The sequence below is a fragment of the Bombyx mori genome, chromosome 20 (genome assembly GCF_030269925.1).
Source record: "Bombyx mori chromosome 20, ASM3026992v2".
In the NCBI taxonomy this organism is placed as follows: domain Eukaryota; kingdom Metazoa; phylum Arthropoda; class Insecta; order Lepidoptera; family Bombycidae; genus Bombyx; species Bombyx mori.
Window position 1 is genome coordinate 8,285,423 of NC_085126.1, and position 51,263 is coordinate 8,336,685.

The 51,263-nt window shown below is 39.2% G+C and overlaps 1 protein-coding gene and 3 non-coding genes across 4 annotated transcripts; 1 reads left to right on the forward strand and 3 right to left on the reverse strand.

The window, feature by feature from the left end:
- Window positions 1-2,846: 2,846 nt before the first annotated feature.
- LOC101742499 (probable RNA-directed DNA polymerase from transposon BS) lies at window positions 2,847-7,707 on the reverse strand. The gene is made up of 4 exons (XM_038018035.2): window positions 3,823-7,707; window positions 3,586-3,744; window positions 3,331-3,487; window positions 2,847-3,235 (listed from the first exon to the last, which is right to left on the reverse strand). Exon 1 carries the CDS (start codon window positions 7,073-7,075, stop codon window positions 4,115-4,117), a length of 2,961 nt encoding a protein of 986 aa, XP_037873963.2. The 5' UTR covers window positions 7,076-7,707; the 3' UTR covers window positions 2,847-3,235; window positions 3,331-3,487; window positions 3,586-3,744; window positions 3,823-4,114.
- An 18,395-nt stretch (window positions 7,708-26,102) lies between these two features.
- On the forward strand, window positions 26,103-26,198 carry Mir2772a-1 (microRNA mir-2772a-1). Its single transcript, NR_107344.1, has one exon. It is a non-coding gene; the product is annotated as a microRNA mir-2772a-1 (primary transcript).
- Window positions 26,199-27,833: 1,635 nt separating this feature from the next.
- Mir3404 (microRNA mir-3404) lies at window positions 27,834-27,979 on the reverse strand. The gene has a single exon (NR_107682.1). It is a non-coding gene; the product is annotated as a microRNA mir-3404 (primary transcript).
- A 14,571-nt stretch (window positions 27,980-42,550) lies between these two features.
- Mir3386 (microRNA mir-3386) lies at window positions 42,551-42,699 on the reverse strand. Its single transcript, NR_107662.1, has one exon. It is a non-coding gene; the product is annotated as a microRNA mir-3386 (primary transcript).
- Window positions 42,700-51,263: the final 8,564 nt, after the last annotated feature.

Sequence of the window (51,263 nt, forward strand, 5' to 3'; positions counted from 1 at the left end):
TTTCACTACTAATCGAGCTCTCTTGGTTCCATTTTGTTTTGTTCTGAATACCCATTTTGTGTCTATTGCTTTACTTCCCATTGGTAATGTAGCTTCTTCCCATGTCTCTAATTTCACTTGTGAATTTAATTGTCTTTATTGCTTTTTCCCAGTCTTTGTTATGAATTGCATCTTCAAATTCTTGTGGGTCTCCCGATAAAAGACAGTATGCTATATTTAGATCATATTTTTCTAAGTTTTTTGGTTTGCGAATTTCTCTTCCTGATCTTGTTATATATTTCTGTATATTTATTCTACCTTTTTTATTCAATTTTACATTTTCTTCTTCATCATCTTGATTATTCTTTGATACTTCTTTATTTGTTTTATCAGGTATTCTATCATGTTGCATGTTTTCATCATTCTCATTAGGTATTCTTGTCTCTTGGTCAGCTTCTGTGTCCTTCTCAGTATCGTCATTTTGTATTAATTCATCTTCATAGTACGTTTCTCCTTTTATGTTATGCTTTTCTTCAGTTTCCTTGTAGTTTAATTGCGTTTCATCAATTCTGACATCTCTTGACACTATCACTTTATTACTTGTAGGGTCCCATAGACGATATCCATTTGGGCTATATCCTACGAGTCTCATTTCTTTAGCTCTTTGTAAAAGTTTATCTTGTTTTGGTATGATATGAACCCATGATTTTGATCCAAATATCCTAAGTCTTGTTAAGTCTTTGTTTCCAAACATTTTCTCTGCTGGGGTTTGAAAGTTGATAGCATACGATTGACATCTATTGGTTTGATAGACAGCACATCGCACCGCTTCACCCCATAAGGTTTTTGGTAAACCAGATTCAATTAATAAAGTTCGAGCTCTGTTATAAATATTTCTGTTCATGCGTTCTGAAACTCCGTTTGACTGTGGGCTATAAGGCAAAGTAAACTGTTGAACTATTCCCTTATCTTTGCAAAATTTATTTAGTTTTTCATTTTTAAACTCACCACCATTATCACTTCTGATTTTCTTGACTTTACATTCTATTTGTCTTTCCATTCTATTAACATATTCTATGAGCCTATCGGTTGCCTCACTTTTTCTTTGTAATAAGTATACCTCACAGAAATGTGTGTAATCATCTATAATTGTATGAAAATATACCTCATTTGTAAGTGTAGGAATATTTATTGGTCCTGATATATCTGTGTGTATGAGTTCTCCTATATATTTTGATCTCGGCCTGGGTGTTGTAGAGAATGGTAATCTTGTTGATTTTCCTTCTACACATATTCCACATGGTTTTTCTGAGATAGGTAATTTCAATAATTTTAAGTGTTTTCTATTAGCATGTCCTAACCTTTTATGCCATAGATCTTTATCATTGTTTATCGAATAACATTTTTCTAAGTTTAATGTAAGATTGATTGCATACAGACTATTAAGCATGGTACCATAAATTATGTTATTTCCTTTAGCAATTGATACAGAATTTTTATGAAATCTGACAGAATTTCCTTTCTCTAATAATTTTTTAACAGATAATAAGTTGTGGGATAGCCCCTTGACAAGTAGTGCTTCTATTTTAATAGGTAAGTTATTATATTTTACATTTAAAATCCCTTTTTTACTTGAAAACAAATATTGACCATTAGCAACATAAATCTTAGTTTTAGTTTCTAAATATTCAATGTTTGACATGTACTTTTCATAACTATCAATGACTAAATTTTGAGATGCTCCTGAATCAATAATAAACTTAATGTCCTCATTATACACATCAACAGATAGTACCTTTTCACTGGCAACAAAAGAAAATGGATTTCTCTCACTTAAAGCACTTTTTCCTTGTTGGGGTATGATGTCCCTTGATGATCCCCTCGATTGTCCTCTCACGTTGCCTCTGGGATTGCCTCGGTTAAAGCCTCTGCCGTTACCTGGATTGAAGTCTCTGCCGTTGCCTCGATAGAAGTCTCTAGTGTTACTTCCGTTGAAATATCCGACGTTGCCCATTTTGCCTCGATGCTGTCCTCTCATTAAGTGTCCAGTTCTGCACTGTATAGCTTTGTGACCAGTTTTACCACATTTAAAGCAACTGAGGAAGCTGTGTGCATCCTGTGATTCTATTGAATTATTTTGGTTTTTTAGTTCTGCATCTAACAATTTGCTTTTGACATACTCTGTTGTAAGTTCCACATTAGTAGTTTCTAAGGCGGCAATTGTAGTATTGTAGCTGTCAGGCATAGTCAGTAGTAAGTGGCACACCTTGTCTTGTTCATTTACTGTGCTTCCAGTTTCTTCTAATTGTCTTATTAACATATCAAAATTGTTGAAGTGGTCGCTCAGTTCGACACTGGGGTCACATTTTAAGGTTAATAATTTCTTCCTGACGTATAACGCAGATAACGTACTTTTTCTTTTGAATATTTTTCGTAAGTTTTCGATCATCTCTTTTGCACTCGTAGCGCTTCTGACGTATTCCAAGTGTTTGTCTGAGAGGCAGTTGACTATCAAACTTCTAGCTTTTGCGTCTTTCTTTTTGAATTTTTCTGACTTCAATATTTCCTCTGTTATGCCATCTTCAATTGCTTCTTTGCATTCCTTTTCCTCTAGGATGCATGATATTCGAAATATCCACGTGCTGAAATTAGTTCCAGTAAACTCTGGAAGTAATTTTCTTGAAGCGTCGTCCGCCATTTTAGTTCCGAGTAATTTTTCTTGTATTTTTTGTCTTCCTCTTGACTTTTCGCTTTTATTGTTATTATTATATTTCTTCTTCGTTAAATTAATTCTTCAAAACTCCAAGTGGCGGTCGTTGCGCAGTGGAAGCGTATTGGAGTTCTTCTGGCAAATTATTACACAAAAGTACGGGCACCATTTTATTAGCAGAGCGGAAGGGAAGTGAAGTGACATAGATACATTTTGTAATAACACATTATAGACTAACTAAACTAAATTATAGACTAACATGTATAGCCACAGAATAGTGCACAGATCCTAAAATATACTCAACAATGGAAATATTCTGCAATCAAATTAGCTCTTTCTGTACTAAAAGTTTCCTCAGTGCTACTTTCTGTAGGTAACACATCTGCCTCAGGAATTTCTACTTCTGGTGATATATCATCAAGCTTCTTCAGTCGACAAATGTTGTGGAGTACAGCTGTAGCTATAATCACTGCATTCGCTCTTAGAAGGCTCAGGCGCAATGTTAAGGCTACAACAGGGAATCTTCGTTTCCAAACTCCAAAACATCTAAAATAAAAAATTAGTTAATTTTTTTTAGTTTGAAAATACTTGATTATAAGTTTAAAAGATTTTATTATCAAAATCAAATTATCAAGAGTTACCTTTCAATGCAGTTTCTTGTTCGAATATGGGCTTCATTATAAAGCTGTTGGCCCCGTGTCTGTGTGTTAATTAGTGGCGTTAATAAATATGGCTTCAAGGGATAAGCACTATCTCCAAGTAACCACTTATTTCCAAATGAGCCATTTTCACACTGAGCTAAATTGAAGAGAAAAATTAATTATAATTAATATTATAAGAAATTGAGTACTAATGAATACTGATTATCATTAGGTATCTATTATATGGGCACCTACCTCGCAAGTCTGAATTATTAAATATTGTGGCATCATGAGCTGAACCTGGCCAACGAGCCACCACATTCATAAATAATAAATCTGCATTGCTGCACACAGCTTGGACATTAAGGGAAAAGTAACCTTTTCGGTTTCTAAATTCTTCTTCAATCTGAGAACCTAAAATAGAAGTATTGAGTATTTAGCTTAGGATAGCTTTAGTTGGTTCCTTAGTATAGCACATAATTAAGTACTTACATGGTGACTGAATCCTAATGTGTGTACCATCAAGTGTACCAAGGACACGTGGGAATCTTGAAACAGCATAAAAGTCTTGTTCGGTATCGGAATGCATGTAGATATACTTGCTATATAGCTGTGCTATAGCATTACTGACGTCGCGAACAGTACGACATGCTGATGCTTTCGAAACACCTATAAAGTCTGCTAATGATAGTAGCATAGTTCCTAAGGCATTTTTTTTTTTTTTTTTTTTTTTTTTATTGCCTTTGTAGGCAGACGAGCCTACGGCCCACCTGATGGTAAGTGGTCACCGTCGCTCATGGACGTCAGCAATGCCAGGGGCAGAGCCAAGCCGCTGCCTACCATAAAGAACTCTCCGCAAGCCTCGTTTGAAGAAGGACATGTCATAGCGCTCGGAAAACACCGTGGAGGGGAGTTCATTCCAAAGCCGGATGGTACGTGGCAAAAAAGATCTTTGGAAACGCACTGTCGATGAACGCAGCGGTTCCAGATAATATGGATGAACTCTGCTCCGATGGCGGGAGGTGCGATGATAAAAAGGAGATGAAGGAATCATCTCGAATAATTCCTCAGAGCATTCCCCATGGACCATGCGGTATAAAACACAGAGAGAACCGAAGTCCCTCCGTAGACCCAGAGGTTCCAAGCGATCCGCGAGAGCAGGACTATCGACCATCCGAACAGCCCGTTTCTGTATGGAGTCAAATGGAAGTAGCTGGTATTTGGGAGCCCCGGCCCAGAGGTGAGAGCAGTACTCCACGCGAGGTCGGACCTGCGCTTTATAAAGCGCAAGTCTCTGTCCAGGCGTGAAATACCGCTTCGCTCTGTTGAGAACTCCCAACATTTTAGAGGCCAATTTGGCTTTACCTTCCAAATGACTCCGAAACTGGACATCGCTCGAAATATCGACCCCCAGAATCCCGATACTCGCGGAAAGCTGCAGGGATACTCCTTGAAATTCCGGCGCCATGACAAAAGGGTCCTTCTTCGCAGTGAACGCGCAAACCTGTGTCTTCAATGGGTTGAACTGAACTGAATTCAGTTCACCCCACTTGGAGACCCGCCCCAGAGAGTTCTCCACTTCAGACACAAGTTTTAATCGCCTCTCGTGTACAACGCTTCGAGAGAGACTCTGATGGCCGATATATCGCGCATCCCCCGTGCTGTCATCCGCATAGCAATGCATGCCATCAATAGATAGCATGTCATTGATATGCAGTATGAAAAGCGTGGGGGAGAGCACCGAACCTTGTGGAACACCAGCGTTGATGGTCATGGTATCGGAGCAGCAGCCGTCGACGACAACTGCGATGCTCCGTCCATCCAAAAAGCTAGCGATCCACTTGCAGAGTCCCTCAGGGATCCCGTATGCTGGAAGCTTCGATAGAAGTGCCCTATGCCAGACCCTGTCGAAGGCCTTCGCGATGTCAAGGCTCACAGCGAGAGCCTCGCCCTTGCTTTCCAAGGTTTCAGCCCATTTATGTGTGAGGTATACAAGAAGATCGCCAGCTGAGCGACCATGACGGAAACCGTACTGCCGGTCACTGATCAGCTGGCGATCCTCAAGATACTTAAGAAGTTGGATGTTTATGATTCGCTCCATCACCTTGGAAAGCAAGGAAGTTATCGCGATAGGTCTGTAATTCGAGGGGTCCGACCGGTCACCCTTCTTGGGGATGGGGTGGACATGAGCAGTCTTCCATGAAGACGGAACCCTGTTCGTATTGTACGAGAGGCGATATAGACGCGTTAGCGCGGGTGTCAATTCAGGGGCGCATGTTTTTAGAACCACTGCGGGGATGCAATCTGGCCCACTCGACTTATGGACATCAAGAAGCCGAAGCTCCTGCCTGACTGCACGCTGTGTGATGCGAATCTCAGGCATGGAGCTGTCACACCGGGAGATGTTGGGCGGCGTGGCTCCTCCGTCATCCAAAGTCGAGTATGAGGCAAAGAGCTTGACCAGAAGGTCAGCCTTCTCCTTCGCACTATGAGCCAGACTGTCATTGGACTTACGCAGTGGTGGAAGGCTAGACCTGCAGAAGTTACCTTCTGCAGCCTTAGCTAGCGACCAGAAAGCACGGCTCCCAGAGGGATAGCTATTCAGTCGCTCGCCAATTCTGGCAACGTGCTCCGACTTCGCTTTGGCAATAACCCTCTTATAGGACCTAGAGGCGGCGTTAAATTTCCGCCTTTTCTCCGAGATATCAGGATCCCGGCATCTCCTAGCAACATTAAATGCCACGTATGCAGATCGCTTGAGGCGTGCAGCATCCCTACTGGCTTTATTATACCAGGGTTTGCTGCGACCCCCAACGGGCACCTCAGAAGATGGAATGAATAATTCCATTCCCTGAAGCACCACGTCTTTAAGTCGGTCCGCACAGACGTCAGGATCATCGGAGGAAAAGCAGAGCCGCCCCCATGGGTAGGATGCGTAAAATTCACGCATTCCATCCCAGTCTGCTGACCTGTACCGCCAAACTCTTCGAAACCCGGTCGTCGTTCGACGACTAGGACGAGAGAGTGGTATGGCAGCACGGATAAGGCAGTGATCAGACGATCCAAGTGGAGCGTCGACCACCACACTGTATCCAGCTGGGTGAGTGGTCAGCAGAAGGTCCAACAAAGAAGGCTCGTGCCCCTCAATGTCTGGGACACGGGTGGGCTGTGTCACCAGTTGTGAGAGGCCGTAGGACAAGGCGAAATCGTAGGCAGCCCGACCCGGGAGGTCAGTGGTTCTGGACCCCAACCACTCCTGGTGATGAGCGTTAAAGTCACCAAGGACCACCACCTCCGCAGATGGGTACTGCTCAAGCACGCGGTCAGTCCCCTCTTGTACATGCTCAAACAGAGCTGACCCCGCATCACTGCTGTGAGACCTGTACAGGCAAGCGTAGACTCTGGTACAGCCCCCATAGTCCACGCGTAGCCACAAGAGGGACAGGTCCCGTTGCTCGAGGCCCCGAAGCCGACGACAGCAGACATCCTCCCGGATAAACACGCAGACCCCGGCTTTACGCAGGAAGGTGTGCTCCAATGCGTAGCCGGGGTATCCGAGGTACGACGTATCGTCCGGGGCAGATATCTGCGTCTCAGTCAGGAAAAAGAGGGCAGGCTGCGCCGTCTCAAGGTGGTGATGTACGGCGTCAAGGTTACTGTGTAGGCCCCTGACATTGCTGAAATCCACATTAAACGTGGAATGGGGATCCGCCGAAAAAACTCTTTTTCTTTTGTCGACTTTCATAATTTTAGTTGGAGAGTAAGGATTTGGAGAGGTAGGATGCTAGAGGTGAGATCAAGGCAATACCTGAATAAAGCGCAGGGCACAATGAACACTCGATCCGGGGTTGCGCGAGAAGCTGACGCAGGGCATGGAAGGGCCCCCAGTCCACCCTGCATACGATCGCCGGGATCCACTCCGGTCTCCGACTCCGGCACGACGACCGCATGACAGGATTTTACACCGGTTGGCGGGACAGCTTCCTGGGGCGGAGTTTAGTTGTGACACCCAGGTTCAGGTCCCCTACTGACCGGCGGGCGGCGGCAGGCACCGTTTCACTGGGTCTCCCTATACCCCCGTCAGCAACCCACGCCCCGCGGGCTTGCGCGCACGTTTGCTCTGCATGTTCCAAGTATCACCAAGACTCACCCCCAACAAGGAGGAGGAAAGGAAAGGAATAGAACTGGCTCTCCAACCCACATGCCGGAACACAGCTAGGCTATTTGGCGGCAGACTCTAGTTGGAGGGTGGTCGCCAGCCAGTCGGACTAGGTCCTACCACCGATTGTGTTTTCGGCTCCCGTTTAGCACCACCCAGGGGTTACTTGTAGGGAATCGCGGGTTAAACCTACGGAAGCGGGAAGCATCAACCCCCAAAGAACCTTAAAGTTAATAGCAGTTGATGTAAGGGAGATATTCCATGATTCCTAGAATTAAAATAAACTAGTAAATACTATTTTCATGTATCACGTGTTAAATAGTTAACTACTTCATAAAATACCAATTAACAGATGGCATTAAAAATACGAACCTGGTTCCTTTTACCTTTAAAAAAGTATAAATTTCACCTAACAGTAATTGCACAGACAGCTTGTCGAGCCGAAATCTTAGTTGAAACTCCTGATTATCGAGCTCTGAATAATAATTGATTCTTGTTTTATACACTCTATTGCTTCGCGTATCATCACTTGAATCGTCGCTTGAATTCAGTAACATTAAAACTTCGTTATCACTTTCTGAACTCGACATTTTAAAAGAAAAAACACAAACACGAAAATTCCAAAGCACAACCGAACAAAATCGGTAGGTTATAAAATGCTCTACGCGTGGTAGTTTTGACAGCTCACTGACATTTCTAAAATAATACAGGATTACTACAGACAACAGTCTCCATACAAAACGCAGTACGAACCGTTATGTTAGCCCTCCCATCCGTTAGTAGCAAGTCATCAGTAATTTTAAAAACGAGTCGTTTTTATAGGAACTATTTTGTCCTACGATTCGTAGATATTGTACCGGATCGTAATATAAAACGATTCGTTTTTTGGATATTGGAACCCTCCGTTAATGGAAATCTCTATACGCAGCAAAATGACCTTCAAAATGGCGGGGCTGCCCCCTCCCCCGCGCGCGATGTGTTTACAGTCTTTACTTAGCGTAATAAATTCTTTGATTCTTTAGCTATCCAGTGGTGTAACTGAAATTTGGATGGAGATGATAGATATGTAGCTACAACACTAAACTGTATCCTCCGATTTTGTTATCATTCGTTTTTTTGGATTGCGTCCCTATGGAAGTAATTTTAAAGACGTATTCACGTCAAAAAAGATAAATTATATTTTTTTGATAGATCTAGAAAAAAACAACCGAGTAATGTTAATTTTCATGCATAAAAGGCAAAATAAATTTAATATTGCAATTTTAAATTTCATGTTTTTTAGTCTGTTATTCGAATGTCAAAAATGCTGTATGCCATAATCAGGGTTGGATTTCATACTACAATTGTGGTATTGAAAAAAAAGCACGTAGCCCAGTCATATTAGGTAAAAAAAGGGGTCAACCTCGGAATGAAAGATAATAAGCTGCAAATTGGTATGAACCTTTGTTTTGTCATTCTAAATGTTGTCTCAAAAGTCACAATCGTTATCGTGTCCGCGTCTCAAGATATTCAAGGTCAAAGGTCACAAAAATCGGTTTTTCGCGAATATCTGGCTTCCTATCGGTTAAATGAGATTTGCATATATTATAAAAGTTGTAGGCTATAAAATTCCCTACAACTTTTGTTTAAACTTTTTTTTCATACGACTAACCGTTTTGAAGGTAGAGCGCGAAGAGTGCACATCGTACAGTCATATACGGCCTAATGCAAGGTCAAGCGTGAGTTATGGTTATCAGTACGTTATAAAGTCAATTATTTACTTGGAAATTATAATTATTAAACAATGCCTATTATTTATGTACTAACTATTAATTATTTATATTTAATTAAAGTAAGTAACTTGATTATTTATATATAATTATTCATATTTAACTATTTAAGTATAAAATATTATTAATTCTGGATTATATATTTTAGTTTTATTTTAAGTTAACACGACATTATATATCTTTTCTTTAAAACGCGTAAATTTCTCAATACTTATATACCTGGAAATACTTGTCCCTACCCTATGCCCTTTTCTATTCATTGCCGGGACAGATGTTCTATAGTATTCAAGGCCACTCTCTCCACTTTGTATGAGTCAAGATTATTCGTTAGTTTGAAATTGTACCGTTGCAACTACGGACGTACGGTTTTAAGAGCTATGGCTGATTTGTGTTTTATATGTGATAAGAAACTTTCAGAAGGTGTTTCTGTGAATGTCGTACGTGGTTTACAAACTTTAAAAACTGCAAGTATTGAAAGAAATGATGGACATATAGACTATTTAAATACTTTAAGTTCTGTAAATGTGCATTCCGAGTGTCGAAAAGTGTACACGAGTAAAAATGTTATTATTGCATCAAAACGACGCACAGATGAGAGTGAACCTTCAACGTCAAGTGCACCTCGTAAAAAACGAAATGAAGTCTTTGATTTTGGAAAGTTATGCTTATTTTGTGGCCAAGAAGCTGATGAAATAGCAGAAAAGAAAAAAAAATTAAAGTATAGACGGACAATAAGTAATGTAAGTACTTTTGCATTCAAAGACAACGTAATTAAGAGAGCAGAAGAACGAAACGATTCCTTAGGAGAATTAGTAAAGGAACGTATATATTACGAGTATGATTTGATCGCTGCTGAAGCAAAGTATCATACTATTTGCTATACTAACTTTTTAACCCGAGTACCATCTGCAGATAAAAAGCCTCGCCAAGATGATCAAGTCACTCAAGCAATGAAGGAGATTTTTTATTATATAGAAAATAATGAAGACTCTCAATTTACTTTGAAAGAACTTAAAGATGTCCCTACGGAATACATACCTGACGATAAGACAATTATTACAAAATTACAACAAAAGTATTTAACTGATATAATAATCACAAAAAAAAATTGGATCATTTACAATTATATCTTTCCGTGATACACAGCTTAACGTATTATCAAAAACTTGGTACGAAAATAAAAAAAGTACTCCTGTAGAAGAACGTCTACGGATTGTAGAAGCTGCTGCGGCTATTATTAGGGAAGACATCAGATCATCTGTAGTTGAAACAAAAACGTATCCACCTCCGAATAAAATGCTAGATTGTATTAATGAAGAAATACCAAAAACATTATCACATTTTTTGGAAGAAATGATATTAAAAAATAGAAAAGGACAAGTAGATCATTTAAAAACGAAATGCACATCTATTAGCCACGCAATAATGGCTTCGATACGAGAACGTTCATTTTCATCACAGCTACTGTTGGGCCTTTCCGTATTTCTTCACAGAAGATATGGGTCTAAAAAATTGTTGGATGTTTTATCATCTTTAGGATTTGCTGCATCATATAATAATACCATACAGTATGAAGTTTCAGCAGTTTACCATCCACAACCTCGTATTTTACCATCAGAGTCTGGTGCGTTGGTACAATATGTTGGAGACAATGCAGATATTAATGTCAGTACTCTTGACGGTAATAATACTCTTCACGTTATGGGAATGATAAAAATAATTACTCCGAAAGATGCTGTAATTTATGATGATCGCATAAAAAAATGTACAACTAAACCGAGTGCAAAAGAGTTAGCAGCAATATCACATGTATCTCTTTTAGCATATGAAAAGCCAGTTGTACCTGGGTACAGCAAGATTCAAGTCCAAAATCTACATGATGATCAAGTACTGATTGAAAAAAAATTTAATGCAGTTGATTTGTTGTGGTTATACGGAAAATGGAAGAATCTTTCACCGTTGCCAGGGTGGAATGGCTATCTTCAACAACTTACGAAAAATAATCAAAATTTTTCAACTTCTCAGGTTATATTTCTACCTTTCATTGATCATCCTGCCAGTAATTTAGACACAATTTATACAACTTTACATAGTGCTATAAATATTGCCAAGTCACATCAACAAAAAACGTGCATAATTACATTTGATCAGCCCCTGTACTCAAAAGCACGTGAAATGGTTGCTGCGTCAGATGCAAACTCAGACTTGTCTAAAACAGTTGTCAAACTTGGAGGATTTCATATGCTCATGTCTTTTCTTGGATGCATAGGACATGTAATGGACGGTAGTGGTCTCAAGGAAGCTTTAAGTAAAATATATGCTACAAATTCGGTCGACAAAATGTTGAATGGTCACGCTTATGCAAGAAGTATCAGAGGCCATATATTATTACGACTTGCATTATCAATAAAGATTTTTGAAGAGATGAAAATTGAAAATTGTGTGTTAGATGAGTTAATTGAACAGATAACTAGTCGCGATGTTTCCTACGAAGATGTTGAAGGATGTACGAGCAGCTCCAACTCGTTAATTGATCAATTTCAGGATAAACTAAAAGAATTAAAAGCTCGAGGTCCCACGGCACAGTTATGGGTGCAATATTTTGAAATGGTATCAATAGCCCTAGATTTCATTCGCGCTGAAAGGCTGGGACTTTTTCAAGAACATTTGGATGCAGTGCGAAAAATGCTGCCCTATTTTCATGCTGGTGGTCATTTCCTATATGCGAAGTCAGCTCATTTGTATCTTCAAGATATGTTAAAACTTGAGGAGACAATGGATCAACAGGTTTTTGAGAACTTTAAAAACGGATTCTTTACTGTAAAACGAACAGAAAAATTCAATTCTGGTACATGGACAGACATGGTAATCGAGCAAAGTCTGATGAAATCTATGAAGACAGAAGGAGGAGTATCTCGAGGCCGAAGTACACAAGAAAGTGTTCTATGTAAGTGGGTATATGCTATGTATGCCACGAATACAATTTGTGAAGAAATTGAACGGTTTTGTAACATTTCTTTCGATTCTGTGGACCAACATGTTGATGCTAGAGATTCACGAATAAAAAGGGATGATACTGATGTAAATGAACTGGTTGGTTGGTTTACGCTTCATAATCCCTTTCCAAATGCGAATCAGTTGGTATCCTTAGCTTCAGGAATCGTTGGAAATGACCAAATTCATTGTTACCGAGCCCATGAAATCGGATTGCAATCTATGGTAAAGATAACTGGTTTGAACTTCAACGAAATAAAGTTAAAACGCGTCGATAAGGTTTTACCGCTTTCAGCCATTAACAAATCTGTCAAAATTAATGATTGTAAAGTTTCTATAGATCCAATGTTACTTTTCCAGAGAATAACTGTAAGCAAAAAATTTGAAAGTAATTTACAAGAATATCTTCAGTATGAACTAAGTCCGTATCCGACATCTTTATTTGATAGTAATGGCATGAGAAAAACCACGAAAGCAACATTATATGACAATATGATGCCTGTCGTTATCGATCTTGATGAAAATAATGTAACATACATCATCGATGGTGGATTTCTTCTGCATCGCGTCGTATGGAGCAAAGACGATACTTTCTCTATTATTTTAAATAAGTACATTAAATATTTACAAACACATTATGGCTCAGCAATTGTTGTTGTATTTGACGGATATTCGGACTATAGTAAAAATATTAAAGCACTGGAACAACAAAGAAGAACTGCTGCACTTTCAAAATCATATGAAGTTTGTTTTGACGAAACAATGGTTGTGCCAATCAGTCAAGAAATTTTTTTATCAAATCGGTCTAATAAAAAAAAATTTATCGACATGCTTGTTGAAAAATTTAAAACTGTTAATATCACAACAAAACAAGCCAGAGATGATGCTGATGTTCTCATCATTGACACAGCTATTGCCTTATCAGAACATCAAAAGACTGCTGTCATCATAGGAGAAGATATCGATTTGCTCGTTATTTTAATTGGACGTACTCATTCACATCATCAGGAAATTTTTTTGAAAAAAGTTGGCAAAGGCAATGTCAAAACACAAATATATTCTACTAAAAGTTTCGACCAATATCCTCGTACTAAAAAGCACATTTTATTTTTACACGCATTCAGTGGCTGTGACACGACTTCTGCGCTATTTAAAAAAGGAAAAAAAACTGTTACTAGAGCATTGGAAAAAATTCCTGATTTAGATAAACTGGTGGAAGTATTTCAACAAGAAAACTGCCCAAAACAAACATTATTAGAAAATGGAGTGCGCATCTTGTTGGCATTATATAATGCTCCAAAATCTGAGGACAACATTGATCATTTCCGCTACACGCAATTCATCAAATTTACAAAACTAAATAAACCTGTACAACTGTCAACACTTCCACCAACAAGTGTAGCAGCTCATCAACACATAAAACGTGTCTACTACCAGATTCAAACGTGGTTAGGGAAGGACTTAGAACCTCAAGAATGGGGCTGGATGCTTGAAAATGAAATCCTGGAGCCCATACGAACGTTATTACCTCCAGCACCAGCCGAACTACTAAACGTAATATTTTGCAATTGCAAAAATGGTTGTGGTTCCCGCTGTGGATGCAGAAAATCAGGGCTACAATGTTCTTTAGCTTGCGGCCAGTGCAACGGACAAGCTTGCCTCAACGCTTCACTGTATCCAAGTAATCCCGATGAAGAAAATACATATGATCCCGATATTCTCGAAGGTTTGGAGATGAACATGACAGATAATGAGGATGATGACAATGAATCGAACATTTTTGAGCGACAAGAAGAAGAAGACAACGAAGAAGAAGAAGATAATTAGCTTCCATTTCCAATTTCATTACAATTAAAATCAACAAAGATACTTTTGATATTTGAACTCACATTTTGATAAATGTATATTATGCCGTATTTAATAATAAATAAAAATATGTGTAAAATATATACTCTTACTATAATTTTAACTTAAAATAAAACTAAAATATATAATCCAGAATTAATAATATTTTATACTTAAATAGTTAAATATGAATAATTATATATAAATAATCAAGTTACTTACTTTAATTAAATATAAATAATTAATAGTTAGTACATAAATAATAGGCATTGTTTAATAATTATAATTTCCAAGTAAATAATTGACTTTATAACGTACTGATAACCATAACTCACGCTTGACCTTGCATTAGGCCGTATATGACTGTACGATGTGCACTCTTCGCGCTCTACCTTCAAAACGGTTAGTCGTATGAAAAAAAAGTTTAAACAAAAGTTGTAGGGAATTTTATAGCCTACAACTTTTATAATAAATGCAAATCTCATTTAACCGATAGGAAGCCAGATATTCGCGAAAAACCGATTTTTGTGACCTTTGACCTTGAATATCTTGAGACGCGGACACGATAACGATTGTGACTTTTGAGACAACATTTAGAATGACAAAACAAAGGTTCATACCAATTTGCAGCTTATTATCTTTCATTCCGAGGTGAAAGCCCTAATATGACTGGGCTAACGGGAAGTGTTGAAGTAGGCGGGCGTCCTTACCTAAATTAATTTGATATTACAGGATAACTCATCCTGTAAGTTGTAAAGTGTATACATTAATAGTTATTATATATATGCATTTATGACTATTCATTTAATTTTTTCTGTTTCCTTCGCCTGGTTAATTGATTTCATTGTATTGTATGTAAATAGGATTTTTCTTTTGGCGTCCATTCTTCGGGCTCCAACGAAAACCCTGGCGGGACATATCTCCAGGTGTCTCATGTAGTCACAATCGATGCGTCGGGAATGGAAACGGAAAGTTTAATTATAGAAACAGATTGTTCGGAAAGCATGAAATCGGTTAAAAGAAAGAGAATCTCAGCTAAAATCCAAAAGAAGAGACGGAATCATAGACATAAGAGTCTATCAGATTGCCAACTTTCCCTTAATGATTTAAAGCATAATTTTATTTCTAAAGTGCTTGAGCTTGATGATAAAAACACTGTAAATCCACCATAATGAGGCTGCTCACTCTAACAATATTACAAGTAACCCTCGCGCTGCTAGGTCGCTTTACCAGGCGTCAGACCTTGCGCCTTATGTTGTCAGTGTTCAAAAAATCTTACAACCAAATCAAACCGGATCTATTCACCCAGTACAATTTAGATTTTTCCTTAAAAAAAGTTTAATAAAAAGCATTGTAGAGGGAAGCATCAAAAAGTTGGAAGGAACAGGTTGTCTTTACAATTTGAAACATTTCAGGATGCTAACACGTTTCTAAATGCAAAACTCTTGATGTTAATAAATACAAAGCATTTATTCCGGCCATCACTATCACCCGCATGGGAATAGTGAGAGGTGTTCAATGTGATTGGGACGACAAAGATATTATGGAAAATATTGAGCTTCCGCACAACTGTGGAAGCATTTTGAAAGTTCGGAGATTAAACAGAAAGGTATATGACGGCGAGACGCCCAAAGTTCATTCCAACTGAGACCTTAGTTCTAACCTTTGATGGGAAAGTGTTACCTCCCAGGGTCTTTATATGTTTCTGATAAAAATATTATTTATTCTGTTTATCATCACTACATAATATAAAACAAAGTCGCTTTCTCTGCCCCTATATCTCTATGTATACTTAAATCTTTAACACTACGCAACGGATTTTGATGCGTTTTTTTAAATAGATAGAGTGATTGAAGAGGAAGGTTTTGTATTAATAATAACATCCATTAAATAGTGGAGAAATACTGTTATTTTTGAGGTTTCTAATGTGATGTCGTAAATAATTACATTTTTTTACTTAAATATATTTCACATAATTCACATTGCAAACGCAGGTTGAACCCTACGAGATATATCAAAATATAATAAAGTACTAAGTATTACATTGTAAGTAAGTACACATAAGTAAGACATTGAAAAGGTCTTCAGAAAACTCCGCGATGGTATATGTCTATCTGTTATGGATATCCCACAATACCATTTTTTGAAATTTACGACTGCTGTATTGGTTAAAATCGCTTCGAAAGTTATCCTTATCCAATTAATTAAATACATTGTGGATTTAATATCGATCTGTATGGCATTGGGGAAGGCCTATGTCCAGCAGTGGGCAGATAAAGGCTGATGATGATAATGATGAATGATATGGCCCTTTACAGCATATGTTTTAAATGAATATTTTCGAAGATATTACAGATTTGAAAATGCGGGACGTAGTGTTTGCGGCGGTACCGGCCGGCGGGTGCGGCGGGAGCGTGCCTATAAATAGCACGTCGGAGGCCGTTGTTCACCCCGGTCACCGTCCTCGTCGAACCCGTCGCTTGCGACGAAGGGCTCGACGAGCGAACTAACCCATAGACACAGCCCACTGAGTTTCTCGCCGGATCTTCTCAGTGGGTCGCGTTTCCGATCCGGTGGTAGATTCTGCGAAGCACTGCTCTTGCTAGGGTCAGTGTTAGCAACTCTCCGGTTTGAGCCACGTGAGCTCACCTACAAACGTTAGGGAGAAGCTGAAATAGCCTCTCTAGCCTCTCAAGGCTAACAGCATAGGTAGGAAAAAAATAAAAATGTTGTTTACCTTACATTGAAATAGCTTCTCAAGGCTCTCAGCTTAGGTGGGAAACCACGTAGTTCTCCCTATAGCACTTTATTCCTCGACCAATTCTATATCCCAAAATTTTTGTTAAAGTTAGTATCAAAATAATGTTCTTTAAAACACTAGTAGCGACATCTGTTAACAACTATTTGGCACACCTCATCATAATTGTCTATTAAAAGAATAAAAATAATGTTAGTCTGTGAACAACCTCAAAGCATGTTTTATTAGGTTATGGGCCCAGTCCCACTTTTAACAAATTATTAGAAGTTATTCAGTGCAATAGTTTCCTAAAAGTGAATTATGTCGACGTCGGGTTACCTAGTTAATGTGCCGAAACTCAAAGGTCGCGAAAATTTCGATGATTGGGCGTTCGCAACAAGTAATTTTTTGCTACTCGAAGGCTTGGAGAACTTGGAGTACTTGGAGAACCTTCCCGCGGAAGTCAGTGAAGCTGAGATTAAAAAAGCCAAAGCCAAACTCCTCATGACTTGACTCTTCGTTATACGCGCATATCAAGAGTGAGACTACAGTAATCGGTGTATGGAATAAATTGAAACAATTGTTCGATGACACCGGGTATCAACGATTCGCCTCGAAAACTGTGATTCGATGACAAGCTACGTATCTCAAATAGTTGAAACTGCGCAGAAATTGAAGGGCACAGGATTTGAAATCACAGATGAGTGGATTGGATCATTACTTTTGACTGGACTCTCAGATAAGGTTTCACCTATGATAATGGCGATTGAACATTCAGGAATTGCCATTAGCGCTGACGTCATTAAGACAAAATTGCTCGATATGTGTGAGGAGGTTGGTACTACTGAAAAAGATTCTGCATTTTGGTCAAAACAACAGCGGTGGAAAAGTGGAAACACTAACCGTGGTGTGAAATCGCAAACGTCAACGTCAAATAGTGACAGAAATGACAGTGAAAGTTCAAATGGCGGTAAACAAACAAAATGTTACAATTGCAAGAAAATAGGGCATTTTAAAAATAAATGTCCCGAACTAAAAACAAAGAAAACCTTAAATGCTTTTAGTGCTGCATTTTTTAACGGAAATTTTAGTACAAAAGACTGGCACGTCGATTCGGGTGCAAGTGCACACATGACGGCAAGTCTAGATTGTTTAATGTTTACAGCTAAATAGACCCGTGCATGAAAACAAAGAAATAGTAGTTGCTAATCAAATGACTGTTCCTGTTGTGAGTGTTGGTGAAAAACAGATAACAACAAATGTAAATGGTTCTCAGTATGATGTCATTGTAAAGAATGTTTTATTCATACCGAAGCTCACGACAACCAAAAAAATAGTATCAAAATAATGTTCTTTAAAATACTAGTAGCGACATCTGTTAACATCTATTTGGCACACCTCATCATAATTGTCTATTAAAAGAATAAAAATAAAGTTAGTCTGTGAACAACCTCAAAGCATGTTTTATTAAATTTCATAGTTTGAAGTTCATATTATGTAACCTGTGATTTATCATATTTTATTTTCATTCCAATAGACTGCATTAACTTATTACAACTGTCCAAACTCATATCAGAGAGGGTTGCCATTAGTGAATCATCTCCCTGAACAATAATATCAAGTGCATATTCTCCATTTTGTTCAAGACACATCCATTGACACTGTTGCATGCAGCTCCAGTGTCCATTTTGATGGGAATCTTGATGGTATTGACTGTGAAATCTTGAATTATTTTATTGCCTGCATAACCAACAAAGAAATCTCCTTCAGCTTCATCCTTTTTGTTCTTATCTGGATCCTCAAGGACATTGACTTGCTTATGATAAAAATTTTGTTTCTTGGCTGATCTGCATATTTCACTAAAATGGTTAAGTTTCTTGCACTTCAGACACTCCTTACTGTATGCTGGGTATTTATTTATATTGTGAGATGTGTCACAGTTTCTGCAGTTCCTTATTGACTTTTTATTTACATATAGGATGGAGGACTCGTCGCTGTTCTTTGAATTTGTTTTTTCTTCTATATCGACGCAAGAAAGCGATCTTGTATCTCGAAAAAATATTAATATGAGTTTTAAACATCACTCGATTCAGAAAAAAATACCGTATCAAATGGTCTCGGTTTCATTTTTCTACGACAATTTTTTGTTTAGATACGACATCGATTTTTACATCAATATTTCGAAATCAAGACGAAAATATGTAGTAACTGAACCAAAATTTGCTATGTTATTATTTTGGTATACATACAACAAAATGGCTGCATATACTTCACAGATTACGATATATACCTCGACCGAGATGCATTACTTGCAATGAGTTACGCCCTTCACAGCCTATCACTATATAAATTTTGTATAGTTACAGGCTCGGAATTTATACGCCGACTTGAGTTACTACCAAGTTCTCATTCAGCAATTTACGTAATTTCTACAATTACAAAATTTTAAAATGCATTTTTCTATTTAAAAAATATACTTATCCCATTTTAAGGGATTGAATATTTTAGCTACTGGAATATACACGGCGCTTAGGGACCCCGGTAACCGTACTCGTCGAACTCGACAAAGAGGTCGACGTGCAACCTAACCCATGCATCAGCCCGCTGAGTTTCTCGCCGGATCTTCTCAGCGGGTCGCGATTCCGATCCGGTAGTAGATTCATTCGCGAAACAATTGCTCTTGAGTTGTTAGGTCTCCTTCGGAGGCGCTCGGGCAGTTGTTAGCAAATCCCACCCCTCTTGGCTGAGCCTTTGCTCGCCCACCTGTCCTGGTGAAACTGGAAAGGCCTTCGGGCCACCAGTAAACTTTCAATCATAAAAAAAAAAAAAAAAAAAAAAAAAATACACGGCATTCGTTCCCCGCTCCCCCGCGACTGCTCGCAGATGCACCGCGTACGGCTTATTGGTCATTCGACGCTCGACCGCTCAAAGTGTGAATGCAATTACGTAGTGTAAAGACGGCGCATGCTTTTCAAGTTTAGTTTAGTGAAATTTCAAAATATTGGTGAGTACTATTTACAATTTTGCCTTTTGTTTTGAAATGAAATAAATAATAAACATAAAAATCGGCAAAACATTTTAAGTATAATTATCAATAAGAGTTTTTTTTTCAGTCCAGACATATCGGAGGTCTGATAATATTACTACGTTATTACGAGTACAAGGTAATTAATACTAATTAAATAATTTTATCTCTGAGTTCACCCTTTTTGTTTTGTTATTATTTGTGAAGTCATTGTGTGTCATAATCTATAAACATAACTTATAATAAAAAGCAATTTTAAGTACCTATAAGTAAGTTATAGGTACACTTTGAATTTGTATTGGTTATACACACAAAAAATTACTGCCGCTGCATCTGTTTGAATAAAATCAACTGCTTCCATAGCGCAGCGTCAGTGAATGTAACCACGGTATGTAACGGGTTCGAATCCCGGTCGTGCTATTTTGATTAATTAATAAAATAATAATGCCCTTCAGACCGCAGCCTAGCTGACAATAGTTATCGATTTCGTAACAATGTTATAGTTATTTTTTATAGTTTTCAACTCACGTACAGAATTTGTTCGGTAAAAGAGTAACGAGCAGTAGGAATCTGTGGAGGTGTTCTGTGAATTACCACTTTCACTATCTGATTTTCAAAATCCTTCACATGCATTTTCTACTGTATTACCTAACTACAAACCTTTGTGTTACATCCAATGTGTTCCAACTGTTCTATCGCCCCACTGCTGGGCACAGGTTGGGTCTACTATCAGTGTGAGAGTGACAAAGGCTTTATTTTTGAAAAAAATATTATTAATAATCAATTTCTTGACGTTGTCTTTGTTACACTTTCTGAATGTATGTATAACAAGCATGTGGTAATTTCATTAGTACTTCGGTGTGCATCAATTTCGGCATATAGATTGCAATATCCTTTCTTAACAACTCTGTTATAACTATGGAGACACAGTTTGTTTTAAATTTTGCTGCATAGTAGCTAATGTGAAATTATTTTATATTTCCCGTACGTACCCTTATTATTTTTTTAAGGAAATTTGTTTATCATTTTGCATAATAATTATACTTTTAGATGGCCCAACGAAGACAGTGGCAAGAAGACCTGAAATCTAAAATAGCTGAAGATCAACCAAAAAAGAAGCCTAAAATAGATAAAGTTGGCATAATTAAATAACAGAAGAATTTTCTTACTAAAATGCCGTACAAATAATATTATTCCTAAACATATCAGTAATAATATGAAATGTATTTTATCATTAAATATTGAGGACCATCCTTTTAAGAAGATGTCGGATAGATTGATTACGGGTTTTCAAGGTTCGATATTGAGTCTGGAGATAAAGGTGACACTATGGAAATTGGACCAACAAAATAAACGGATAGTAGAGATGGAGGATAAGGTTAAAGGTTTGGTCTCAGAACAGTTATTTAGAAGATGTGAGGTAATGAACAACAGAAGATATATATTTTTAATTAGATAAAAAATACCAACATTAAAAAGTTTGCAAAAATAATAATATATTAAAAGAGAATAAAACAGCATTAGCAACCCACCACTTTGACCAACATCATAATTTTGAGTTTGACAAAATAGAAATCCTAGATAAAGAAATGAATTGGTGGAAACGTAATGTTAGCGAAATGATCTTTATAAAAACTAATGATACTGTGAATAAACGAACAGACACTAACAATTTAAGTATTTTATATAATGATATATTAAAAGAGTATAAATCTAATAGAAAAAAATAACCTTTATTTCATATATATTTGAATTTGATACTTAGCGCGGTTGGCGCTAGTATAAAATATTGTAAAGTATAGTCTATGTACTGAATGTTTTGATAGTGGGCTAACCTTTGTCACGCAATAGCAATTTTTTTATGTGTCGTGTTTTGCTTTGTTTCCAACAACAAAAATAGTAATTAACTAATTTAGCGGCTTTGTTGATTTGTATTAGTTTCTGATGTCTAAGGCAATTGTGCAGTGTAGGATAGTGATTGTTTAAATTCATATTATGGTAAATATGGTAGTGTCGACAATTGTTGTTTTTTATATTGTTGGTTATCAATATGTGTAATTTTCAGATGCCTGATGAAGGTCTATTAAAAGACCGAAACGTTGCAAAAATAATAATGTAATTTGTTATGATAGTCCTATCTTGTCCACATTCCTGAGATACACAAAAAAATATTGTATAATAATTATGGACGACAATATTGATAATACTAAAATAGATATCATAAGTGAAATCGTCTACAAAGATGGAGTAGAGGTACAGTCAATTGACCATAACACCGCGACATCTACTATTTACTCTGAAAAAAATCTAATGCCACGAAGTCCTGAACAGCCAAAAGATGATGACATAAATGAGGATTATTGTATAGCCAAAACCCTCACTCCCACCTTTCGAAAACCCGAGTTGTATATATCCGAAACAAATAAAATATTTCAAAATAATATTATAATACCCTGTAACACAGAACTACATAATAATATAAATAATTCTGAAATGAAAACTTTGACACAAAATGGTGTGAAAGATATAGTTGCCATAAAGAGTAATTTAGAAACTATAGACAACATTGCACCACCTTTGAATACATTTACACCATTTGAAAATCCTATTGATGAATATATACGTAGCCAATCAGCAAGTACATCTCATGGAACATACAACTGTAGCGGGTTATATTCAGGTATCAACCCACTAACAGTCGATACGTCCAGGAATCGAACCCGAACGGCGTCCGGCCACAAGCAAATCGATGTCGGTAAATTAAACGAAACAATACGAGAAATAGTTATATATTACGACAACACGATACACTACAGATTATTAACAAATTAACGAGACACAAAACAAACGACTAACAAATATGTGAATTTACAATAACGAGAGAAACGCGCGATCAGTACGAGGCTTTGTGGCGGACTGCCGGCGCAGCAGCTCGGCGTCACCTGCGATAACGCGGCCGCGCGTTGGCACCTGATTGGCGCGCGCACGCATCACCTGATTCTTGCGCGCAGGTCCGCACTCAGGTAGCCGTGGCAGGATGATGCCACAGTACTCCCCCGCCGAGACCGATAGCTACGGTCGATAGTAGTCCGGGAAGGTGACTGTACGGCCGCTTCTCGTCTTTTGTACTGGACGCTGATGTTCTTCGCTCGCCTCGCTGGTCTTCTGTTTGTCTTCTCTCTTGCCATCGTCTCGCGTGATATAGGCAGGTTTTAGGCGATCTATGGTGACGGTTAATTGTTTGCCATTTACCTCAATGTCGAACGATTTCGATCCTCTTCTTAAGACTTTGTAGGGGCCAATGTATGGTGGTTCGAGCGACTTTCGGAGGGGTCCTTGCCTCAAGAACACATGGGATGTCGTGTTTAGGTCCTTAGGCACGTAGAAGGTTCGGTTTTCGCTGTGCCATGTAGTCGGTCGAGGGGCAAGTTTGTTCATATGTCCGCGTAGTCGATAAGCCAGGTCGTTGTCGTCTCCTGGGGGTGTTGCGGATGTGTTGAAGAACTGTCCAGGTAAGCGGAGAGGCTCACCGTAGACCAGTTCTGCTGCGGATGCCTAGATGTCATCTTTCCAGGCGCTGCGGATGCCCAGAAGTACCATGGGAAGACTTTCGGTCCATCGTGGGTTGGCGTGGCACATGACGGCTGCTTTGAGTTGTCGGTGTAGCCTTTCGACAAGGCCGTTGGCTGCGGGGTGGTAGGCCGTTGTTGTGTGATGGCAGGTGCCGACCAGGGTAGCAATAGCTTTGAACAGATGAGATTCAAATTGCCTGCCCCGGTCGGTCGTGATGTGTTCTGGGCAACCGAAGCGGGCGACCCAGCCAGCGACAAAGGCGCTGGCGCAGGTCTCTGCGGTGATGTCGCGCAGGGGAATTACCTCGGGCCATCTACTGTGACGGTCAACAAGCGTAACTATCAGAAATAGGTAAAGGTCCGATAATGTCCATGTGTACGTGACGAAAACGAGCAGTAGGTAGTTTAAACTCGGACAAAGGTGCTGCTGTGTGTTTATGCACCTTGCAGCATTGACATTTCTGACACTCCTTCGCCCATTTGCTGCAGTCCTTGCGTATGCCTTTCCATACGAAGCGGTCGGTGATGAGCTTGGCCTTTCCATACGAAGCGGTCGGTGATGAGCTTGATTGTAGCCTTTCTACCCGGATGACTGAGGTTGTGCAGATTATGGAATACCTGTCTTCGGAATTGCTCAGTGATGTATGGTCGTGGAACTGATGTTGACATGTCGCAGTACACGTCGACATCTGTGCCGGGTACTCTAACACTTTTGAGTGTGAGACTTGAGCCTTCTCGGATGAGGTTATTGAGTTCGGCATCGGTTTTCTGAGCTTGGGCGAGGGACTGGTATTCTAGCGTCGCAGCTCCTACCTCTTCGATGCGGGAAAGAGTGTTAGCGACTACATTGTCTCTGCCGGGAATGTAGCGGATGTCGGTTGAGAACTGGGAAATGTAGTCCAAGTACCTGTACTGTCGTGGTGAACAGCTGTCTCGACGTGTGGTGAAGGCATAAGTCAACGGTTTATGGTCCGTGAGCACGGCGAATGTCCTTGCCTCTACCATGTATCTGAAGTATCGTATCGCTTCGTAGACTGCTAGCAGTTCTCGGTCGTACGGACTGTACCTCTTCTGGGATGACGTTAGTTTCCTGGAGAAATAAGCTAATGGTGCCCAACCTTTTGTCGTTCGTTGCTGGAGCACGGCTCCGATAGCCTTATCTGAGGCATCAGTCTGGATGGTTAGTTCAGCGTTCACGTCCGGGTGTACTAAAAGAGCGGATTGGCATAAACAATGTTTACAGTTCTCGAAAGCTTGCTGTAGCGCTGGGGTCGCTTCAATCGGCTGTTTCCCTCTGCACTTTTCTCCACATAGCAGCGCGTTAAGTGGTGCCTGAATCTCTGCGGCTTTTGGTAGAAATTTTCTGTAAAAATTGATCATACCTAAAAAGCGTCGAAGCTCTTTAATCGTTGCAGGGAAGGGGAAATATAAAATGGCTTGCACCTTCGATTCGAGCGGGCGTATTCCGGCAGAAGATACGTGGAATCCCAAAAATGTGACTTCTGGTTTGCCGAAGTGGCATTTAGCAACGTTGATCAGAACACCGTACTCTTGAAGACGCTGGAATAGTTTTTTTAAATGTTGGCGATGCTCTTCTTCGGATGACGAATATACCAAAATGTCATCTAAGAAGACAAAGGCGAAGTCTAAGCCTCTGAGTACCTTATCCATGAAACGTTGGAATGTCTGCGCGGCATTCCGAAGTCCGAACGTCATGAACGGAAATTCGAACATGCCGAATGGTGTTGTTATTGCCGTCTTCTTGATGTCGTTAGGATGAACTGGTATCTGGTTATAGGCCTTTATTAAGTCCACAGTACTGAATATCGTCTTACCTGCCAGCTGGTATGTGAAGTCCTGAATATTTCTAACAGGGTATTTGTCTGGTATAGTGCGAGCGTTGAGTGCCCTGTAGTCGCCGCACGGTCGCCAGCCGTCGTCCTTCTTACGTGCGAGGTGAAGAGGAGAGGACCACGAACTTTCGGATCTTCGAGCGGTGCCGTTCTGTAGCATTTCTTCGAATTCCTTTTTAGCGATTTGGAGTCTCTCTGGGTCAAGACGTCGCGGGCGGCTGGTTACTGGCGGACCCGGGGTTATTCTTATATGATGCACCGTGGTATGCTTAGGATCAACGTGTTTACCAGCTGGTCCGAGTAATATCTGGATACTGGCGTAATAGGTCGTGGTATTTCGTACCTTCATGGCTCAGTACGTTGCGAACGGATTGTAGTTCATCGATCCGTTCCCGGTGTGGTGCTGTGACAAAAAGTGATGTGAGTCCGTCGAGTAGCCTTTTGTTTCTGCAATCGACGAGCAGGTTGTAAAAGCTGAGAAAGTCTACGCCAATAATCGGCTTTGATACATCAGCTATGACGAAACGCCATCGGAAGTCTCTTCGAAGGCCTAGGTCCAAGTGTAAGTTAACGTGCCCGTAAGTAGCAATTATCGTGCCATTCGCTGCGTATAATTCGTATTTTGTTTTGGCTTGTACAGGAATTCGTATTGCTGTACGTGGGTAAACGCATAAGTCCGACCCTGTATCGACCAGGTACTGCACCTTACTTTTTCGCTCTACGACGAAGATTCGGCCTGATGGCGCGGGACAACCGGTTGAGGCCACTAGCGGTTTCCCTTGGAGTTTTCCGAGGCGTAGCTGCACGGCTGTCTACACTTCTTTGCCTTATCTCCAAACTCAAAGTGGTACCAGCAGTGTGGATGGTCATCTGGTCGTTGCCGTGTTTGAGTTCTGGACCTGGAGCGTATGTGGCGCGAGTTTGACCTGGGACGGGTGTCGCGTCTTCCATACTGTCTGCCACGGCGGCTCTGTATATTTACAAGTGCTTCTACTTGCCTCGACAGCGCTTCTATGCGTAGCTCTAATGTAGAACTGGGGGTACTTGTCGAAGTAGTCCTTGATCCGGTACTGGCTATTACTGGTGTTGACGGCTGCACTATGTCCACGATGCGGTCGGCAAGCTCGGCTGCGCCTTCGAGGTCCAGCTTTGGTTGTGATGCTACAACAGTCTGTATGTTTACAGGTAACCGACTGGTCCACACCGTCCGTAGAAAGTCGCTCGGAATGTCCGGTCCGGCCAAGTACTGTAGATGTTGTAGGAATTGGCTCGGCTTTCTATCTCCCAGCTCCTCGTGTTGCAGCAACTGTAGCGTTTTTTTCTCTCTGGACACGGTTATCCGACGGATTAGCTGCTCTTTAAACGTTTTGTATTTATCCATAAGCGGTGGTGCAGTTAAGATGTCTTTCATCACCCTAGCGTACTCCTGGTTGAGCTGTGATGACACCGTGTGGTACATGGTGCTGTCGCTATTAATGCCGGCGAGGGCAAATTGGCCTTCGACTTGCGCAAACCACACCTCCGGTTCTTCAGGCCAGAAGGGCGGCACTCGTACAGACACTCGGCTCACCTCTGAGTTCGGCCCTGTGTTTTCTCCGCTACCGCCGGTATCTTCGCTAGTCGACGCGCTGCTCTTATCTTTTTTGGAAGCCATGATGCACGTCGATCCACGATCACGTCGGGGTCACCAATGTAGCGGGTTATATTCAGGTATCAACCCACTAACAGTCGATACGTCCAGGAATCGAACCCGAACGGCGTCCGGCCACAAGCAAATCGATGTCGGTAAATTAAACGAAACAATACGAGAAATAGTTATATATTACGACAACACGATACACTACAGATTATTAACAAATTAACGAGACACAAAACAAACGATTAACAAATATGTGAATTTACAATAACGAGAGAAACGCGCGATCAGTACGAGGCTTTGTGGCGGACTGCCGGCGCAGCAGCCCGGCGTCACCTGCGATAACGCGGCCGCGCGTTGGCTCCTGATTGGCGCGCGCACGCATCATCTGATTCTTGCGCGCAGGTCCGCACTCAGGTAGCCGTGGCAGGATGATGCCACACAACATTTCAGTTACTATTGATTCTAATGATACTCATAATGATTATGTTTGCCATTCTGTTGAAGTTCTACATGAAGCAGATAATCATCAAATTTTGATTGACCAAAAACTTAAGAGCGCAGGTGATAGAAGACGTTTCCAGATTTTTGATTATTATTGGAGTCTTGGTAGCCTGCAACGCCAGAGGGATTGGATCGCAAAAAGCGTGATAAAGAAAGAAGTAAAGACTCATACTACAGATAAAGGTGATTCTTCTAGGAGGAATTGCACTTATGAGTATTATATCAACGAAGAAGGCAGGAGACAGGTATGTCAAAAGTTTTTACTAAGTACATTGGATGTAACACAAAGGTTCATATTGTATACATTAAAAAATGCAAGTGAAGGATTTTCCAAAATAGATGGCCGAAAAAACAATGGGGGTCGTAACAGAACATCTGAAGATGTGATAAATAATTCTATCACTTTTATTAAGTTACTGCCTTTAGTACCGTCACACTATTGCAGAAAAGATTCAACTCGACTTTATTTACCAAGTGAGTTTAAAAACATTTCAAATCTTTACCGCATTTACACTAAATATTGTGACGATGGGAATGTAAAAACAATGTCTTTCAAAGTTTTTTCCAACTGGCTAAGAGAGAATTATAATATTGGCTTTCACATTCCAGAGAAAGATAAATGTACAATATGTATGACCCAAACTTACGATGTTAAAAAAGCGGAAGATATGGCTTCATATAATAGTCATTTACAGGAGAAAGACGAATCATATAAGAGATTTAAATTCCACGAAAATCTTAATGCCGTAGATTCAACTGTTATATGCGCCAGTTTTGATATGCAAAAAGTGCTTAATACACCCCATGGAGAAAATAATATGGCACTTTATTATACGAGAAAGATAGCCGTATATAATTTTACAATTTACGAGAGCAATACTCAAAAAGGATATGGACAGAAGTTGATGCACACCGAGGCGCAAATGAAATTGCCACATGCCTGTATAAATATATTCAGGAAGTGGATCAAAGACAGAATGTCAAGAAATTAATTTTTTACTCTGATTCTTGCTTTGGCCAGAACAAAAATAAAACTATTAGGTATGTTAAGGTATGTTCTGCATCAGCCCCATAATTTAGAGGTTATTCAAATAAATTATTTAATTCCCGGGCACACTTTTATGCCCGTGGACAGTATGCATGCTTCTATAGAGGGTGCTGTAAAAAAAACAACCATATGGGCTCCTTCTTTATGGCCTACGGTTATAGAGATGGCTCGCAGAAACCCAGCCCCATACAATGTTTCTGTTTTACAAGGCAAAGAATTTATAAGTTTCGATTCAATTTTAGACCATTCTTTTAAAAAGGTTAAGAAACTGCAGATTTCCAAAGTTTGTATAGCAACATTTAAAAAATCGAATCCAAACATTATGTTTATAAAACATTCTATGTTACCAAACACTGATGCCACAGAAATATCTTTGGGTATTCTGAACGATGCTGAACCAAAGGTCTGCCTATACCCAGCAAAATTACCTATTACATTACAAAAATATAATAATTTAAAAAAGCTTGTCGACAAAGGAATAATTCCAAAGGCATACATACGCCAATGAATACTTGAAATTAAAATACGATAAAAAAGTTGAAGATTTGCTGGAAGAAACAGATGATGAAGATGAATAGTAATCCAGATAATCTCTTTCTGCTAATTTTCGATCGTTTGTTAGAATTGCCCTCATTTTTATTTTTATTAAATACTTACTTATAGCTTACAGTTAAAATGGTTTCAGGGAGTACATACCAATCGTTTTTATTTTATTTTTGTTTAGAGATCTGAAATTCTGTTTTTACATTTTTGATTTCATTAAATAAAAACATTATCTAGCATATTGCATTTTATTTGTGTTCCGCCAATTATGTAATACTAGTTAAAACAAATAGCAAAAAGATGAAAAATAAACATATTCATTTAAAACACACTAACTGTCATCATAAATAAAACTTACATTTAGATACAGCAAGTTTGATGCCAGTCATTTTGAACAGGTTGCTGATAGTTCGAACATTTATGTTTTGAGATACAGCATATTCAATGTTTCTATTTTGAAAATCAAATGCTGTATCTAGTATTAAATCCAATTACACTAATCTTAGAATGACCCTCTAAATTGCAAATGGAAGGTTTTATTTTAAAATGTTATCACTTAAAATATGGTAGTTTTATGTCTACTAGTTACATTATAATGAATTTTTGAAATAGTTTTTTAGGTTTGGTGCACAGTTACATATTTCGAGATACGACAAGATCTCTTTCCCGCGTCGATATATTTTCTAGAGGTTTCGGCACTCAGTAAGTATTTCAGAACATAATCCAATGTTAATTTACTATCGTCTTTCGACATTATCGTGTTTTGAGATTATTATATTTGGAATCCAACCCTGAAATTATCTTTCCAACTGTCAACCCTTCTCTAAGATCTCCAAGTTCACATTGAATGCCGCGATTTATTACTCTTTGAAAATAATCCTCCAACCTGTCTTCACCTTGTGTAATATTAAAAAACTCGTTCCTTGCTATAGTTAGACTTTACTTTGGTTCAAAGTACGCTCTAAAATTTTTGAGCACCTGTTCAAAAGTATGTGATTCAGATGCGTTTAAGTTGAAAGAATTGTAGATTTTGATTTCATTTTCGCAATAAAATTCAGCAGAATTGATATTTTTCTTTTGTCTTTGGCGTTGTGGCGGTAGCCATCATACAACGCAAGATATTTGACAGATGCCTGAATCTCGCTTACGACATTTTCAAGATAAGTTCGCATATATACAAGTTCCGAACAACAACATTTGGACCGTCGGTCTACCGAGCAATATCACCCGCTCGGTGGAAGATCTTCCCTTTGTCGTATATTTCTATAGCGTCATCAAGACCATTAGCAGACAAATATATCTCCAACTTTTGACGATAAATCTTAAAATTTTCAGCAAGGTTAGTTTCAGTTTCACCAGGACAGGTGGGCGAGCAAAGTCTCAGCCAATGCGTGATCAGTATTCGGGAAGTAGTCAGCCGCGGCAACGATAAGGCGATTATCCTGACGCAAAGGCTTATCGAAGTACCGTTCCGACGTTGATTTCATGTATTTTCGGATCGATTCGAGGCCCAGGTCGTCGTGTAGGCCAACCACGTAGGTTCCTCATGAACCACGGAGCTCCGATGGCTAGCCTGCTAAAGCGGGATTGTAGGAATTGGAGGGTGTCTATGTGTGTGCGGGCCGCGTGAGCGAACACCACACTCGCGTACAATCATGACGATCCTTATGCAAGCTTTGTAGCGTACAATCATGACCATCCTTATGTAAGCTTTGTAAAGTGTCCCCATGTTCCGAAGGGATATTTTACTCCGCTTACAGATCATGGGGTAGAGTATGCCGAGAATAAACGCGGCACGGTGGCGGACTGATTTTATATGTGGCTGGAATGTCATGGATGCATCGAGGGTGACTCCCAGGTACTTAAAATATTGCAGGATAAATTTAGGTCGGTGTCATGCGAAGCGCATAGACCTACATGCTGGTGTAACGTGACTACGCTTGACTTGACGAACCGGCAGTACTGCGCGGCATCATAATGACCTTCAAAGGTTTTGGAAAATGGAGGAAATTAATTCCCTAAATGAGCTTATTTTCACCCCCGAGGAAAAATTATGTGCCTTACATTTTATTGAAAATATGCAACATGTTCCTAGTGGGTTTCAGTTAAATGCCTAAGAAAGAAATCCCTGAAGAGGCATTCGGTGATTCATTTTGTTTAGTCAAAAACGTTCCTTAAATTTAGAGTGTTGAAATTTATATCTAAATAATCAACACTAAGTACTGCTACCGACATCTGTAGTCACTAATGTGAAACTAACCTATATTAGTATTTGTATGTTTTATCTGTATATGTTTTTTTAATGAATAAAAACTAGTTTTCACTTGAGTCTCAACGTGCTTGTTTGGTTAGAGGTTATGGGCCCAGAATTACGTGGTTTTTTTTTCCGTCACGAACTTGCAAGTTAGTGCTGTATAAGTTTGTGTGGACTGAGAATACACTGAGCCGGTGAAAATGAGTTCGAATTATGTTGTAAGCGTGCCAAAATTAAAAGGTCGCGAGAACTACCAGGTGTGTGATTTCGCCGCGAAGAATTTTCTAGTACTGGAAGGTACTTCGGACTGTATCAAAGTCACGAATGCGAATTCACGAATGTCAGCCGATGCGAAAACCAAGGCAAAATTGATTCTAACGATTGACTCGTCGCTATATGTATATATCAAGGATGTCGAAAATACGAAGAAATTATGGGAAAAATTAAAGCATTTATTTGATGATTCAGGATTTACTAGAAGGACCAGCTTGTTGAGAACTTTGATATCAATTCGTCTTGAAAACATGTACATCTATGACGTCCTATGTTACTCAGATAATAGAAACGAGCCAAAAATGGAGTGGATCGCGCTTTCATATTAATGATGAGTGGGTAGGATCATTGCTTTTAGCTGGATTATCTGAAAAATATTCGCCAAGAATAATGGCGATTGAACATTCGGGCATTAATATAACGGCCGACGCCATTAAAACAAAATTGATGGACTCGGAGGAAGACAGTGGCGACGTTAGCGGAGCATTTGCGAGTTATCGAAAAAAGTATGGCGCCAATACCGGAAGAACTCAGACGTCAACGTCAATGTCAAAACAGAAAGTAATCAAATGTTACAAATGTAAACAAACGGGACACTATCGTAATCAAAGTCCTAAGGATGTAAAAGATTCATCAAATAACAAATTCAGTAAACGTAAACAAACAAATGCGTTCAGTGCCGTGTTCCTAAATGGTTCTTTTTCGAAGAATGATTGGTCCATTGATTCAGGTGCTAGGTGCCCATTTGACAGCGAATGAACATTGAATTACAAATGTGTCGAACAATCATACAGTCCAAGAAATTATTGTTTCGAATAAAAAAATAAGGAACTTCGTTCCAAAAGTGTCTGTCAAGTACTCTGGTGATGTCAGATTAACAACATTGACAGATAATTGACGTGGTTGTTGAAGGAGTATTATGTGTACCTAGTTTGACGACGAATCTCATCTCCGTAAGTCAATTGATCGCAAAAAGCAACAAGGTCCTGTTTAATGATGATGGCTGTCCAATATTTAATAAGTGTAATGAGCTAGTTGCTACAACTTGCTTATTAAATGGAGTTTACAAGTTGAGAATGCCTGAAAGGCTGGTTACAGTGGTGACCTCGAGTGAAATTCGTCGGCATCGTCGGCTTGGTTATGTCAACAGTAACTATTTAAGTAAAATGCAGGAAGCTGTGGAAGGTCTTACACTTGATAGAAAGGCAGAAATATCGAAGTCGTCATGTATAGTGTGTTGCGAAGGGTAACAAAATCGTTTACCCTTTCCACATAATGGAAATAGAAGCGATGATCTCCTACAGATAATACATACGGATGTGTGTGGGCCATTCAAGAATGTGTCGCTTGGTGGTTCCAGATATTTTATTTTATTTTTTGATGACTATAGTCGCTACATCTATATTAATATTTTGAAAAACAAAAATGAAGCTTTTGAATATTTTCAAAGATACAAAGTTGAGGTGGAGAATAAATTAAACAGAAAAATTAAGATTCTTTGAAGCGACAATGGGAAAGAATTTGTGAATAAAGATTTTGATAATTATTTAAGTAAAGCAGGAATAGTTCATCAGAAAAGTAATCCATACACACCAGAACAGATCGGCTTGGCAGAGAGATTTAATCGTACTGTGGTGGAAAAGGCAAGGTGTCTGCTCTTTGATGCTAAAATGGACGAAAGCTTTTGGGCTGAAGCAGCCAATACTGCTGTATACTTACAAAATAGGATAGTGACGGCAAAATTTGAATGAAACACCTTTTGAGATGTGGAATGGAGTAAAGCCAGATATGCTAATATCTGGCTTGTAGCATGTTAAAAATTATTTGTAAAATAATATTGTTATTATTACATAAACTGTAAGATGTAAAAATAGATTTAAATTTTAATAATTAATTGTGTGTTGAGCGGTCAAACGATCCGTATTTTTATATAGTGACTGCGAGTGAACAAAGTTGTTTTTAATGTAGAAATATAAAATAAATGCATATGTACAGCTAGACACACTTTGTATCGGCCCTCGCCAAGTCAGTCAGCTGGTCGATTTAATGCGAGACGCTTGCGCTTCCTTAATAACTTTGGCTGTACTGTCGCTTTATGTTATTGTTTCACATACCTCCACTCTCTTCCCCTTCTTTGAGTTTGTGCTTTCTGTTCTTTGAAAATAAACTGATAATGTTTTAAACTGTGCAGGTGGTTTAATTTTACAACACTTCAAGCCACTTAGGGTTATTTAGAAGTATAGTGATGATGCACATTCCAAAAGAGTAGCGCCTCAAATGGAATAAAAAGGCTGTAAAAGGGATTCTAGTTGGTTTCTCAGCGGATGTAAAAGGTTATCGAGTCTACAATCCAAGCACTAAGGATATCACAACAAGCCGTGATGTGATCATTATAGAAAATGCCAAACAAACGGAAAATGTAGTCCAGATTGAGGAAACTGAACAATCACTATATAACTATAACTATAGTTAAATGTAGATGGGTTTTGTGTAAGAAATGTTACACATTTAGACGTAAAAACTGCTTTTTTAAATGGTAACTTAGAGGAGAATAACTCTAAGAAAGTGTTAAAACTTAATAAAGCCATCTATGGGCTTAAAACAGGCGTCCAGGGCCTGGAACAAAAGGGTATATAGTTGTTTAATTTAAAATGGTTATACGAAATCTAAATTAGAACATTGTATGTATACAAAGAAAATTGGAAATATGGTAATTATAGTGGCCCTTTATGTCGATGATTTTTCCATTTTCTCCAATAATAGAAAGGAAACTAATAGCCTGAAGGAAATATTGTCAAGTAAATTTAAAATTAAGGATTTAGGGCAAGTAAAACAGTGTCTTGGGATGAATGTTAAATTTGATAAAAAGGAAGGAAGGGTCTGTTACTTTAAATCAAGAAAGTTATTGTTGAATAAATAAATTTATATAGTAGATCATAAAAGTATTTGTAAACGTTTTGGTACAGATTATTCAAATTGATGTGTGTTATCTGTGCAACCTGTGCTAATGTATTCTGATGTGGCTTGAGAACAAATATATTTTCATTGTGTCCTTTATAAGAAATCTGATTAGAGTTCTATTGAAATACTGCCAAATTCCAATAGGTTAAAACCCAGCCCAGGCATAAAACAATTACATATTTCAATAATAACTTTACATTAAGAGCAAGATTATAACCAGTATAAAATTAACCTACAATGGAGGTTATGAACACGATGAAAATTGAGAAGTTTGATGGAAGAAATTTCAAACGATGGAAGTTCCAAGTGAAATGCGCATCAAGAGCAAAAGGATTGAACATAGAAAAGTCAAGACCAGTAGAAATCAGTTCGCGAGTGCAGTGGGATAAAGATGACGGCATGGCCATGTTCATTCTAACATCGTCCATGGATTTGAACCAGATATCTCTTATAGAAAACTGCGAGACAGGTAAGCAAATCATGTCAAAATTAGAAGCCATCTATCAACAGAAATCAGAATATAACAAAATGTTGATTCATGAAGAATTCTATCAATATTCAAAGATGGAGCTACAAGTTATCGCCATGTTTACTTCATGAAGCATAAGAGTGAAGTATTTCAATGTTTTCTGAAGTATAATGCAATTGTGAAGAACAGATTTTAACGTGTTTTGCAGATACTACATAACAGATAATGTTTGTGAATATGTAAACCAAGAATTTACATTATTTTTGGAAAATAAGGGAATAACACATGAACGTACTGCTTATGGAGCAGTACGTTCATGTGCTCCTCAACAGAATGGGAGAGCAGAAAGAGAAATGCGTTCTATAATGGAAACTGCAAGGACAATCTCATATGCAAAGAATATCCCCTTGAACATGTGGGCAGAAGCTGTCAACTGTGCCATATATTTGTTAAATAGAAGAACATCAAGCCAGACAGGGGATATTACAGCATTTGAACTGTGGCATGGAATGAAACCTAATTTGCTACATATCAGAACATTTGGATCCATTGGTTATGTACATGTACCAAAAGAAAAGCGACAAAAGCTTGTCAAGAAAAGTGTGAAGATGTTGTTGGTTGGATATGACTATGACAATTACAGGATGTTTGATAAAAATACTAAGAAGATATACTCAGAAAAAATTTCAAGTTTAATAGGTAGCTCTCGAAATATTATTCAGGTTCGTAGGTTTATGCGTAGGGTCAAGAATGACAACGGGGTAGTTACATTTCAACCAACACGTACAGTGGCAGTGACATTTGCTTCTACACAACTCCCACAGTACGTATACTTGGATTTTTGGCGACATGAGGTATCGCAGTATATTCCCCAAGTAAAACAATGTCTAAGATGCTTGAAGTATGGTCACATAACTGACAGCATATACAAGACCGCCTTTATCTCGAACACGAAGACAGATTCTAAATCTGAATATGTAATTATAGATTTTATAAAACAGGGTCTTTTAGTAACATCGTCATCTGGTTATAAACAGATATGTCTTAAAATAATTAGTCAGTTTGTCGTTCATTCTTAATTTAAAAACCTTGGTGATTTATGTAAACATCATCAAACAAGCCTGCTAAGACTGATAATAGAAAAATATTTGCAAATAAGATGTCACCACATTTGTAAATCAGAAAACGTAGCTCAGGCAGTAAAGTCAAAGAGAAAAGTATTCCGAAAACAAACACAAAGAAACGGGTTTTGATTTAATAATTATTGAATTATTATACTTTCATTTCATTTTTTGTTATCACTAAATTTATTTAAATAAATCTACAAAATATTTACTTTGTAACCTGTTTTGTTTAACCATTATCTTGATAAACAACGAAAGAAAGGTAACTTAATCATTTGAGCAGACATCCCTAAACACGCACACCTTGACAGTGTGACCACAATAAGTACACCACTGGTACTCACACATATCGCGCAATTGAAGACTGTTTATGCGCGTTGTTTGTTGACATGGCCAAAGCAAAAAAGGTTTACAGTCAAATTCATAGAGGCGACGACTATAGTGTTGGGCGTTAAGCGCTTTTATCAATATTTTTATGAGTGTCATGAACCTTTCGTATTAAAAACAGACCACGGATCGGTTCTAACTCTTTTTAGTAAAAAAAAACGGTAGGTATATGAGTGAACGCCGCGCTTCGTTTACAAAGATATGCAATAATATTATCTGCCTATAACTACGTAGTACAATACATAAGTAATAAAAACAATATTGTGGCAATTACTTTTCCCGTTAGCATAGCAGCGAACAAGTCAGCTGATAGCAAACAAAGCGAGAAACTACCTATATGAATGCAATACTAGAACCGGTCTCTTTACATTGAGGTACTACTACTATGTATAGAGAAGACAACGCGTTGCATGATTTTGCGGCACGCTTTGCGGTACGCCGTACACAGTTACCAATTTCGGGGGGTTTTTCGACCTCGTGGGGGGAAGATTCTTTGGGGGACATCGGGGGGAAAAAGTTAGTTGGGAGAAAGAAGAAACCCCATTCTGGGCCTAAGCGTTACACGAATGGGATATGTACTAAAAAAATCGTCTATTTTGCTTGATTAACCTATTGAAATCTTAGCTTCATTGGCAATGGCCAAGTGTAGAAAATAACTAGAATTCTATTTTTTATTTTAAACAATCTTTGTAAATCTCTGCAACACTTATTTCACGTAACTAGCTCCACAAACGTGCGGATTAATATAGAATTAGAGCATCCCTAAAATAGGATCGATTTAGTGGAAATCGATAGTGTTAAAAATAAATAATACTCCTTTATTTTAGGATAAATTACTGTTTTTATAGGTATTTTAATCAATGTAAATAGAGTATGGCCATCGAATCGTGACACAACTACTTACAATGGCAGCAATTCAAAATATCTACAACTGACAACATGAAATATAGCATGAAAGGTAGTTTTGCATTTTTATATTCCTGCTGGCTTGCTTTAATCCATACAGTGATTTTCTTAATCGACATACTTTATCACCATTTTCATACATAGGTGGCTGCATCATGTAAATTTCTGCTGAAAAACCGTTACGATTATTAGATAATAATAATAGTAATAATAATATAACTCTTTATTTGACACCACGTGTACAGAGTAAGCATATAACACAAATAATAGACGGTGACATAAATTGGGGTCTTATCGCTGAAAGCGATCTCTTCCAGGCAACCTTGCAGGAAGAGAAATAAGCAAACTAGCATGGACGGTGCTAAATCTTAATATACTTACATATATATACGATAGATATTAGATTTCTTCCCTGTACACTGATTTTTAAAATATCCATATTTGTTGCAATTATAACATCGGGGGCCTTTTCCTTTTGGCTTTGAATTATTGTTAGAGGTATTTCTGTGCTTCGTAAAGAATGCAGTATACTCAGAAACTTTCACTTCTTGCAAAAGTTTTTTCTTTATATTATAAAAAGATTTTCTTTATAAAATCTGATGAAATGGTAATGCTGGTAAAACTTTCCAGACTCATGATCATAGGTTTGTAATATGAGTGTTCAAAACCATTCGTCACTAACGTCGAAACCAATATATCTTAATTTATGTGCGGTACTCATAATTTTGTTCACGTTTTTTTTTTTTTTGTTGCTTAGTTTTGTGGACGATCTCACAGCCCACCTGGTGTTAAGTGGTTACTGGAGCCCATAGGCATCTAGAACGTAAATGCGCCACCCACCTTGAGATATAAGTTCTAAGGTCTCAAGTATAGTTAGTATAATCTTCGATACTGGAGCAATTGTCCAGTGAAGTATTTATTAAATATTTTAATAGACCAACTTTTCTTCACAGCCCGGTGTCCTCGAAAGCATTTTGAAAGTTTATCCATATTTCTTTTGATGTTGTTACGTTTTCGATATGGATGTAATTAATAGGTTCCAACAACAAAATTATCTTTGACTTAGCTTTAATATCTTTCTTGATATCGACAAGTCATCGCATCTTGTATGTATTCCTGCATGTTCCGTGGACTGCCGATGTAGCTTGAAGGTAAAATGAAAGCATTACCGATGTCATTGAGATTTAAATTTCCGTTGATGTTTCCAGCAACAGCATCTCGTAAGTGAATATATTCTTCCGATCGTAATTTAGCCTGGTTATGTCGAATGAATCGCAAGCGTTCGCTTTCAACTTTAGCAAACATAATAAAATGCAATACGAAATTAAAATTTGTGCACAATGTAAGAAAATAAATAGATAATTGTCAAATTTACCGGTATTTGGATCACACTGTTTGATGTTAAGGTGATATTCATCCTGCCCTTGCCAAAATATTAATAGATATTGTAGTGCGTCATACGAACGGTGTAGACCCGTAATCGTACTGACAGTGTTGTCTCGCCGTGTAATTTTTATAGCTCTTTTGTCAACTGGATAACCAACCATAATAACAGCAACCTCTCCAACAGTTGGAGCGTTGAATCTACCAGCATGTTCACCTAACGGTACTTTTTCGGCTTTTGTGACAATTTGATAGTTGTCATCGTGGCGAAACTTTTTTAATCAATCGAATTAGTTGATTCTGATTTTCTAAAAAAATTTCCAGTAATATCACAAGTGCTCTTTCCTCTGCTTGTTCAATGAAATTATACTGGCACTGAGTCGTCACGCGTTCTTCACAATTGCCCATAAAACAAATTTTAAGAAATTTCGGATTATCAATGACCCCATTTTATGGTACACCTGACCTGGTATTTTGAATGTAGTTTCAAAATTACGTCCATCGGATGCAAGATCGCAAGTTTTAGTTGCCCCAAATGACGTCATTTGGAAGCACGAATTAAATTTGCGTATCTTACGTATCGCGACCTTCTGCTGTCCTAATTCTTTGAGCTGTATTTTCTTGTTGCGATTTGTTTTGCCAACTGATGAGCTCTTTCAACACGTTTGCGTCGTGCCTCTCCGCTCCTCGCGTTGTTGAGGTTAGATTTTTTCGGTGGCATATTTTGAAAGACCGAAACCCCAAATGCGTATGTCATTTTCTTCACCTAGCTGATGTATATTATGCATTTAAAACACTTCCCCGGTTCTTATTCAATTCTTAAGACATCAGTCTTCAAAAGACATTGGCCTTTTTAATTGAGAAATCGAAGAGAAAGACTGGTTTTCGAACAGCACTAAAAGACGGTCTGAATATTAAGGAATTTATGGAGTTTTATCTAATGGAAAAAAAACACTCAAAATCAATAAATTAGCTGGAACCAGATGGTTATCTTGCTATGAGGCTTTAACAAAAAAATAAATCAATGGGATGCATTAAAATTACATTTTAATATAGCTAAAAACAAAGAACGTTGCTATACAGCAGATCAATTGAGCTCAATGTTAAAAAGCAAAACCAATTTATTGTATATGGGCTTTCTTGGCACGTATCTGAAACCAATCGCAAACGTGAATAAAATGTTTCAAGCATCTAATACTGATTGTTTAAACTTATTAGAAGAAATAAACAATCTACTATACACGTATCTGACTGTATTAGTACCACCAATGCAACTGGAAAAAGCAAGTAAACTATGTATATCTGACTTTCAATTTGAAAACCATATCATGAACACCCGCTACATGAATTTTGGACACACATTTAATGGACAGTCCCAAGGAAATACAGCAGAGAAAAATCCCTTATAATTGTAGTACATAGAATCAGATTTTTTGGTTTCTTAATACGTATGTGTTTGCCATCAAGGCTACCAACGCAATTAGGAAATTGCTATTTCTTTCAGTGGTAGGTATAGATAGGCATATGTTTTATTACTAAAGTCTTCCAAATTGCAGTACACACTTCTTTCACTGTGTTTGAAATGGCAGTTTTTGATATACGGGAATTGAATGATAACTTTCTATATGGTTTTCCAGTAACCAAATATCTGTAAATAATAATATTGTTTTAATTTCCGCTGATGATGTAAAAAAGAAGTGGAAGAATTTAAGAGATTCCTATAACACAGAGCTTAAAAAGTAGAAAAGCCAAGATCGGGTTTGGATGCAGATCAAAATGGTCAATATCAAGGCGATTGGCCACATTTTGAATCAATGCAATTTTTAAAGACAATTTTGAAACATCGTAAAACTACTAGTAATATTCAAAATAAAATGAAAGCGACATTATCGATGATGATACAATGATGTTTATTCTTTCTGAGCAAACATCATACAATATACAAACCGATGAATCACAGTTTAGCATCGACGATTGATGCTGCAACTGCACAAAATGCTATTCCGGCACAGATATGACATGATACCTCGACACCTGGACCGTCGCATACCCCATCCCTAGCTATTTGAACGTCGCCTAACCAAAAGGTACAAGAAAGTGCAGCAAAAAGTATTGAAGAAATCTTAATAACACTCGAACGCGAAAAAATAGACCTAATGAAGAAAGATTTAAACCAAGACGACGACGACGACGACGACTTGAACTGGTTCAAGTCTATAATGCCGTATATGAAAAAGCTACCATCTCTAAATAGATTATAATTTCGGACGCAGGTTCAGGAGATGCTTCATCAACGAAATATCAAAACTGAATGCCCCATCAAACACAGAATCTTCAATGATGGGTTTACTTCACTTCTGGTGATTCATCTCAGTGAGAATTTTATAATAATTAAAATTTTTCAATAATACAGTAATGTGTAGTTTCATTTCTATATACTCACCGCAATGCCAAGAGTATACTTTCTTCAATAGAAATAGGTTTTTGAAAATTTGTTGTTTTCATTTGAAACTCAGACATAATATCAGCAATAATTTAATCAAAAGTAGACGGTAACACTTCACAATATTTTTTAAACATTTTGGAATCGTTTCTTAATTTTGTATATAAACGATGGAACTCGCCAGTTGTGTTTCTTTGTAAAAATATTATATTTGTTTTCTTTCTGTGCTTTTTACGATATTTTTTTAAAAGTCTGTCCTTTAAATTGAACTTTCAGTCAAAATCGTACTGCACTTCTCCATAATTCGAGAAGTAATGACCATTATAATGCATTAAAATGATTCGTTGACAAAAACGTATTCGTTTGTTTAGTTGGTCATTCATTTGATCATTCTTCTACATTAAATCACAGAGTGCATCTAATACGTGCAATAACACAGTGTGGTGTCCGGCCGGCGGACTCCACAGATAAGCGGCGACGTGAAATATCAAATCACATTTATTTACCAACAGTGCCGCGTCCGCTCAGCATGTTACGTACCCTAGTAACATGCATTTTGCTAATTCGCGATTTCGCAATTAGCAACCAGTGGCGTACGTGACTACAAATTGTCGACGCAGCAACCTCATTCCATGTTCATGGAAAAGTACGCGACTGGCGTCAAGTGCTGACACTGCAGCGTCGCTATGCCGCCCGGGCCGGGGCCCGCTGGCGCCACTTCGGTACTGACATCGTCCAAGTCCACTCAATAGCATCTTAGTTTAATTAATTGTAATAATTATAATTCTATAATAAATAAGTTAATAGAATTTTGTTTTTTTTTAAACGCTACGGCTGTAGTCTACATAATTGGCGCAGTCGGTAGGATATTCGAAGCAGTGCGCGGCGCGGTAAAGAACTCCAAAAATCGTTGATTCTGCCGACTCCGTATAGTCGCTGCTCGTGCTATCAAGCCCTTATCGAATACCTGAATCGTGAAGACACGGCCGGCGCAATATCTGGAAATCGATACGCGAGAAGACCAAAATGCTATATCGTATGTAAGTACTTGAACCTTCTTTTTGTGTTGCCTCCTTGTCAATCCAAATCCAAAGTTTTTCATCCGAAGAATTACGGTGAAAAATCTGTCTCCTCAAGGCAGATTAGTAGTAGACAGAGAGACGTCGATTTAAATAGAAATTTAGATATTAACGTAAGTTATAAATTAGAAATGGCCGTAGACCCGGACCAAATCTACAAGGCCCTTCGCCCAGTGCCAGAGTTCGACGGCAATCCGAACATACTGACTAGGTTTATCAGAATTTGTGACCAAATCGTCACACAGTATATAAGAACAGATCCTGGCAACGAATTAAATAACCTCAGCTTAATAAATGGTATATTAAATAAAATAACTGGTCCTGCCGCCAGGACCATAAATTCAAATGGCATACCAGAGAACTGGTTAGGTATCCGTACTGCCCTCATTAATAATTTTTCAGATCAAAGAGATGAGACCGCTTTATACAATGACCTCTCCTTACTAACACTGGCAAACAATAATGATCAGATCAACGGACAGCCTCTGAAAATAACTGAAATCCCGAAGGATGCAAAAATCACAGGACCCATTAGACCTCATATCAAGCTCACCTCCTTGAACCTGGAGAAAATACACCAAATCCAAGATGATATAATCCAACAACATCCTGTGGACCTAGAACAAAGTGACGTCACGAACCAAGCACTCTTTCATAGGACAATACCCTTTTACGGAGCACTCTGCGGCGCGATTGTCCTAGCTGTTGTAATCGCTGTTCATCAGCACAAGTCTTGCAACATAACCCTGGAAAAGAAGCCACGCGAAGAAACCTCAAAATTTCACCCGTACGAGAGTCCAGAAGAACCCCAGAAGAAGGACCGAATTCCGGCAACATTTGCCCTCAAGATTATCAAATAGTTGCCGAGCTAAGGGGGGAGGTGTTACGTACCCTAGTAACATGCATTTTGCTAATTCGCGATTTCGCAATTAGCAACCAGTGGCGTACGTGACTACAAATTGTCGACGCAGCAACCTCATTCCATGTTCATGGAAAAGTACGCGACTGGCGTCAAGTGCTGACACTGCAGCGTCGCTATGCCGCCCGGGCCGGGGCCCGCTGGCGCCACTTCGGTACTGACATCGTCCAAGTCCACTCAATAGCATCTTAGTTTAATTAATTGTAATAATTATAATTCTATAATAAATAAGTTAATAAAATTTTGGTTTTTTTTAAACGCTACGGCTGTAGTCTACATAATTAGCGACTTCCAATATTAAGGGCTGTTACTATTTTTTACTAGAGTTCTCGCTCTGAAGTACTTTAAAAATCGACTAAGCATTAATAGGTTCGCCTTATTACATAAAATTTGTTTGGTTTGTGGTACAAACATTTTGCAAGACCATTGAGTTAGTCTTCGACAATTTCACATGGTCATTCTCGCGAAGTAATCGATCGTGCAACGTTTAATTGTTTTTTAAAAGTTTAATTAACAACTTACAAATATGCAACAGTAAGTACTAATTAATTTTATTTACTAACATGATTATTTTGCACAAATATCACTGATAAGAACTGTGAAGCAAGTGGGCGTGGGCTTGCTAGAGATGGTGGTAGAGCCCGTTCACGTGGCGGTATGGCAGCCTGTGGCGGTGTGGCAGCCCGTGGCGGTGTGGCAACTTTTATAATATAACTTTTTCAAACTAAAACTCAATTTTTATTTTGTTATATATATTGTAATTATTTATATTATATATTGGTTTATCGTTTTTTCTTTTTTTCTTGTAACTTGTTTATTGATTTATTCCTTAAATATTTATTTCAATGTCAATGCGTATTTCAGAATCTTCTCTAATACACTATAAAATTTACCAATGGGTGAACCCTTAGAGACACCACTCCACCCTAAAAGGGTAAAGGTTCTCCCGCCTGTTGTGGATACAAACAAGGTGACTATTCTGATTGTTTTAAATATTTATGTTCTTGATAGTAAAACAAATATTCATAATAAACAAATGTTTGTTATGGTTTTCAGAGCAGAGTCTGTTTGGTCGTCCATGGGGGTGATCAACCAAACAATGCCATCAACTCCTCGTGGACACGAAATCGTTTTATCCATGTCTGCGTAAGTATTTATCAAACAATTTCTTACACGTCCGAAGTCCGGAAGTTGAATATTCTTCTATAAAAATTGGTCGACCACTATAAATTCATCTCAATTTACCACCTACAAGATAAAATAATTACTACCATTGATTAAAATATACATTTTGTAGAGACCGTTCGTCCAGTAACAGACCTCTGCGAGATGAGGAGATAATCTCACTACGTAATTATGGTAAGACACAAACCTTATTTTTAACAATCGCTGATGTAAAATACCTATTGTAATCAAAACCAGAACTTTTTTATTGCTTATGTGGGTAGATGAGCTTACGGCTCACCTGGTGTTAAGTGGTCACTGGAACCCATAGACATCTACAACGTTAATGCGCCACCCATCTTGAGATATAAGTTCTAAGGTCTCAATATACTAACAACGGCTACCCAACCCTTCAAACCGAAATGCATTACTGCTTCACGGCAGAAATAGGCAGGACGGTGGTACCTACCCGTGCGGACTCACAAGAGGTCCTACCACTTGTAACTTATTTCCTTACAGACAGCGAGGAAGACTCGGATAGTGAGAGCGAGGGGATTGTGCGGCCAACGATTTCGCCAACAATTATATACCTTAGCATAAAACCTGGCTGTTGATGAAAGCCTTACTATGTGGAAAGGTTGGCTTGACATCAATCAATTCATACGAAACAAAGCAGCGACAGTTGGAATCAAGGTCATCAGGTTTAGCCCCGTGAGCTCACCTACTAGTTAAGGCGACGCTGCTATAGCGTACCAAGGCTTAGGTAAGAAAAAAAAATGGAATTAAGACGTATGAAGTCTGTAAGTCCAAAAGTGGATATTTGTGGCGATAAGAAGTGCACGCAGGAACCGGGCCCTCGATACTTCAAGAAGATGGTCTAATCTCGGGAATAGTACCGTCTCTTGTGCTCAGATTTTTTATTTTTATTTTTTTAATTGGAATATGCTCCGTGGAACGTCCTGTAACGTCACGGAATCAAACTCTGACCCTAATACCTTTCAACTGACGCCAAGGAACTGGAGTATCATCGTAGTAGACCCCAGAATTCTAGTCTTCTGAATCACCATAATTTAAAAGATACGTATCATTCTTTAACTGTAATATTTCGACGCACAACTATCGTACGATTTACCCTCATTAATTTTGTAATTAGAATAACCTTTTGTAACAATCTAAATAAGTATTTTAAGTGTTCTCTTTTTTATATAGTTATTTTCTTTTATTTTGTATTTGTGTGCTTTAGATTAATATATTATGTGACTGCACTTCATTTTATTTATTTATTTAAAAGCGATTTTGGCAATCGCCTGATGTCCGTATTTGCTGAATGCACATCGGGTGACCCCATGCGTCATAGCAGAAACTGCACCATTGCAGATTTAGCAATAAGTTTAGTTAATAGATATATTGTAATTGTAAATTAGTCTTGTAATACATTTGAACCAATAAACATTGTTTTAATTAAATAAATTCTTTTTTAATAATTATCTCATTTGCCGTAACTTAACTGGCGCAGTCGGTAAGATCGCGACACTTGCCTTGAATAGAACTCTTCAAGCTTGAGTGAACGGTATCAATCGTTATTTTGGCGAGCTCATATAACGAATCTACGGACGGCGACTATCATTTAGCGGGAGTTCCGGAGAATTGGGAGTCCTGCTGTACTACAAGGCCCGGTTGGAGATGCAAGGGACATTGGGGTGAGTGCAAGTTGTATTCCCAGTTTCCTGTGCTATATTTCCTGCTGTTATATCTTGAATTTTATGTGTGTTTGTGTATAGACTAAAATCGTTATAAAAAAAGCACTACATACACTTGAGTAGGTAAATTTGATAGGTATTTTTTTATACGCATATGTCAATGACACAATTGTAATTAGCTTCGATAGCAATTATAAATCATACGTTCTTATTGTTTGCTAAAATCGCGGATCATATAACGTTTCTCATAATTTATTTTCACGTTTTTATCGTACAGAATAAGTAGAGTGCTAGCTAATAATCTTACTTAAAAGATTATTACAAAGCTATTTAATTTTGCGTTTTATAGTTTTGTGTTGTATAGCTAATAAAGATGGCAATGGCAAACATCGAACTAGCATCTTTTAAGTTCGTTTCTGAACTGTTACCTAAGTACGATGGTAACCCTAAAACATTAAAGAAGTAGAAAATTTTATATCATTACTGGATCAACAAGTTAGGGCACACACACTTTGCTCTGATTAGCTTAATTAAGAGTAAACTGAGCGATACTGCAATTTGTGCAATAGCTTCCGAAGGAAACGTGGATAGTTGGAAATCTATTAAAACAGCGTTAACGTGTAGATTAGGCGAACCACGCAACGAAATACAATTGATGCAAGAATTGATAAGGTTGCGTTGTAATAAGAACGAAAACGCGGAGTCATTTAGTAAGCGTTTGCTAGAAATATTCGACACATTAATCGTGGTAGGCAGACACACAGACAAGTCATACAACGAAAGTATGGTAATAGATCAATACGTAAGTCACTTAGACTTTCACGTATCTATTGGGGTGAGGATTTCAAAACCCTCGACTCTGGAAGCAGCTTTAGTAAAAGCTAGACAAGAGGAGGCGCGATTAGCGTTTAATAGATTTAATAACAGTTCTAGTTCATTAAATATACAACATAAACAAAAGGAAATACCTAAGTCTAACCAAATCTCTTACCCGGTAAGTAACCTTCCCCCGCGCAATAGCTGGAACCCGGAGTTAAAACCACAACGAGGGCCAACCATGCCGTCTTGGAGGAGTGGTCCGGCGTCAGGTAATGTGAGACCTAGCGGATCAGGTACCTTTCGGAATACAGGCAACTTTAGACCACAGCTAAATGTACCTCGACAGCAAGTAAACCCACCACAAAGAGTATCCGACGTCACTATGAGGTCAGTAAACAAGCCTGAAAAACCGCGCTTTGCACCGTAAGAAATGTTCTACACACAGCATAGCCAGGAGCAGTATTACACTGACAGTTACGACCCATATTACTGTGGTGAGTACTATAACCATAACATGCAATACAGTGACCAAAACTATGATTATACGCCAGATACATCAGGAGAAGGATCAAATCAACAGGATTTTCCTCAGGACGAGGACCAATCGAACCTCAGCTGATAAAGATTGTTGACCTCAACTACCACGGCAAAGACCACCTCCCTTATATCGGATTGCCGGAGTTTCATGGTAATTTTTTATTAGATACTGGTGCCTCACGTTGTATGATATCACCGGATGTAATAGCCGGTACTAGCCTCGAACACTGCATCAAGCATGAGCCATTTACAGTAAAAACCGCGCATGCTACCCCTCGTCACGAGCACGTTGCAATTTTACCTTTACACTACCTGTTCAACACCGATATACAACCATAAATTTTTATTTTTCGATTTTGACCCCAAATATAAGGGCCCTATTGGTATGGAATTGTTTAAAAAATTAGGTTATAATATATAATAGATTTCAAAAACAAAGTGTTGCGAACATTTAATACTGAAATACCAATCTATTTCGACTATCCTGTAAAACAAGTTAAATAGAATCGAATTGCGAGAGATTCATAACGGTTAATACAAATTACACCGATAGTTATTATATTTGTGACGATTTCACTTTGTCTACAGGATTAAAGTCACCAGCCGCGGTAGTGACAGTAAAAAATGGGATTTTCAGGATGTCTTCTATAATCAATTATAATGATACACAGCAAATAGTAAGTAACAATCGTATGCTAGCCCTAAGCTCATTACCGTCACAGTTGATAGAAAACAGTCAGACGTACGAAATTAACAAAATTGGGACGGAAACTGACATAGATCAAGAACTTTGTTAAAATTTAAAGAAAATTCGTACCAGTCACATGAACGAAGAAGAAAAAAAAACGGGAAATTTCTAAAATCTGCTATCAGTACTGTGACATATTCTACTGAAAACATTCCTTTATCGTTTACCCATACAGTAAAACACGAATTAAGACTAACTGACAACACCCCCATCTTTGTACGAAGTTACAGGCAGGCTCCCCAACAACGAACAGAGATACAAAAATAGGTAGATAATCTATTAAAACAACGAATCATTAGGGAAAGTATCTCTTATTGGTCATGCCCTGTACACATTGTTCCAAAAAAACCGGATGCATCAGGAAAAGTTAAATGGAGACTTGTTATTGACTATAGAAGATTTATGGCAATTTTCACCGACATTTAGGGATCCCTTAACTGTATTTAAGGAGCCCCTAATTAAAAATTCGTTTTCACCAACCTTTATGTGTCTCCTAAGTTCTTAAAATGCTCCCTAAATTTAGGAACCCGATTTTTCGTTTCTTAACTGTCTCCTAACACTAGAAGACAGTTTTATGTCTGCTGTCATCTATTTCAATACGTAACATTCAAAAGGTTTGAAAACGATTTCTACAATGGACGATGATTTAACTCTATTTTTAGAAAGTTTGGAAGCAGTTGAGTCTTTACACTCAGTTTCTAGTCATTCTGTACTTAAAAGGCCATGCTTGTATCGTCAGAGAACTGAAGATTTCGGAAAATACGATAATAAAGACTTTGTCTTTATAGGCTATAAAAAGAAACTGTGCTATTTTTTTAGAAAAAAATATATTTTCCACTTATGTATACTCAATGATATTACATAATAATATTACATGCCGACACAATTCGATAGGCACTTACATAATATTGTCTAGATAAAAAAAAAGATTGTATGTCAGTATGTTAATAGATCGACACGTTGGTCGTGGCTCCGGGGAGGGACTACCGGGAGTCTGCCCGTCTGGCGTGCGCAGGCGTGGCACACGTCGTCACTAGGATCCGACGGTTGGGGCTCGAGGTGGCGCTCGACAAAACCCAGGCCCTGTTATTTCACGGGCCGGGACGAGCGCCGCCTCTGGGTGCTCACCTCGTGATCGGAGGCGTCCGCGTCGGGGTCGGGGTGACCGGTCTTCGGTACCTCGGCCTCGAACTGGACGGTCGGTGGAACTTCCGCGCTCACTTTGAGAAGTTGGGCCCTCGACTGATGGCGACGGCCGGCTCTTTGAGCCGGCTGCTTCCAAACGTCGGGGGTCCCGATCAGGTGGCGCGCCGCCTCTACATGGGGGTGGTGCGGTCGATGGCACTATACGGGGCTCCCGTATGGTGCCACGCCCTGACCCGCAAGAACGTCGCGGCGCTGCGACGTCCGCAGCGCGCGATTGCGGTCAGGGCGATCCGAGGATACCGCACCGTCTCCTTCGAGGCGGCGTGCTTGCTCGCCGGGGCGCCACCCTGGGACCTGGAGGCGGAGGCGCTCGCTGCCGATTACCGGTGGCGTAGCGACCTTCGCTCTAGGGGGGAAGGGCGCCCCGGCGAAGGAGTAGTTCGAGCGCGGAGGCTCCAATCTCGGCGGTCCGTGCTGGAGGCGTGGTCTCGCCGCTTGGCGGACCCGTCGGCCGGCCTCCGTACCGTCGAGGCGGTCCGCCCGGTTCTCGCGGACTGGGTGGGCCGCGACCGCGGATGCCTCACCTTCCGGCTGACTCAGATGTTGACCGGCCATGGGTGTTTTGGCCGGTACCTCTCTAAGATAGCCGGAAGGGAACCGACGGCGCAGTGCCACCACTGCGCTGACCGCGACGAAGATGACACAGCGGAACACACATTGGCGCGTTGCTCTGGTTTCGACGAGCAACGCGCCGCCCTCGTCGCGGTCATAGGAGAGGACCTCTCGCTGCCGCGCGTCGTGGCTACGATGCTCGGCAGCGACGCGTCCTGGAAGGCGATGCTCGACTTCTGCGAGTCCACCATCTCGCAGAAGGAGGCGGCGGAGCGAGAGAGGGAGAGCTCTTCCCTTTCCGCACCGATCCGTCGCCGTCGAGCCGGGGGCCGGAGGCGGGAATACGCCCGTACGTCCCGGCCCCTGTAGGTGGCGGCCTCCCCCCGGTGAAGGTCAAGGGGCGACCTGAGGGGGTGAGGCCGCGCGGCGCGCTACCAGCACTCTAGCGCGCTGCCGTGGAGTGAATAGAGCGACCGGTCGACGGTGTATCGCGTCCCGACCCGGCAGGCTGGTTCTGGTCCAGCGGGGTATTCCGGGACACCAGCGGCACCGTCTGGGCGGCCCGACGGGCTGCCGTACCGAGACGGCCGACGTTTCAGAGCCTTCGATTCGCCTCGAAGGCTCCGTCGGCTGGGCGTCCTTGGGGTGAGCCGCGCCGTCTGGTTGTAGTGTTGACCGCGGTAGCCCCCCTACCTCATCCGGGTTCTGACCTCGGAGGGGATCGGACGTCGGGTGTAAGAGTGCAGGGGAGTCGTTTAGTGGGTGGGCCCTAAAATCCTTGGGCCCGCGGTCTGCTCACAACACCATGCAGATCGTTGAGTCTCACATACCCCGCGCGCCCCTCTTGCGCGGGGACCTCGTAGGAGGTTCGGCCCTCTACCCGAAAAAAAAAAAAAAAAAAAAAGTATGTTAATAGATTTTGTTGTAAATATATATTTACAGCATACTTTTGACCATTTCTATATTAATAAACTGTTCCTTGTTTCAGAAATCAGTCAATGACACCTTTGACCCAGCTCTTGTGCACGTTAAGATACTTTGCCACTGGTATTTTTTTGTTGACTGTTGAAGATTTGTGTGAAATTAGTGTGGCTACATCAATCATCAAAGATCAAACATCGCATCATCAAAAGAGTTACAAATGCTATAGTGACCTTACAAAAAGAATTCATACGGTTCCCAAACTCGCAAAAAGAGATCTCCACAGTCTAAGGACAGTTTTACAAAATAGCAAATTTTCCTAACGTTCTCGGTTGTATTGATTGTTCGCATGTGAAAATTCAATTACCTGGTAATTTAAACTTTTTCTTTAGTACTGGTCAAA

Excerpts from the sequence above, each read along its gene's own strand:
- LOC101742499 (XM_038018035.2), bottom strand. The coding sequence starts at position 7,075 with ATGAAAGTCGACAAAAGAAAAAGAGTTTTTTCGGCGGATCCCCATTCC.